Source organism: Antechinus flavipes, chromosome 4 (assembly GCF_016432865.1).
Source record: "Antechinus flavipes isolate AdamAnt ecotype Samford, QLD, Australia chromosome 4, AdamAnt_v2, whole genome shotgun sequence".
Taxonomy (NCBI): domain Eukaryota; kingdom Metazoa; phylum Chordata; class Mammalia; order Dasyuromorphia; family Dasyuridae; genus Antechinus; species Antechinus flavipes.
The window spans coordinates 42,228,495-42,300,269 of record NC_067401.1 but is presented as its reverse complement, the minus strand read 5'-3'; the positions used below and the strand labels follow the sequence as shown (position 1 = coordinate 42,300,269).

The 71,775-nt window shown below is 36.6% G+C and overlaps 3 protein-coding genes across 3 annotated transcripts; all 3 read left to right on the top strand.

Annotated features, from left to right (window-relative positions):
• Positions 1-11,137: 11,137 nt before the first annotated feature.
• Positions 11,138-32,453, top strand: LOC127561243 (olfactory receptor 5V1-like). Its single transcript, XM_051996538.1, has 3 exons — positions 11,138-11,179; positions 17,993-18,092; positions 31,489-32,453. The coding sequence occupies exons 1-3, from the start codon at positions 11,138-11,140 to the stop codon at positions 32,451-32,453; spliced, it is 1,107 nt and encodes a 368-aa protein (XP_051852498.1).
• Positions 32,454-43,272: 10,819 nt separating this feature from the next.
• LOC127561242 (olfactory receptor-like protein COR9) lies at positions 43,273-50,918 on the top strand. The gene is given in 4 exon segments (XM_051996537.1): positions 43,273-43,317; positions 49,108-49,228; positions 50,322-50,455; positions 50,457-50,918. Coding segments are annotated over 4 exon segments (762 nt in total).
• Positions 50,919-59,712: 8,794 nt separating this feature from the next.
• LOC127561241 (olfactory receptor 1020-like) lies at positions 59,713-63,772 on the top strand. The gene is made up of 2 exons (XM_051996536.1): positions 59,713-59,803; positions 62,823-63,772. Exons 1-2 carry the CDS (start codon positions 59,713-59,715, stop codon positions 63,770-63,772), a joined length of 1,041 nt encoding a protein of 346 aa, XP_051852496.1.
• The last annotated feature ends 8,003 nt before the right edge of the window (positions 63,773-71,775 follow it).

The window sequence follows — 71,775 nt, the reverse complement described above, 5'->3', positions numbered from 1 at the left end:
TATCATGTATAAGGAACAGCAAAGAACAACAAGGAAGCCATGTCCCCAGATCATGGAGAGTAAAGTGTAAGAAGACCAGAAACGTAGGGAGGGGTAGGTTTATGAAGGGCTTTAAAAGCCAAAGAGAAGATACTGTGTTTGATCCTGGAGGTAAAAGGGAGCAGCTGGAATTTATTAAATAGGGAGGTCACATGGTCAGATTTGCACTTTAGGAAGATTAATTTGACAGCTGAATGGATGATGGACTGTAACAGGGAGAGATTTGAAGTAGAGAGACCAATTATTGTAATGAGGAACAGAGAATGACATCTAGATTACTGGGTGACTGAAACATGGTGGTAGCCTGTACAGTAAGAGGGAAATTAGGAAGATGGGAGATTTGGGGGAGAAAGATAATTAATTCAGTTTGGGGCACATTGAATTTACCATGTCTATGGGATATTCAGTTAGAGATGTGAATCTGAAGATTAGAGTTGGACAAATAGACCTGAGAATCATATGTATAAATTTATAATTAAATCCACGAGAACTAAGGAAATCATCAAGCAAAATATTAAAGGAAGAAGAGAAGAAAATCTTTTTCAGATAGAATAATGAGGAACACTCATGGTTAGTAGACACAACCTGGGTGAAGATCCAGATCTTTTGTCTCTTATGTATAGCTTTAGTCCTTCCAGTTTTAGGGACTGTGTGGGGTAATCTTTTTTGTCTTCAAGACCTCTGAGGTTTAGGGAGTTGGCTCCCCAAACTGAAACAAGATTATTTACAAGGAAACTCCAAGACTAGAACTGCTCAAGAAATTTCCCTTCTCTGACTAGAAGGATAGATTTTGGAGTCATATTGCTTAGGAAATCCCTCTCCTTTGGACAGAAAACTAGCTTTCAGGACTCTCAAGCTTGGGAGTTTGGCATTTTGGGGGAATCTCTGCTCTTGAGCCACATTTTCATCTCTCATATCCAATTAACAGTCAGATCTGCCATTTCCACCTTCAGAATATCTTTTGTATATTTCTCCTGCTACCAACATGATGCGGGCTTCTTGGACTATTAAATAGCCTCCCTGCCACAAACTTCTCCCCATTCTAGTCTATCTTCCACTAATTGGTCAAGGTGCTTTTTCTAAAACTGAAATTCTGACTATTCACTTCCCTATTCCATAGGTCACTTCCCTATTCAACTAACTCCAATAGCTTCCTATCGCCTCTAGCATTAAATATAAAATTGTTTAGTGTTCTTAAACCAGGTAGGCTGAAAACAGAGAAAGAAAATTATAGACCAATCTCCCTAATGAATATTGATGCTAAAATCTTAAATAAAATATTAGCAAAAAGATTACAGAAAATCATCCCCAGGATAATACACTATGACCAAGTAGGATTTATACCAGGAATGCAGGGCTGGTTCAATATTAGGAAACCTATTAACATAATTGACTATATCAATAACCAACCAAACAAAAACCATATGATCATCTCAATAGATGCAGAAAAAGCATTTGATAAAATCCAACAGCCATTCCTAATAAAAACACTTGAGAGCATAGGAATAAAAGGACTTTTCCTTAAAATAGTCAGGAGCATATATTTAAAACCTTCAGTAAGCATCATATGCAATGGGGAAAAACTGGAACCTTTCCCAGTAAGATCTGGAGTGAAGCAAGGTTGCCCACTATCACCATTATTATTCAATATTGTATTAGAAACACTAGCCTCTGCAATAAGAGTTGAGAAAGAGATTAAAGGAATTAGAGTAGGCAATGAGGAAACCAAACTATCACTCTTTGCAGATGATATGATGGTATACCTAGAGAACCCCAGAGATTCTACTAAAAAGCTATTAGAAATAATTCATAATTTTAGCAAAGTAGCAGGATACAAAATAAATCCCCATAAATCCTCAGCATTTTTATACACCACCAACAAAATCCAAGAGCAAGAGATACAAAGAGAAATTCCATTCAAAATAACTGTTGATAGCATAAAATATTTGGGAATCTACCTACCAAAGGAAAGTCAGGAATTATTTGAGCAAAATTACAAAAAAATTTCCTCACAAATAAAGTCAGACTTAAATAATTGGAAAAATATTAAGTGCTCTTGGATAGGCCGAGCGAACATAATAAAGATGACAATACTCCCTAAACTAATCTATTTATTTAGTGCTATACCAATCAGACTTCCAAGAAAATATTTTAATGATCTAGAAAAAATAACAACAAAATTCATATGGAACAATAAAAAGTTGAGAATCTCAAGGGAATTAATGAAAAAAAAATCAAATGAAGGTGGTCTAGCTGTACCTGATCTAAAATTATATTATAAAGCACCAGTCACCAAAACCATTTGGTATTGGCTAAGAAATAGATTAATTGATCAGTGGAAAAGGTTAGGTTCACAAGACAGAATAGTCAACTATAGCAATCTAGTGTTTGACAAACCCAAAGATTCTAACTTTTGGGATAAGATTTCATTATTTGATAAAAACTGCTGGGATAACTGGAAATTAGTATGGCAGAAATTAGGCAAGGACCCACACTTAACACCATATACCAAGATAAGATCAAAATGGGTCCATGACCTAGGCATAAAGAACGAGATTATAAATAAATTAGAGGAACATAGGATAGTTTATCTCTCAGACTTGTGGAGGAGAAAGAAATTTGTGACCAAAGATGAACTAGAGACCATTACTGATCACAAAATAGAAAATTTTGATTATATCAAATTAAAAAGCCTTTTACAAACAGAACAAATGCAAACAAGATTAGTAGGGAAGCAACAAACTGGGAAAACATCTTTACAATTAAAGGTTCTGATAAAGGCCTCATTTCCAAAATATATAGAGAACTGACTCAAATTTATAAGAAATCAAGCCATTCTCCAATTGATAAATGGTCAAAGGATATGAACAGACAATTTTCAGATGATGAAATTGAAACTATTACCACTCACATGAAAGAGTGTTCCAAATCATTATTGATCAGAGAAATGCAAATTAAGACAACTCTGAGATATCACTACACACCTGTCAGATTGGCTAAGATGACAGGAAAAAATAATGATGAATGTTGGAGGGGATGCGGGAAAACAGGGACACTGATGCATTGTTGGTGGAGTTGTGAACGAATCCAACCATTCTGGAGAGCAATCTGGAATTATGCCCAAAAAGTTATCAAATTGTGCATACCCTTTGATCCAGCAGTGTTTCTATTGGGCTTATACCCCAAAGAGATACTAAAGAAGGGAAAGGGGCCTGTATGTGCCAAAATGTTTGTAGCAGCCCTGTTTGTAGTGGCTAGAAACTGGAAAATGAATGGATGCCCATCAATTGGAGAATGGCTGGGTAAATTGTGGTATATGAATGTTATGGAATATTATTGCTCTGTAAGGAATGACCAGCAGGATGAATACAGAGAGGCTTGGAGAGACCTACATGGACTGATATTGAGTGAGATGAGCAGAACCAGGAGATCATTATACACTTCGACAACAATATTGTATGAGGATGTATTCTGATGGAAGTTGATTTCTATGACAAAGAGACCTGAGTTTCAATGGATAAATGATGGACAGAAACAGCTACACCCAAAGAAGGAACACTGGGAAACGAATGTGAACTACTTGCATTTTTGATTTTCTTCCCAAGTTATTTTTATCTTCTGAATCCAATTCTCCCTGTGCAACAGGAGAACTGTTCGGTTCTGCAAATATGTATTGTATCTAGGATATACCGCAACATATTTAACATATATAAGACTGCTTGCCATCTTGGGGGGAGGGGGAGTGGAGGGAGGGAGGGGAAAAATCGAAACATAAGCGAGTGCAAGGGATAATGTTGTAAAAAATTACCCTTGCATGGAATCTGTCAATACAAAGTTATTATTAAATAAAATTAAATTAAAATTTAAAAAAATTGTTTAGTGTTCAAGCCCTTTATAAGCTTATCCTTTCCTCCTTTTCCAGTTTTCTTACATCTTACTTCCTGTCACATATTCTTTGACCCAATGACACTGTTTTCAGGGACCAACAGAACAATCCATCTTTGAATTCTCAGCATTTTTACTGGTTGTCCCTTTTTCTAGACTTTTCTTGATCCTCAACTCCACTTCCTGACTTCTTCCAAATATCCAATAAAACCTCACCTTCTGCAAGAAGCCTTTCTTAATCCTCTTTAAAAGTATCCTCCATGTGGGCAGTATCCCACAACGATGAAGATGATATTGTCTTCATGTAGAGTTTCATGAATTGCTCTGGTCAATAATTTCTCTGAATTTAATCACCCCTTCCACTAAATAAACAAATAAAAATTTTACAATAGCTTCTTACTTCCTCTAAGGCAAAATACATACTCCTCAGTTTATAATTTAAAGCCCTCCACAATCTGCCTTTTATCTAATAGTCTTTTCATTTCATCTCTCTCCTTTTTACTTCCCTTTTCTTTTGTCGTAATTTCATTTCTTTTTGTGTACATTCTGTTCCAGACAAACTGACTCTCCGAGTGATTCTTACATATGACCTTCCATTTCCTGCCTCACACCATGTTTGGAATGTACTTCCTCTTCACCTCCATTTCATAGATTTCCTAGTTTTCCTCAAAACATAACTTAGATACTTTCACTGTCAAAAAACCTTTCCTGATCTCTCTAGTTATTAGTTCTCTCTCTCTTGAAATTACTTCTATTATTTGGTATACATTTTATATTTACTAGTGTACATTTCCTAAATACAACATAATCTCCCTGAGAGAAAATTCTGTTTATTTCTATTTTTGCATTTCCATTTTGTTGCTTCAAGTCGTGTTTGAGTCTTTGCGACCCAATTTGAGGTTTTGCAGAGATATTGCAGTGGTTTGACATTTCCTTGTGCAGCTCATTTTAAAGATGAGGAAACTAAGGCAAAAAGGGTAAAGTGACTTGCCAGGAAATTAAGTGTCTAAGGTTGGATTTGAACACCTGAATCCAGGTCCAACACTCTATGTATTATGGCACTGCATAGTAGATGCTTAATAAATGCCTTTTTTTTTCTTTTGCTGAGGCAATTGAGGTTGTTTAAGTGACTTGCCCAGGGTCACACAGCTAGGAAGTATTAAGTGTCTGAGATCAGATTTGAACCGAGGTCCTCCTGACTTCAGGGCTGGTGCTCTATCCACTGTGTCACTTAGGTATCCCCCAAAACATGCTTTCAATTGAATTAAATTACCTAGGCTGGCCTCTGAATGACAAACACCTACTGTCTCCATGATCATATTCATAATCTTTCTAGCTTAAGTATGACCTTCCATAGCTAGAGTTCCACTTGAAGAGCTCCAGAGTCACCTTCACCATGAATAGACACTGAAGTAGGACTTCAACAAAGGGAGATTAAACTAATGTCTACAAAGCCACTGAGGGTTCCCAGCTAAAAGAACTAAATCGTATCAAGCATCATTATGTTAGTTTTTACCATATAGCTGTTATTGAAGAGACTGAAATAACAAGATGCTTTATGAGAGTTCTGGGCTTCCTGGGCTCTCCTGTGGCCAATAACTAGAATATAATCACAAAATTATTCCAGGGATTTTTTTTTTGCACCCAATAAAAAAAAATGACACATTCTCTGGGAGTCAGAACTGGCAAACAACTTTTCTTGTCCCTACTGTCATTTACCTGCACATGGTACAAGAGCTTATTTTTGGTCCTTAATGAAGACTCAGAGCTTCTAATTATGTAGGGATGTGATTAAATGAGTTTCTCAGTGACTTACTGTCACTGGAGAAATCTTTTAATTTGCACACTGCTGCTGCAGAGGTATCTTGCAAATAGTGATGCCTTAACAATCCCCATTGCCACTCATTTGCCACGGTGACTCCTACTCATTGACTTTGAAAGTTTTAATAGTGCCCCATGAAACTTTTAATTGCCATTGATTAGCATTTGGCAAACAAAGGCAAGACACTAGGGGACAGGCTTCATTTTGCAAAGAACCACATAGATCTTAAATGGAAATCAAATGAAAAACAGAATTTTTCTATCTTTTGTAATCTTTTCTAACTCTCTGCCCTGCCCTACACCTGGGCAGAATCTTCTCTTAAGTGTTGAAGTTCTGATATGTTGAGGTTTGGGTTTTTCTGTTTGTTTGTTTTAGATGAATTCTGTTTATAGCTTGAATTGTGTGCTTCTGTTTTCTTTCAGATACCTAGTCGAAGACAGGAAACCAAATGAGAAAAATAAAGAATATTGATATTTTTAAAAGAAGTAAATTCAAGGGCAGCTATATGGCTCTGTGGATAGAGTACTGGCCCTGGATTCAGGACCTCCTGAGTTCAAATTTGATCTCAGACACTTAATACTTACTAGCTGTGTGATCTTGGGCAAGTCCTTTAACCCCAATTGTCTCTTCCTCCAAAAGAAGCAAATTCAATATTTGGGCTTGAAAAATACTCAGTTTCCTTTTGTCTGAGCCTCATTAGTCCTATTGCCTTACCTGGCATCTATACCAAAGCTTCTACTGATCTGGAAATCTCAGTTGCGTTGGTAAAAACTGGCAAAATTAGTATATTAGTGAGTTATGTTTTTGAGTTTGGGATTTATAACTAAGGCAACACTTAGTAGAACTATGGGGAATGTAAATGGGGCAGGAAAAAAAAAGAACAGAAAGAGTGAAACCTAAGAGTCCTCAGTGGATCATATAATATCAGAGGTGGGAAAGACCATTGGAAGTTATCAAATCCAACCTATACACAAATAAGAATTCCCTCTTCACCAAGAGGCCATCCATCTTTTGCTTAAGCATTTTCAGTGGAAGGAAACCTCCTACTGCACTTGGTACTTCCAGGGGCAACTCATTCTATTTGAGGTAATTCCAATTGTTGGATAATTTTTCTTTACAGCAAACCTTGATTTGTTTCTTTGTAATTTCCTCCCATAGTTCCTTAGTACTTCTCTTTAGAGCTAATCAGAACAAGTTCAGTCTCTGTTCTATTTGACATCTCTGCCAATGATGAATGATGAATTCCTAGATTAGAATGAATTGGGGAAAGTTCCTTTGGCCTATTACCAGCACTTTACATATATGTGATTTTGTCAGAGTGGGTATTCCTATTATACATTATTAGAGGCTCTACAAGTGAGCTGTCAAGACTGAAAAATTCATCAAAATTTTTGATGGTCCAACTGGTGCTGGACCTCTGAATTGAGTTGGATCTGGGGTGACGGGAATACAAAGCATCATTAAGCTCATACTCAATCTTTCCAGCTCGATGGAATTGACCGCTCTTTTGGCTTAGCTTTTGAAAACTCAGGGCACCTCCATGTGACAATAAATCATTGGAGCAGGACTTCAGTTCAAATCTTTTAGAATTTAAAAGGGAAAACTGAGGAAGAAGCAAGAAATCTAAGTATATGATTGTAGAAATATAGTAGGACTCATTCTGAGGGAGGGAAAAGTAAGTTGCCAATAAATGAAATAGAGGAAAAAGAAATAAGATTCCAGAAGGTTGGGGCTGGTTTAGAAAAGCCTTGACTGATTCTAATTCAGGATACCAAATGGAATTTTTTCATTTGATTAACCCCAATTACATGTAAAAATGATTTTTAAAATATATATTTATATATTTTAAAGCTTCAAGTTCCAAATTCTATTTTTAAATGGTGTATCAATTTATATATAGTTAGTTAGATTTCTTGTAAAGTTGCTATAATGCTATGAGAAGAGCACATAATAAAATTGAAAAGTATCTACACAAATAAAATCAATGCAACAAGGATTAACAGTTAACATTTAGATAATATTTTCAGGTTTGCAAAGCACTTTATAATATAACCTCATTTGATCCTCACACCAGTCCTGTGAAATAGATGCCATTATTTTCTTCATCTTACAGATGAGGAAATTAAAATGGACAGAAGTTAAGAAACTTGCCCAGAGTCCACAACTGGTGTTTATGGGATTTGAAGGCAGTGTGACACAATATAGAATTCTGGACTTGAAATGAGGAATGCCAGATTTGAATTTAGGTCTTACTGAATGCAGCATTCAATCTACTATGATAATGTTACTGGCTTAAAAAATTTCTTGCCACTGAATGAGTAAGTTAATTAGTTAAAAAAATTTTTTTGTGACAATACAAGAGATTCTGTTGTTTTTACTAGCTGCATCTCTACATGTAAAAGAGCAAGAAGATTACTAATAGAGAAGACAAAAATCTTGTCCTAGGCTTAGATTTATAGCTGAACCTTTCCCTTGACTAATATCTACAAGGGAGAATGGAAGAATTTAGAACTAGAGACCTGGGGAGCCCTGAACTTTAGAGCTATTTACTCGATTTTTGGGCAAAGGACTTTTAACATGACTAATAAAATGACCTTCAGAGATCAAAATCAGAAGGTTTATGGAATGTTTACAATGAGCCAGAGTGAGGTTGCCTATGGAAACACCTGCCTAGAGCCCAGGAAGTTTAATACTCCCAGCCCACCAAGATCAAAACAAAGGGCATTTATTAACTGGAAAAAATCCTGTTCTGTGCAAATAATCTATTCAAGAAAGAAGCTTTCTGGACAAATGACTTAACAAAGGAAAAAAAGAAAAAAAAGAGAGTTCCAATTCTCATTCCTTCCCTTTCCCTAGGAGGTGAAGGTATGCTGAATCCTGACTGAGGACTTTGCTTTCCTAAGTGGGAATAGCCTTTGGTTTTTGAATTGAAAGAATATAGCTTTTTGTTGTAGTTGTTGTTGTAAACTAGATCTCTGATGTCATAGAATTACAACTTAGTCTTTTATTTTTTTGAGGCAATCAGCGTTAAATGACTTGTCTAAGGTCATATAACCTATAAATATCTGATATTGGATTTGAACTCAAATTCTTCTAATTTCAAGGCTGGTGGACTATGTCTATTATCTAAGCCAACATAGTCTTACAGTGAATGGGATGAGAGAGGTTAAATGAATTGCCTGGGGGTCATACAACCAGCATATATTGGAAATGGGGTTTGAGTCCATCTTCCCCCCCCCCATTCCAAGGCTAATATATCATCTACATTTATTCAAAGTTAGTACACTGTCTGCATTTATTACAAGGCTAGTACATGGCTTTTTCTTTTTTAATTTCGGTTTTCTACTTTTTTAAAAAAAATATAGCTTTTTATTTACAAATTATATGCATGGGTAATTTCACAGCATTGACAATTGCCAAACCTTTTGTTCCAATTTTTTCCTTCCTTCCCCCCATCCCCTCCCCCAGATGGCAGGTAGACCAATACATGTTAAATATGTTAAAGTATAAATTAAATACAATATAAGTATATAGTCCATGGCTTCTTTTGAACCTCCTCTTCTTATCACAAAGAGATATCCAAGAATTTCAGTTGATCCAGAAACTAAAAAGAAAGAGAAGCCTCTAACTATGTAGAGACTGCATGTCCAATGGAGTGGGATGCAACCAAGCTCTACAGGACAGAGATCTCATATTTAGTATATATCAACAGGGGCAGAACAGTAGTACCATAGTGATGTATTAGCAACCCTGCAGTGTCAAAAACATGAATCATCCATCTACATTTATGCCCTGAATAATCCCTTTTTATGTGTCCTGGCTTCACATGCTCCCAAAATATATGCTTCTCCATATGTTCATTCTATGTGTTCACTCTTTCCATTGATGATGAATATGTTTGTGGGAGTGTGTGCCATGGGTTTAAGGGGGAACTGTTTTCTTACTACTTTTCTTTTTACGTTATTTCATTAAAGATCTTGGCATTTGAGTTATGTCATTTGATTGACTATTGTTGGGGAAATATGATTATGTTTTTGAAAGGACACAAATCAACAGGGAAAACTTGTCTTGTGAGTTGGTGCATCTCTAATAGAAGTCTGCTATCTGAGATATTTAGCATGTTAAAAACAAATATAGAGGAACTAGAGTCATTACCCTACAGAATAGTATCAAAGGATATTAACAGAATTTTCAAAGAAGAAATGTGAATTATCAATTACCATATGAAAGAATACTCCAAATCACTAATACTAAGAGAAAGGTAATTTAAAACAACTTTGAGGTTTTACCTCATATTTGTCCTAGTAGCAAAGATGACAAAAGATGAAAATTATAATTATAAATATTGGAGTGACTTTGGGAAGACAGACATTTTGTTGTGCTGTTGGAGCTGTGTATTGATCTAACCAGTCTGGACTTATACTTTAAAAAGTTATTAAGATTATAAATACTTTTTGACCCAGGATTATCATTACTAGGCGTGCACTCTAAAAAAGTCAAAGACAAATATATACATACATACAATATAAAATATTTATACATAAATAGAAAAATATTTATAGCAGCACTTTCTGTCATAGCAAAGAAATGGAAGGAAAGTGGGAGAGTCCATCAATTAGGAACTTATTTAACAAATTGTAGTATGTTAATTTAATGAAATTATTTAATTTTAATTTAATTTAATTTAATGAATTTTATTTATTTGATGAAATATGCTATAAGAATGATGAATATGGAAAAGTTGGAGAAACTCTTTAAGATTTGTATAAAGTGGAACAGAGAGTAGTAAAAAAATAGAAGAAAAATTTACATATAATTTAAAATTCACAACTATAAAAGAAAACATTATTAATATTAGGAAGAAAGATAATAGACTATAGGTGAGAAGAGCCATTTTCAGACATGGCCAGTGTATTGATTTTTTTTCCTTAATTGTCCTTATCTGTTGTCAAAGGAAGGTTCTATTATTGAAGAAAGTCATTGGGAAATGATAATATGCTCCTCCCTTCCCAAAAGAATCTTGCTAAAACTTAACTTTTTAATAAGAAAGAATATGTAACAGAATTAAGAAACATAAATTTCTGTGTGTGTCTAAAATTTCACAAAACTAGAGCATCTCAAAGGTGGTAGGCACTCTAGAAATCATATCAGTCAACCTATTCTGATTCTGATTCACCTCTATTAATAGAGCTAATATTAATGACTAATACTTAAATAGAACTTCAAGGCTTCAATTCTTACAACAACACTCCGACTTAGGTGTTTAGAATTTATTTTACAGAGTAAGAAACTGAGGCTAGAGTTGTGACTTGCACAGGATGATACCGCCAACAAGCATTTGAGGCAGGATTTGAAGTCACATCTCACTGATTTCAGGTGAAGCACTCAACCATGTCCTTCTGCTTTTACATCCTTGAGAAGTTGGCTTTCAAGGTACGCTTGAGCACAATATCCATTATGCTAAATTAACTCTTTGGTTCTCAATTTGTGGGTTGTGTTTATGTAGTTAAAAAATAATCTCTCACTCTTTGTTCTTAGCATTAGATCATTGTACTCTCCTCTTCCATCAAGTGTCCCACCTAAAGACAAACTAATGATGCACTAGAAAGCATAATATGGTCTTCTTCTCATTCTCTGAAAAATGGAGACTAGAGCATTAGGGAAAGGAGAATATAATTCTTTGTTCCTGAAGAGAAGTAAATATTATTTTCACTAGATAATCTTATTGAACCCCACTCTTAGCTATAAACACCTGGAGTTCCTGAAACTTCTGGAGCTAATCTTCTAGGCTCTTCATCAACTCACTAAATTATCCAAGAGGGCAGCAGGAGACCACCTTCGTGACATTCTTGATAGAATTGTTAGGTTGCTCAGGGGAAACTTTCCCTAAAAATCCAAAGGAAAGTTCAAGTCATTCATATTTCAAATACATTGAATAACATTTCATAGCTTTTATTATTGATTTGAACTCTCCTGATAGATATTCTGTAGAAGAATACCAGCAACTAGCCTGCAAATATTCTCTCTCTGTACAAACTCTCAAAACTAATACTTTAACACAACTACTCCCTAATTTCATATAAAAATATATGCTCCCAGTCAACTGTCTCTCCACCCTTACTTACTAAACTTGAAATAACCAGACTATCTTTCAGCTGTCCCAAAGCCACAAATAGGATCTGCCTACTTCCATCAAGGAGTTCTAATTATTCATTCCCTTTTGTAATTATTGCCTATAACAGTAAGATAAGATAGGAAATCTTCTTGTTTAATGTCAGTGTCTATATTTTCTTCCCAACAGCAATTTAACAACAAATTCAACAACAAGTAAGTCGGCTGGTATTTATTAAGTATGCCAGACACCATGTGAAGTGCTGGGAATACATAACAAGAAAAAAGAGAGATAATCCCAGTCCTGATGGAACTTACATTCCAATAAGAGAAGACAACATAAATAAAGAGAAGCCAATTTTCTTTGGGTTCTCTCTTTGGATTCTTGTCAAGTGTGTGTTGGGCCCATCTCATAAATACAAATCCCTGAAATACGGATAAAAACCCTAAGTGAATATTAATTTCTTTATTGTATTTATAACACATGCTTTAAAGTTTGGAAACTGGCTTGTGAGAGATAAGAATTAAATTGTGTACTTGGACCTTGGACAGACTTAATGATGTCTTTGCCTTTTGGGCTATCTGCTTACTCCTTGTGTTCCTGACCTGTAAAAGACCTCCAAAGGAGTCCCATTACTAAGAGTTATGGGCATATTGATAAGTAAATATTCTTTCCTTAAAAAAAGTTTGTTTTTATCATTCCTCAACCTTTAGCTATCTAGAATATACAAAAATACAAAAGCATAGAAACTTTGTATACTCGATAATTAAAATGCTCTAGAGTCCAAAGTGAGATTTTTAAAATCAAAGAAATAGATTTTTATTTTGGAAATCAGGTCTGTTAAATTGTAAAGGGCTGTTTTTTGTCCTTCATTCTCGAAGGGGACCATGACATTGGGAAAGAGATGTCATGACTTGTAAGTGAATTGGATTAAAGTGAGGAAGGGCTGTACAAAGTCACCAGCCTCACTTTCTGCTCCAGAGTCATCTGGGTCCAGTGGCAAGATATATATCAGGACAACTGGAGATAGCTTCGGAGAACCTGGATTGTCAAATTTATTGATTGTCCTTGACTAATACTGGAGGTCACTATTGATGAGCAGATCTAAAGATGTATCACAGATCTGGGAGGCTCATTGGAAGCAGTTGTATGCCAGGATGTCTTTCTGCATCATCATTGTTCCTAGCCAGTCATTCTGTAGCTCTTAATAAACCTCTTAGTGACATCAGTTTTGTGTATTAACTCTTTAATTTCATCTAATATGGTCCCTGACATCACAAAATCACCTACTTTGAAAGCTTTTGCAACTAATTAGTAAGAAAAGGAACAGTAGAGCCTGATCACCTCACTTTGTTCCAGTGAGCACTTTGATTGTTGATAATACACAATTATATTCTAGGTTCTGTGCTAGATACTGGTGGTACAAAAAATAAAAGAAAACAATCCATATACTCAAAATTTACATTCTATTGTAAGTTGACAAGTAAATAATATGTAATTTGAGGAGGGAGAGAGCAATGACTAAAAGGATAAAGAGTATCACAGAGGAGATGATCCTTAAAGTATAGCACATGCCCTAAAAAGAGGAGTCAGGTACCCAGAACAGATCCACTTTGTCTGCCTCTCAGGGTTATAGAGCTACTTCTGATAGTTTAGTGTTGCACTTCTAAATCTGTGTTCCACTTGAGCCGCGATCAGTGTGTTTTTCATCATGATTGTTAGGTAATATATTTAATCAGTCAGATCAAATTAGCTTTTAGAAAGGGGAATTTAATAAAATGGTAGAGTAAGAACATTTGGAACTAAAAATTCCCCTAAAAGTCTGTTTCTAGTCCCTTGGCTTAGAAGAATTATGTCACAAGGTATTAAAAGAAGTGCCAGGTATAATTATTAAGCCACTGTATGATATTGGAAAAATTTATGAAAAATATAAGAGTTTCTCAGGATTTGAGGAGGGCAAATGTCATAATTAAAAAAAAATTAAGATAATAGATTCTGCCAGTTAGAGGCCATTGGATTTGGTTTCTATAACTTGGGAAATTATAAAATTGATCATTAAAGAGACTATCAGTGAACATTTGGTAAAGAAAATGGGAGTTCCAAACTTCATAATTTGATTTGAGCTTTCATATTTATGCCAAAATTCATTTTCCATTCCTTTCTGTAAATAAAATGCTCATAGCCTACTTGAAAACATTTTTAGACACAGATTTCAGTAGTTTTTATTCAACATAAATTCTTTTTGTATTTCTTTTAGACATCAAATTGTTCACCTGTAAGAAAGCTGATATCTTATATCTTTTGACAGTTGATTTGATTATTTTCATGTATGTAACCATTCTTTTTTGGGTATCTTTCAGTATTCAAATCCTCCTTATAAAAGAGTGGATAAGATAATACCTAACATTTGGATAAAGACTTTTCCAATTAGCAAAAAATGGAGTACAATGACCATATACTGAATGGCAGACCTAAGAGCCAAAGATCTTGATAAGTTAGCATATCAGTTTGAATTTAATGACATACAATTTGATGGAGATAAATGTAAAGTCTTATATTTAAGCTGGAAAACTAACTTCAGAAGTATAAAATGGAAGAAGTATGGTTAGATAACAATTCTTTTTAATGAAGTTTTGGTAAATTGCAAGCTCAAAATGAGTCAGCAATATAACATGACAGCCAACATATCTAAGGCAATTTTTGTCTGAATAAGAAGCATATTGTTGTTCAATAATTTCAACCACATCAAACATACTGGAGTGTTTTATTATTTTCTTTATTGGCTCATTTTACAGATGAGGAAACTGAGGCAAATAGGGCTGAGTCACTTGCCCAGAGTCACATAGCTTGTAAGTTTCTGAGGCCAGATTTGAACTCAGAAAATGAGTCTTCCTGAAGCTTTGGTACTGTATCCACTGTACCACCTAACTGTCAAGAGACACATAGCTCCCAGAAATAATGAGATAATCATCTGGTTATATCCCATATAGTTAGATGAGTATAATCAGTTTTGAATGCCACAGTTGATGAAGGAAAATGGTAATCTGGAGACTATCCAGAGATAATTGACTAGGATAGCAAAGAGTCTTGAGATCATGTCACAGAAGATGATGTTGGAGAAGAGAGGGTTCAGAGAAGGACATGATAATTAAGAATCTGAAAGACCTTCTTTTGAAAGAGGAATTAGATATTTGTTTTCCCTATGGGGCCAAATCTAGAGGAATTCGAGGAGGGGTGGAGAGGTGGCAAAGAAGCAAATTTAGAATGGATATCAGGACAAACTTCCTTTTTATATCCTTTCTTCTCTTTATTTGTTTGTTTGTTTTTAACACATTGCTTTATGAATTATGTTGGGAGAGAAAAATCAGAGCAAAATGGAAAAACCATGGCAGACATTAAAAAGAAAAAAAAAGAAGTGAATATAACATGTGTTGATTTGCATTCAGTCTCCTTAGTTCTTTTTCTGGATGCAGATGGCATTTTCTGTCCAAAATCTATTGGGATTATTTTGGATCACTGAACCACTGCGAAGAACCAAATCTTTCATAGTTGATCATCACACATTCTTGCTATTATTGTGTACAATGTATTCCTATCTCTGCTTGTTTCACTCAGCATCAGTTTGTATAAATCTTTCCAGGCCTTTCTAAAGTCAATTGTTAATCATTTTTATAGAATAATAATATTCTATTACCTTTATATATCACAACTTGTTCAATCATTCACAAATAGATGGATATCCACTCCTTTTCCAATTTTTGCTACCACAAAAAGAGTTGCTACAAACATTTTTTCACGTGTGGGTACTCTTCCCTCCTTTATAATTTCCTTGGGATACAGTAATGACACTGCTGGGTCAAAGAGTATACACAGTTTTATAGCCCTTTGGGCATAGTTCCCTATTACTCTCCAGAATGGTTGGGTCATTAGGACAAACTTCCTAATAGTTGTAACTATCTAAAAGTGAAATATTCTCAATCACATGAGATAGTACACAACTTCATTTTGAAAATCTTCCAACAGAAGTTAGATGATTATTTTTCTAGTAGTTACAATAGGAATCCCTTTTTGGGAAGGAGGTAAACTAGATGGCTGTTAGGGTTTCTTCCAACTCTAAAATTCTATGAACGTCTATAGAAGTTGCTGTCAGAAAGAGTGAATTTTCAAAGAAATATGTGTTGAGAGGATAAAAAATTATTTACTTCTGTTTAGACATGGTGGGCATTAGACTTCCTTCAAAGTCTAACTCAAATGTCATTCAATCTATGAAGGTAATTCTGATCCTTCATTTAATTTCTATAGTAGTTGTGTCAGTTATCATATGATATTTTAATATTTACTGAGTATATATTTTTCTCTCTCTCATTTTCCTTCTCTCTCTTTTTCTTCTCTTTTCTTTCTTCTCTTCATCCTCTTTCCTTTTTCTCCCTTTCTCATTATCTCTCTCCTTTTCTCTTTGCCTTCTTCTCTTTCCTCTCTCTCCTTTTCTATCTCCCTCTTTGCTTCTCCTTCTCTCCTTTTTTCTCTCTCTTCTTTCCCCTTTTGTCCATTTCTCCCTCTCCTTTTTCTCCTGCTCTGTCTCTGCCTGTTTCTATATCTTTCTGTCTCTCTCCATATATATGTACACACACATTTATATACGTTAATTGAATGAGATGAGTGACAAGAATTCATACATTTAAGAACATTCCTCATCTTTCTGATTAGAGTTCTTTTCTCCAGACTAAACATGTCCAGTCCCTTCAACCCTTCCTAATATGACCTAGTTTTTGAACCCTTCTCCATTTTGATTATTTTCCTGTAACTTCCAGTCAAAAACATCATATCTGGGTTTCCATTTTTATTATCTCTTAAAATGAGGGATTTGGAAGAACTGATATGTAAGACTCTTCCCAGCTCTTTGGATTCTATACTCTATTTGCTGTACTAATTCATCAGTGTGCCTCTTACAGTATATTCAAAATGGGCCCCAATACTCTAGATATGGTCTAATGATTGCAAAATGGAGTGAAACTGTGGCCATGGAGAGTAAAAGGAGGGTAATCAGTCTACCTTAGATGGCTTCCTTCATAGAGCCATGAGGTTAGAGTGCTATCATGTATAGTCAGTCATAACAATTTTCAAGTGGCTCTGAAGAGCTCAATAGTGAGTAGATGAGGTCCAAATTGTCTCCTTTTCAATCCTTCTTCCACATTTTTGGTTCAATTTGAGAGATCTCTCAGCTTTGGTGAGATGTTTTAAAAAGTGTCCTGTTGGACAATTGGAAATAAACATGGTACAGCCTTATATATACACACATATGAATATACATGTGTATATATGTGTGATTATAGATAGCTATGTATACATGTGTTATAGATATCTACATGTATGCACATGTGGACATGTGAGTATAATATGTATATGTAGTTAATAAATTTATAGCTATACATATGTATGCATATATTCATGCATGTACATATGTTTGTATCCATGCTTAATTGTAGCCTTCTTGGTAGGGAGGAAGAAAGGGGAAAAATTATTAAGTAAAAAGGGCACAGAAGAGAACAAAATAAAACCTATAAGGAAACAAAAATGAACGGCTCTGACCATAATGTGTTGAATTTATTATACAGGCTTTCTTTAAATAAAAATTTATTGTTTTATGTTTTGAATCCTCTCTGATATTCTACTATACATATGGTAATATTTTTCCTTCTTTTGTATTTAAGTGTAAAATAAAAAAGATAAAAATAATAAGAATAAAATAAAATATATGATCATAAAATGTGTCCTGTTATAGAGTCCATTGAGTCCAAGTATTGATCAAATGTTCATGTGTGTACTTGTTTTACTATTCTCAAGTTAATCCAGCCATGCTATAATTTCATGTTGTTGATTCAGATCGAACTCTCACACTAGAATCCATTTCCCACAAGGGGATGTGGTTTAAAACATTCCTTTTTATTTTTTTTCTATCTGTTGATCAGTCAATCAGTCAGGCAGCTATTTGGTATAATGGACAGAGCACTGGACATGGAATCAGGAAGATCTGCATTAAAATTCTGCATCAAATTCTTATTGGCTGTGTCACCCTGGGCAATATTAATTAAAGAGTTTTTGCTAGCTTTTGCTAGCTGCCTGTCTATTTGTAGGTGTCAGTAACCCTTACGTTGATCTACAAGTGTGGAAGTACACTACAAGTGTCTTTGTTAGAAAGAGATAACATAGAAGATACAATTCAGAAGATAACCAGTAGCGTCCTCAGGGATTCACATAGAATAGGGTATCAGAGAGACAACCCCGGATCATGTATCATCAAAAGACACTGGTGGCTCTTTAAGGGACTTGTTGCGGTTGTTTACTCATTGTTCAGTCCTCTCTGACTCTTCATGACCTTTTTTGGGCTTTTCTTGGCAAGTATAATGGAGTATTTATATAATTTATATATTTTTATAATTATATTTATATAATATAATTATTATAATTTATATATTATTATAATTTTTATTTATTTATATTTATATACTATAAATTATATATATAAATTATATATTATGTAATATTATAATTATATAATATATATTTATATAATGAGTATAATGTATGAGTCTCTTGCTCTCTCTCATTTTCCTTCTCTCTCTTTTTCTTCTCTTTTCTTTCTTCTCTTCATCCTCTTTCCTTTTTCTCCCTTTCTCATTATCTCTCTCCTTTTCTCTTTGCCTTCTTCTCTTTCCTCTCTCTCCTTTTCTATCTCCCTCTTTGCTTCTCCTTCTCTCCTTTTTTCTCTCTCTTCTTTCCCCTTTTGTCCATTTCTCCCTCTCCTTTTTATCCTGCTCTGTCTCTGCCTGTTTCTATATCTTTCTGTCTCTCTCCATATATATGTACACACTGAGGCAAACATGGTCACAGAGCTAGTAAGTATCAGAGATTGGATTTGAATTCAGGACTTTCTCTAAGCCTTCTCCTCTGAGCCACCTAGATACTTCCTTCATGGGAGTAAATAACGACAAAAGCCTGAATTTTGCAGACCAAAGGTGTTCCATGTGGGTTCCCTAGCCATATATGTTTCCTACTTGTGTGCTCCTTGGATTTGCCTTTCTCACTGGTTCTGGTAACTTATTGTAGACTACTGGGAAATTCTTTCTTGTTACTCATTTTGCTATACTGTATAATTAATTTTTTTTGCTTTGAAATAATGTAGCATCTGGTTGCTTGGTAAAAGAAACACACGGGAGCCCACAAACTGTGGATTTTGAGTCTATGTTAATTGAAACTCACAATTTGCTGTGAACCTGGAATATATTCAAATACAGGAGAGAAACACAGGTGCTTTATTTGTATGTATTAGATATCGTACTAGAGCACAAGTGCATTGGGATTTGGGCTCTTCCATCTGCTGGGTGCAACATGTTTCCTAAAGGAAGGTTTTTAGAAGTTAAGTTGGGTGTCTTCCATCTGGAGAGATAGTCTATGGCTTCCTGCTGCCACTCCATAGCCAGCTTTAGCATAGTTCCTCACACAGAATAGGAATTTAGTAAATGTTTATTGGATTGTATTGTAATCTCTTACTGAGTACATTGTTTCCTAAAGAAAGACTGCTCGGGACTGGATTAGACATCTTCCGGGACTGGATTAGACATCTTCCATTTGCTCTTTAGTAACTACTTCTATGCATAGCAGCACAGGGCAACTAACACCTTTTGCTACAATCTTATCCCTCAACTTCCATGTGAAGAACCTCCAGTGCAAGGAACAGTCCCCCTCTTTGACTTTAAGGCTTCCTTATTCTGCTATGTCTCTCCTGGAGGATAGAAAAGAGGCATCTTCCACTCATAATAAATATTTTCGTATTTGGTCATACCTGTCATCTCCCAGTGACTTTGAACTCCTATTGATCATCATTCAAACTCTATTCAGTAGATACTACCTGATTCCTCATTCCTATTCTCAAGTCTCCTGCCCCAACATTTTATCCTAATTCCATTTTGCTCTTTTAATGTGCCCTCTGAAATACCTGTTTCATAGGCAACAAACTTTCCTTCATTTTCAATCTTTTGGTCTCCCACTCAATCCACTGACTAGCATTTGCTCAAACCTAGTTTCTCCATGATAACATAGCCTCCCTATCTTTTCTCATACTAGTTACTTTTACTCATTCCCTTAAACTTAGTGATTGAGGCAGATGAGTTAGGAATGCTCTTTGCTCCCCTTTGCCTCATTTCCTCAGTTACTAAGGAATCTCTTTATCCTCTGAGCTTCATGAGATTCAAATCTATCACCCAATCAAAGTCTTGGTAGCTGTTATCTATAGATTCCCAGGTCACTTCCTTGCTTTCCTTAATTAGTTCCATAATTGGTTCACAATTTTTCTTTCCTCTCCAACTTCTATCCTCATTCTAGAGGACTTTAACATACATATTGATTTTCCCTTAAATGTCCTAACCACTGAGATCCTCAGCCTATTCACTTCCCATGACCTAAGACACTCAACCTTAGTCCACTCAACACACAAAGATTTTCATATCCATGATCGTTCCATCATCCACAAATGTATCATCTCTATAATCAAGAATTCTGAAATCCCCTGACCAGAATATATTGGTTTTTTACCTCTTCCTTTGCCTTCTCTCATGAAACTTTAGCCATCATCCACACTATAACCTCCAATCCTTGACCTTTCAGTTTTCTCCCAGACCATCTTTCCTACATTAGTCACTCTCTAATCTTCTTGATTGTCTCTCTTGAATTCCTAGACCTTTTATCACATCTTCGATCACATCTGTCCAAACCTCAGGCTTGCGTTACCTCCAATATTTGTTGAGCATACACATGAGCTGAAATTAGAGAAAATTACTCAACCATTCTGACTGGATCTACTCAAAATTTATGTTACATAACCTCAGTGGGGCCCTCACTGCTGCTCAGCAATCCTACTATATCTCCCTTATCAACTCACCATCTCTCTGTTTCCTCCAAATCTTTTTTATCCATCTTCATATCTCCTATGCTCCTCAACCCCCACTCTCTCAGCTGAGAACCTTGACTCATTGAGACCATTCACCATCAGCTTTCTGGTCTCTTTTGTACTTTGTATCCTGTCACTCCGGTGCCATTTGCCTTTTTTTTTTCTCTTTCACCCATTTCGTATGATGAAATGACCTCATTCCTTACCAAGGCTAACATTTGTACCCTTCTAAGAGACCCTATTCTATCTTATCTCCTCCAACAGATTGCCTCCTCTGTCATCTCCACTATTTATCTTATTTTCAGTCTTTCTCTCATTTGGCCCCTTCCTTACTACCTACAAACATGTCTCCTCATCCTGAAAAAACTTTCACTCAATAAATTTTCCATTCCCTCTATTTTATTATATCAGTTCTGTCCTTTGTAGCTAAGCTTGTTGTACTCTAAAACAGATGCCTCTACTTTTTTTCCCATTCTTTTCTTACCCCTTTAAAATCAGGCTTTCCACATAATCATTCCATTGAAACTGCTCTGTTCAAAATTACCAATGATTTCTTAATGGCCAAATTCAATGATCTTTTCTTAATCCTCATTCTCCTTGACCTCTTTCTACTCTTTTTACTATAGACTGATACTCTCTTTTCCAAAACTCATTTCCCCCCTAGGTTTTCCCTATAGAGAATATAGTCTGCTTAAAGTCTCTAGGGCTTAGCCAAATTAATAGGAAATCAACTTGTTTATAACTTGGAAGTCTCTAGGCTGCTGTCCCTTATTGCACACAGCTGGAACCCCTCAGATGAGGCAAGAAGTTGGAGCAAGGAGAGGAAGGATGAGTGGAAAGGCTATGTTACTCCATTGTAGGTACAGGGGCAGAAGCTGTGAGAGACTGGCTCCCCTCCTGGTCTCACATTAAGGCAAATTTTTATTTTTGCTCATGAAATTATTTTCCATCCAAAAGGCCACACTTTCCCCACTGTTTTACATTCTGTTAATTCACTCTTTGTTTTGTTTTTTTTTTTTAAGAAAAAATTTACTAAGAAAGAGGTAAGTGAAATTTGGTTAATCAATATGAAGTTCTTAATTTTTATCATTTAATTTTTTATTCTAAGGATTGTATGGACAAAATAATGTCCTTATCATATGCGAAACTTAGGAATGATTAGAATCATGGTTTCTTCATAGCAAAGTCTATGTAAGGACAAAATGTGCAGTAGATTTATTTTTTTTAAAAACCAACTAAGCTTATAATTTGTTTGATTGTTGGCCAGACAGTCAGATAATGACTGTCTAGAACTTTTTACTTTTCATGGGGATTTTTGGCAACATGAGCATAGCCTTAGTCCTTAAATTGTCATTGTGTTTCTTTACTTTAAAAAGATGTTTCTTCTTTGTTGGAACCACAGAGAAATGGAATCAGCCCATTTCTTTGAACCTATGGTCAGAGTTTGTCCTTGGAGAAATTCTTTCTACATATTGCTGTGGAGGTGGGAGAACTTTTCTTTTGTTTCTCTAAGAAAAGCATTTTCTTGCCCTAGTGACTTGGGGAAGCACATCTTTTAATTCAACTCAACTCATATTTTTAAGCCTCAACAGTGTGCTGAGCACCATCTTAGGTGAAAGGAGAATGGGAGAGAGATGCAGAGCTTAAGTAAGAAATTTCCTGCCCTATACTGGTGATTATAGTCTAACAGAGGGACAAAACATATTTTAGAAAACTTATTTTTGCAGTAATAAATGAATGCCCTGAAGACATACAGAACAAATAACTTTGAGAGTTCCTAGGCAGGAAGGGCAATAGCATTTGGGGGATCAAGGAAGCTAATGGAGTAGGAAACATTTTAACGGGGTTTTAAAGCATAGGAAGAAACTAAACAGGCTGAGAAGCAATAGGCAAATTTAGGACTAGGTAATCCTGTGAACAAATCTAAATATGCATTTCAGTGCAGGACACAGTTAGTGGGAGGGTAAGAAAGAAAGGAATAATAGGAGAATACTAAAAAAAATTAGGCTGTTACCATATTGTGTAGAGCTTTGAATGTGAGACAAAAGCCATGAAATTTTACTCAGTGAGCAATAGAAAGGCACTAAAGATTTTGAGTCGGAGGGAAACATGACTGGATCTACACATAAGGAATATTAATCACTTATGAAGGAGAGAGCAGAGAAAGCAAGATCTGTTTAATGGTTTTTGAGTTTTGTCTGCTTCTCTGTGACCCCATGAAAAGCCTGGGATTTTCTGGTCAAAGAAAATGGATTGTTTTACCATTTCCTTTTCTAGTTTGCTTCATAGATGAGGAAACTGAGGCAAACAGGATTAAGTGCCTTGTCCACAGTCACACAGTTAATCAGTGTCTGAGGTCAAATTTGAACTTTAGACTTCCAGGTGGGCACCCTGTTCACTGTACCATCTAACCGTTCCAAGATCTGTCCAGGGATTTTGGTCCATTTTAGAGGTGTGATAGTGGGGGAAAAAAAAAAGGGATAGATGGGAGATATTTCCAAGGAGGAATTGACAGGATTTTCTTTCCCAGCAAAACTTGAAGGGGAGAGCAAGGCTAAACAAATCCAGCTCCTGGTTACAATTCTCTTTAAATTGTCTTTTAGAAAAAAAATCGTTCCATGAAGCTAGCAGCTTTAAAAAAGTGTTTAAATATGGAAAATGCTTATTGCATGTCTCCTAGTCTGCTTCCATAAACAAGCTTTCACCAAGAGCTGAATATTAAACTCTCTGAGCTTTGGACCCAGATGGACAGATCTTCAAGGATATGAATGAGGATATTCTATTATTTTCCTGACCTTTCAAAAAGAAAAAGTGACAATTTTTAAGAAAACAATATGTGGCCCAGAGATGATCTTTAAAAAGAGAACTAGACCTTGAAAAGAGAACATTAAAGAGCCCAAGAAATATCAGAAATTGAGAGAGCCTTAGAAATCATCCTAGTTCTAAGGACAATTGGGTGATATAATAGATGAGAACATTGGCCCTGTAGTTGAGGGGACCTGAGTTCAAATATGGCTTCAAACATTTGAATTTACTAGCTGTAACCTTAGACAAGTCACTTGACCTGAAAAAAAAAAAAAAAAGAAGGAAACTAAGAGAGGCAGAGATCAGGAGGAAGTACATTCTAGAACTGCCAAGACACAAGAAACAACATTTGGAATGTCCTGGGTGAAGAAAGCTCCATATAGTATAGGAAGGGAAGTAATGTGTAATAAAGGGTAGAAAGTTAGTTTGAAGTTAAGCAATGAAGGGATTTAAATGCAAGGCAAGGGAGGGTACATCTGGTCCTAGAACAAGGGTTCTTAACCTAGGCTTCGTGAACTTATTTTTAAATCTTATTGCTAAGGGGAAAATATATATATAGAGAGAATAGCACCAAAGACTAAGCCTTAGGAATATTCATATTAAGAAATCTGGAAGATCTTAGAAGTCTTTGAAAGATAAAGGGGGTTATTTATCCTTTCTTATCCAACAGGAGTAAGGACATCATGAGAAATGGTTAGAGAAATGAAAGGATTGGGAAGAACTCCATCAAATGGAGTGATCCACTGTGGTCAAATATAAATGTTTCTGGCATTTAAAACTCTGCATCATCTGGCCCTTTTCTACCTTTCTAGTCTCCTTGCTCTTTACTCCCTTCCACATATTCTGTGATTCAGTTACTTTCCTTTCCTTCAACACCTTACCCCACCTCAGGTCTCCATACCTTAGAGCTGGCTGATCCCCAGGTTTGGAATACTCTGTCCCCTCACTGGGAGAGCCTCCTGCTTTTCCAGGCTCCCTTTAAGAGACATCTCAAATCCCACCTTCCCTAGAAGGTCTTTCCTAGTCCTGTTCCCCAATTGTTAATATCTTCCCTTTCCTTTGTATCCTCTATTACACTTGTAGGTACCCAGTTATTTAAATGTTGTGTCTCCTCTGTTAGAATGTATCCTCTCTGAAGGCAGGGGTTATGTTCCCTCTATTCCTGTTTAGCACAATGCCTAGAGCATAATTAATATAAATGTTAATTGACTGTCAAAAGCAGCAAAGAGATTAAAGAGGATGAGACCATTATATTTGACAAGAAGGAGGCCATTGGTGACTTTTTTGAGAATAGTTTCAGTAGAGAGATGGGGGAAAATCCCCGATTGCAGAGGTTTGAGGAGAGAGAATATTGTGAGTCACTTAATAGCAGGGTGAGCCTGACCAAGTCAACTAATCTGTCTCAGTTTCCTCATCTAGTAGTAGTAGTAAAAGTCAGTAAAAAGTAGCAAAAGGCCTGGATTCAAGTCTTATATTTGACTCATATGGGTGGTTACCATAAGCAAGTCAATTTTTCATTATTCCAGGCAACTTTTACAACTAAAAATTACAAATAAATCACCCAATTTCATTGGTGGAAGGAGTTTCCATATTAGGAATTTTTTAAACTAATGAAGTTTAAAATCTGTCCCACAAAACAGACCACTGAGCTCAGTGTTAGAGGATTCATTATTATCATTTTATTTTATTTATTCATCTATCTTATCTATCATCCTATCTATCTATTTATATATCTATTGATTAATTCATCTATCTATCTATCTATCTATTCATTCATTTATTTTGCTGAGGCAATTGGGGTTAAGTGACTTGCCCAGAATCACTCAGCTAGGAAGCGTTAAGTATCTGAGGTCAATTTTGAACTCAGGTTCTCCTAATATCAGGGCTAGTGCTCTATTCACTGTGCAACTTAGCTGCCCCTATTGTCATTTTATTAATGAGAAGATTGAGATTCCCCGAAATTGAGCTTTAAGCTCATGGTCACACAGATGACAAGTAGGGTTCAAACTTGGGTCTCTGAACTCTGGTTCAGCCCTTTTCCTATCATACTGCCTGCAATTACATATATGGAAGTTGATTGAAAGATTGAGACAGAGGAATGGATTGGAGGTATTAGAGGCAAGTCTTGGCTGTGTGACAAAGTGCCACTTTGCTGCCCCTGAATTCCTATAGCATAGTGTAAATTGTCTGAAAGCTAACTTAAACCAATAGGATATTTGCCTGGTTCATAGGATGATAGTCTTGGGCTGAAAGGGACCTCAGAGACCATCTGGCTCATAGCTCTCATTTTTCATATGAGAAAACTGAAGACTGGGGAATTTAAATGATTTGTTCAAGGTCATACAGGCCAGAAGGGTCAAAGGTAGAATTTGATAAAATCTTGATCCTCACAGAGCTGAGTCTATACTCTTTCAATCTTATTTAATCCAATTGTTGCATTCATAGATTTGAGTAATATATTTTATAAAATGGTGTAAGTATTTAAAAATTTAAATCAATAATAAATCATAGAAATATAGAATGAAAAGAGACCCCCTATTCACTCTCTACCTGAAGTTTGAATCCTGTATATGCGATCCTTGCTGAGAGGTAATCTTGCCTCTGCTGAGAGATCTCTAGTGCCAAAGAACTGGCTGTCTGCTGGTGCATCCCATTCCCCTTTTAAATCATTCTCTTTTCTTAGCTGACTATGCAGAACACTACCTTCCTGGAAATCTCACCCAATGGTAAACTCCATTCCCCAGAGCCAAGTAGAATGAATCTTTTGCATGACAATCTTTCAAATACATTCTTGGAAGACAAGATGTCATGTTGCTTCTTTAAGATGAAGCTATCTGGTTCCTTCATACAGTTTCCATTTGGCATGATTTCAGATATATTTATCAGCCTGGTTCTCCTCCTTTGAATGAACTTCAGAAGGGACATAGTATAATAGACTCTTGAATCAGCATCTGAGTTGGGTTCTGGTCCCTGTTGCCACTTGTTAACTTTTGTCAAATTCTATATAGACAGCTATGTAGTGCCATGCATAGCATACTAGTCATGGAGTCAGGAAGACATTAATTCAAATTCCATCCCAGACACACTGGGCAAGTTGCTTAAATTCTATTTGTCTGTATCCTCATCTGTAAAATGGGAATGATAATAGTAGCACCAATGTCAAAGGGCCATTATGAGGATAAAATGTGACATTAAAGCACAATATAAATGCTAACTGTTATCATTAGTAAGTCATTTTGCTCCTTTATTTCCTTTTCAGTTCCTTCATCTATCAAATGAGGGGGTTAGACTAATTGATCTCTAAGTTGGATCCTTTCCAGATTCAAATCTATATTCTTCTGATCCTTTCTAAAATCTCATATTCAGTACTGAACAAAATGCTTAGATGTTTCACCAGGGTAGAAAAGAGGGGGACTCTTATTTCTCTGGTAAAAAGATGAAACTGAGCTATAATTAACCAATTGATCAATTATTAAACACTTATTAAGTCCTACTAAGCATCAGGCATTGTGTTAGAGAATATAGATATATATATTTGGATATATATCTATAGATGTGTGTATATGTATGTATGTATATATATATATATATATATATATAATATATATATATATATATATACACAATGTGTATGAAGAGAACAGTAGTTCAATTCAAGGCAGTTAGGAGTTGGGGATGATCAAAAAAATCTTCATATAGAAGATGTTACTTGCACTGGGTTCTGAAAAAAGAAAATTCTATAGGGCAGAAATGAGGGAAAGATGCAGGATCAACTCTAAAAATGAACTCCTGGCAGACAACAATGCTCTACTATGGCATTACCATTAAGTACTCTCTTGCCAACTGAACATTGGGCAGGGTAGACCAAAAATCATATTTTTTATGTCAGTCTCCTTGCTTCTATATCTTCATACCATCCAAAGAGGTTACTATTTTTAGTATTTTGAGAACCACCTTGATAATTACAGCACAGCTGCTGTCCTGTCAATTCTCTTTTAACCCTCTTTACTTGATTTCTTGGACTCTTATTTCAGCTCCAAATGGGATGAAAACCAATTTGTTTTTAGGAGTGGATGATCCAATCTGAACAATGGACACAGGTCAGCCCTCTTTAACAATTCTGATAGATCTGTCTAATGTTTGGGTTTGCAGTAATCAGTTGTGATTAATCATTCTTTATTCCATTCTTTCCAGTCCAAAGATCATTCTTCTTGACAAAAAGAAAAACAAAATGAGCATCTCTGTCTTCTTTTTTTCTCTTCTCTCTTAAAGTTGTTCTCTTTAGCTGTGATAATTGGGTCTCTTCTCTAATTTCTCTTATTTCCAAATGTACCTTAAAAAAGTATATTTTTGTATCAAGTTTTCCATGCCAGTTTGAACACCTTTTGAACACTGTAATCTTGACACTGTTAAAAGATATTTTTATTGACATCTTTTGCTTACACATCTGACATTTCCTCAGCTAGCTTACTCTTTAACCCCTCATAGACAACTCCCTATAGTACCTAATACCCCTTGTAATAGAGAATTTTATAAGTTATATATAATATCGTATAATATATAATTATAAAAATTAAATAAAATTATATTATATAATTATGTAAATATTATATAAAGGAAAGAAAAAAATAACCAAACCAACCAGGCCTGATATTCAAAGCATTATTTCGTTACCATGGATCCTTAGTTCTTCAAAGAAGTTTCTTTGAGGCCAAGTTTGGTTATCATAATTCCATAACATTTGGTTTCAATTGGTTATCATAATTCTATAACATTAATTTCAATTATTTTGCCATGGAGTGTAGGATGTGTGTATGGAAGACTAGAACCTCCAGTATGAGAACTACCAAGTCCTTTTCAAGGCTGCTCATCCACCTTTGGTGTCCACTTGATTCTATCAACATTCACCTGTAGTTCCAAGAAGCTGTAGCATGTATGCATGGTGACCATGCTCTGGTAAATCATTCTGGCAGAGAGGCTTAACCAAGGGTACCATATGACCTTCAGTTACTTGAGGAGAGTGTCTACCACAGGCAGGTAAAGACTTCTTCCTGTGAAATGAGTTGATGATAATAATTTATTCCAGTGAACATGAAGGTAATTGAAACAGATGCTGTAGGTTGCTTAGTTAGGCATGTAAGAAACCAGTCATCCACTGTATCCCAAGCTGCCGCCAGTCATCCTGAATTTTGTTTTGTCACTGAACTTTATTGTCACTGGAATGGAAGAGAGAGTGAGACCAAGATCTTTGTGTAATTCTGCTTTACTTAAATCCAATTTGTGTACAAATCAAAAGACATCACCCAGAGTACTTCACTATTTTTTACCTCAAAGATCATCATCATGAATGTCCCAAAAGATAGCAAGTTTAGAATTCTTTGTGATTTTAAGACAAGAGGAGGTAGAGACTGTCAAATGTGTCAGAGAATTCTTGGGAGGATGGAGTCAGAACAGCAACAGCAATAGTCGCTGAAGACCTGTGTGTCTCATGAATTTCTCACAAACGCTGTCTTCATTTACCTAAATACAATAAAACTTCAGGGATTCACTTCTTAGCAAACATTGACATTTAATAGACTATGTTGCTGTAAGGAGAAAAGATAGTATATTAGAGTGTTGAAGGCAGTGTATGGCACAGAGTGCTGGACTGATCATAGACTTATCCTTTTGAAACTAAATAGTCTCATTCCACAAAAGCAGCAGCTCTAAGGCAAAATGACTACCAGAAGACGTATTGTCATCAGATTAAGGGATTTCTCTGAGCAGGAACAGTTCATTGCTAACTTGGAAGGAAAGCTGAGTCAACACATGCTTGAAAACAATGGAGCAGAAGTGAGCAGCTTTCAGAAATTGGTGTAGAGCACTGCATTTATTCATCTGGGACAGAACATTCACAAATATCAAGATTGCTTTGACAAAAATGATGGTAAAATTCAGAAGCTGGTAAATGAAAAATAAGAACACAGGATTTGCCTCCAGGATAGTTCTTTCGTTTTTAAGAAAGCAATGTTTAACATCATCTAAAGTAAAGTACAAGATAAGCTTAGAAAGATACAGGATTCTTGGGTCAGTAAGAAGGCAGACAAAATTTAGTTTTATTCTGATTGTAATAATCCAAAGTACTTTTATGATGCCCTGAAGAGTATTAATGGACCAAAGATCTATGGGGCATCTCACAACCTCAGTACTGATGGAGTCAAATTCCTTAGTGATAAGGAAATGACATGTTTTTTGCAATGTTGTCAGAAACCTTCAGTGGGGACAAAAATGGCATTAAGGTCAACTACTATCCTGGTGGTATATTGTTTTATCTGAAAAGACTACAAGCCAAGATTAAAGTTGAGAGAGAGGCAGTTCATGAATTTTTGAGATGCAACAGAGTATGGATCCATTCTTTGATGCTTATATTAATTTTGACCTAACAATCAACACCAGGAAAATCTCATCCAGCTCATCCACCATTCATAGGGAAATGGGTATAGCATTTAGTTATAGCAAATGGAGAAATTTTGTATGCTATGAATAGGTTCATTTACCTTGGTAAGGGATGTAATTTCTAGGAATGTACACATAGCTGACAAGATTGATGCACCCACTGCCAGAGCTAGCTCAGGATTTGGGAGGCTCTAAAGGAAAGTGTGGAAGAGAAAAGCTATAAACTGCCTAACAAACTAAAGGTCCCAGAGCCTTTGTCATGATAGCATTATTGAATACTTGTTAAGCCTTTGCAAAATATAAGCACCGTGACAGGACACTGAATTACTTCTATGTGAATTGTTTTAGGAAGATTCTGAAGATCACCTGGCAAGATAAGGTACTGGACTCTGGATGTCCTTTCTTAAACTAAACTGCCAAGTATCCAAACTCTGCTATAGAGAACATAACTCTGATAGGTGGGCCATTTGTTCAAATGCCAAATGTACTTTTGCCTACAAGACTATTTGATGGAGAAGTTCTAAGAACACAATCACTGACATAGTATTCAAAGGAAGGTATACTCTCAAGGTCTCTATGATGTACTTTGGAATTGATTGTGTGACATGGAAGGCAATGACAAAAGATCACCCAGTATAGTGCATTAAAGAAGATATTGTGTTCTATGGATGAAGCAGAATTCCAGTAGCTCAAAAATAATTTGAGATGTGCAAATTTAGAAACATCTCCACTCCAAATGTTCATAGGAACTATTTGTACTTGACCTGTGGTAGAGCCTTCTGAGCTTGTATTAGTCTGATCATCTACAGTTGGACACACTATACCTTAATTCCAACATAGTGATGTCTCCAAGAATAAAGGTCAATCAATTATGGTTTTCTTTCCATTGCTACTTCTGTAGACATTATGAATATTGTTTTCCTATCTCTGCTTACTTCACTTGGATTCAGCTCATATAAGTCTTTCTATACTTCTTTCTATTCATCATATATACAATAATTTATTTAGATCTTCCTTAATTGATTGGCATCTTTTTATATATTTATTTTTCTTTGCTTGCCTTTGTTTCAATAGTCTATTCCTTCATTTAAAAAAGGAATAGCTTGAAGTAGTGCCTTTGCACCTATCCACAACATTCTCTTTTGATGGCCCTTTCTTTTCTTTATTATCAGAAATTAATGTTTTGTGTCTTTAGTATAATTAGTCAGATAAGGAAACTAGATGTTCTCTGAGGTCCAGTATAGAACTTAGAATCTCAGTTTCTTCATTGTGTACTTTGTCCTAAAGGGGTCATGGAAAGGAGAAAGAATGAACTTAATTTTGTCAAATCTACTAATGGCTGTTACTATGGCTAGAGTGGGAACAGTTTTCACCTTGTGAACTCTTCTTGTATTTAGTCTGTTTCTATTGTCCAATTGTTGTGTCTCCTACTTTTCTTTTCAGCCACTCAGGAATTCAAAGAAAGGAAAAACCAAACAACTGTCATGGAATTCATCTTCCTGGGATTTTCAAACCACCCTGACCTTCAGGGATTGTTTTTTCTCTTGTTTTTAATTATTTACTTGATAACTATCCTAGGAAATACTCTCATATTAGCTGCAATTAAGATCAACCCTGTCCTTCACACCCCTATGTATTATTTCCTCAGTAATTTGTCTTTCCTGGACATCTGCTACACGTCCACCACTGTCCCCATTATTCTAGTAAACTTTTTCCGAGAAAAGAAGACCATTTCCTATGAAGGTTGCCTGGCCCAGATCTTTTTCCTTGTTACTTTTGCAGGCTGTGAGTGTGTCCTGTTGGCTGTTATGGCTTATGATAGATTTGTAGCCATTTGCCATCCATTACGCTACCCAGTCCTTATGAGCAAGAGAGTCTGTGCCTATTTAGCAGCTGGGACTTGGTTGTACAGTATAGTGAATTCTCTGATGCACACAGGGCTCACAGCAACTCTCAGTTTGTGTGGTCCCAACCAGATCAGCCATTTTCTCTGTGATATCCCTCTGCTCCTGAAGCTCTCCTGCTCAGATACTTCAGCCAATGAGGTTGCACTTTATGTATCCAGTGCCACCTTTGGTCTGAGTCCCTGCCTGTTCACTGCTGTCTCCTATATCCTCATTATCTCTGCCATTCTGAAGATCCAGTCTGCTCAAGGGCGGCAGAAAGCCTTCTCCACCTGTGCCTCTCATCTCACTGTGGTGGTCATCTACTATGGAACCATCAACTTCAACTATGACCGGCCCAGCTCAGGCTACTCCCTGGATGTGGACATCCTGGCCTCTGTTTTGTTCTGTATTGTTACCCCCATGTTAAACCCCATCATCTATAGCCTGAGAAACAAGGATGTCAAGGATACCCTGAAGAAATTATTTGAAGGGTTTGTGTCATCCTGTGGTTCAACTGTTTAGATCAGTCTCCTAACCTATGGTGGGAATAAAAGTGAGGTTATAAATTAGGTCATCAGAAAGAAAAGAAATAATACATGTAATACTGTCACATGTGCTTCACTAGATTTTCTGTCACTATATTTAAATTTTTTTATTATCAAGTTATTAAACACTATGCACTGGTATCCTTATTAACCACTTCAGTGATTTTCCCAGGTCTGCCATAATCTCTAAAACACTGGCTTGTTTCTTTTAAATACAGATGACATTACAAATACTCCATATATGAACATTAATTTGATCAGTGTACTCTTTTCCATAAAGTTTCTGGGGATAGCTAGGAAGCTTGACCTGGCTTAGCAAATAGATTAAATATGTATATAAACCTTGCCAATGATAGCTCAGTGAGCCAAGGACAGAGAAGAGATCAAAAGCTGACCCTGGAAAGGAAGGAAGTTGTTTCATAATGCTGTCCATTAGATCATGCTTAATATTATATGTCCTACCTATCCCCTGTATTCCAATCTTTGCTCACATTGTTGCCTTTGCCTGGACTGTCTTTCTTCTGCCTCTTTCCCAATTCAGTTCCTATCCAGAATTTAAAACCCAGCTGAAAAGTTATATGTTCCATGAAAACTTCTCTCATCTCCCTCCCCCCTCCGGCAGTAAATAATTATCTTTGCTTCTTGAACTTCATAGAGTATTTTCTTTTTCATCACTTCAATTTACTTAATGTATCATATCTTACTGCATTTTACTTAGTATAATTAGTGCAATCATTTGGTTGATGGGAGTGATAGGAGGGGAGAGTAGGGCAAAGCCAAGTCCACCAGCTCTACTCAGCCACTATCAATTTTGCTCCCTGAATCATTTACAAGAAGCACAATTGGCATCATGATATTAGAAAAGATCTGATAGCTCTTTCTGCGATGGTGAAGAATTGGAAACCAAGCAGTTACTCATTAACTGGGGAATAGCTAAACAAGTTGCAGCATAGGATTGTGATGGAGTACTATTGTGCTGTGGTAAATGATGAAGGGGGTAATATCAGAGGACATGGCAAGACATATATGAACGATGAAAAATGAATTGAGATGAACCAGTAGATCACAGTAACAGCAATATTGTTATAATGATGGTCAATCATGAAAGACTTGGCAAGTCTGATCAATGCAATAATCCAAGACAGTTCCAAAGGACTCATGATGAAAAAAAAATTATAAAATTTCCTGCATCCTACATCAGAAAGAGATCTGATGAACCCAGAGTATAAATTAAAGTTTAATTTTCTCACTTTTTTCTTCTTCCTTTTTTTTGGGAAATATGACTAATACAGAATTATATTTTGAGTGATTTCACAGGTATAATGATATCTTAATCTTTTTGGTGAATGGGGAAGGAGAAAGAATTTGCAATTCAAAATTTAAAAAGAAATTAATTTTAAGATAATTTTTTAAAAAGTTGATAAGAATTTAAGTGAAAACTCACACCAGTATCTTGTGGAACAGTGAAGGTTTGATGTTAAATCAAATTAAATTTTTCTAATGTGGTTCTGTCTTAACCAGAGGGTTTTTGCTAATTTTTGCTAGCTACATAACTATTTATAGATGGCACTGGCCTCTAGGACGTCTATATCTACAAGTGTAGATCTCTGCCTTTGCTAAAAAGAACATAGAAAGGGCAAATTAGAAGACAACCAGTAGAGTACCCAAATGACTCACACAGAACATTAGAGATCTCTGAATCATGTATCATCAGAGGACATTGGTGGCTCTTCATGATTCTTGTTGTGGTTGTTTTGTTATTGTACAATCCTGTCTGATTCTTCATGACCTCTTTTGAGTTGTTCTTGGCAAAGATACTGGAGTGATTTGCCATTCCCATCTCTGGCTCATTTTCCAGATGAGAAAACTGAGGGATCTGGGTTCCACCCACTAGTTAGTATCTGAGATTGGACTGCAGTTCAGGTCTTTCTGACTCAAGGCTCTGTACTCTTTCGTCTGTGCCATCTAACCGCTCCCTATATGGGACTAAATACTGACAAATGCATGAATTTTGCTGGTTAAATGTGTTTCATGAGAGTTCCCTGGACATATGTGTTTCCTACTTGTGTATTCCTTGGGGATGTCTTTCTCTGATATCTTATTGTAGAGTATTGAGAAATTCTTTCTTGTTATTCATTTTGCTATACTGTATAATTAAATTTCTTTTGTTTTGAAATAATGTATCATTGGGTTGCCTAGTAAAACAATGGGGGTCTGTGAAATATGGATTTTGTGTTTCTGTTGGCTGATAAAATTTGCTATGAATATGGAGTATCATTCAGATAGGAGGAGAGAACTCCAGGTACTATATTCGTATGTATTAGATATTTTATTAGTGCAAAAGTGCATTAGCTTTGGGCCTTCCATCTCTTGCTGTATATAACAGGTTTCCTAAAAAAAAGTCAATTAGAAGTCAAGCTGGGTATCTTCCATCCACATAGAGAATCTATGCCTTCTCCTTGAATCTTCCTAGTAGCCTTAGTGGTGTCACACACAGAGTAGGTGCTTAATAAATGTTTATTGAATTGAATTGAATCTCTTGCTCAGTGCAGTGTTTCCTAAGAAAAGACTGCTAGGGACTGGATCAGGCATCTTCCATTTTCCTTAGCGATGACTTTCATCCATACAGGAACAAGGCAACCTTCTGCCAGTCCCATCTCTCAATTGCAATACGAAAAACCTCCAATACAAGTCCCTTTGATTTTAAGGTTCCCAGATTCTGCTGTGTCTCTCCTTGAGGATAGAGAAGAGGTATCTTCCACTTAATAATAAAAATTCTCTCACCAGGACATACCTTTCACCTCTCAGTGATTCTGTATTATTCCATATTCCCAACCATCTGGGTCTTCATTCCTATCCTCCACTCTCCTACCCCAAAGTTTCATCCTAATTTCATTCTATCCTTTACATGTGCCCTCTGGAATGCCTGTTCCACATACAACAAACTTTCCTTCATCTTAAAGCATTTCTTCTCCCAATCCTTCCATTGATTAGATCTTACTAAAACCTAGCTCCTCCCTGATGACATACCCTCCCTGTATACCCTTTCCAGTACTAACTTTACTTTCAGACATTCCCCTTAGCTCACTGATTGAGGCAGCGGAATTGGAACACACTACTCTGCATTGCTACTTCTAGATTCTTCCCCTTCTTCCATGATTAAGGAACCTCTCTTCCTTTGAGATTCATTCTATTCAAATCTATCACTCAATCAAAATCCTCATAGCTGTTGTCTACAGACTCCACTCACTTCCCTTCCTTCCTTAGTGAGTTCCATACTTGGCTCACAATTTTTCTTTCCTCTTCAAATCCTATCCTCACTCAAGAAGAATTTAACATACATATTGATTCTCCCTCAAAAACTCTAACCACAGACATCTTTAACCTATTCACCTCCCATGATCACTTAACTCCAGCCATACTCAAAGATGGTCATACCCTTGATCTTTCCATCACCCATAAATGGTCAAGAATTCTAAAATCCCCTTATTTGGCCATAATCTATTGATTTTTCATCTTTTCCTCTGCCTTCTCTTATGGAACCCTACTCATCACCCACATTATGACTTGTAATCCTTTGATCTTTCAGTTTTCTCCCAGGCCATTTCTCCTGCACTAGTCACTCTCTCTTTTCCTTTCTATCTTGACTCCAACCTTACAGTGTCCTTTTCTCTTGAATTCCTATCCTCATTTCCCACTTATCCCTGCCCAAGCCTCAGACTTGAGTCACTCCCACCATACACATGTGCTGTTGAAGAAATTGGAGAAAATCATTCAACCACTGTGATTGGATCTAATACAAATTTATATTATAAAACCTCCACTGGACTCTCACTGCTACTCAACAATCACAAATACTTCCCTTTTCAACTCAATATATTCACTCTCCATAATATTTCCTCCAAAACTTTTGATTCATCCTCAAATCTCCTGTGGTTCTCTCAACCTCTACTCTCTCAGTTGAAAACATTGACTCATTGAGGCCATTCACCATCAGCTCTCATCTCCTATCAGTCAAGTGCCTTCTCCCACTTTCTTTTCCTTCACCCCTTTCTCATGTGATAAAGTGGTTTTATTCCTTACTAAGGCAAACCTCTTAATCCATACAAGAGACCCTATTCCATCCTATCTTCTCCAACAGAATATCTCCTCTGTCATATACATTTTTCAATTTATTTTTTATCACTCTCATCCAGTTGGCTCATTCCTTACAGGATACAATGTGCCTATATCTCCTTATCCTGAAAAAACTCCCATTCACTTCTTCCATCCCCAATATTTTCTTACATCTGTTCTACCCTTTGTAGCTAAACTCCTTGAAAAGACCATCTACAATAAGTGCCTCTACTTTTCCCTTTCATTCTTACCTCCTTATAGTCTGGCTTCCAAACTAACCATTCTACCAAAACTGTTCTTTCCAAAGTTACCAATGATTTGTCAGTCTTCATTCTCCTTGACCTCTCTGTATCCTTTTCACTATGGACTGATACTCTCTTTTCTAATATTCTCTTTTCTCTCTAGTTTTTCCCTATGGAGAATAAAATCTTCTTGTGCCTCTAGGGCTTAACCAAATTAATACAAAATTACTTTGTTTATTACTTGGAAGTCTTTAGGCTGGTGTCCCTCATCTCACCTAATTGTAATCTCTTAGATAGGGTGAGAAGTTAGAACACTCAGAGTACAGATGATTGAAAGCCCTGGTCACCCTATTCCAGGCACAGAGGCAGCAGCTATCAGAGGTTGACACCTCCTGGTCTCCCACTAAGGCAGGAGCTTTTTGCTTTTGCTCATGAAATTAATTTCCAAGAAACTATTGCTTCTTCATAGTTTTATGTCTTTTTTCTTCACTTCATTTTTTTTTAATTGCAAAGAAGGAGGTAAGTAAAATTTGTTTAATCTATATAAAATTTATTTTTTTTCCCCCTGAATTTTCTAAAGTCATTTAATTTTTTATCCTAAGGATTGTATGGACAAAATAATGTCCTTATCACAGGTGAAACTTAGGAATGATCATAATCATAGTTTCATTGTAACAGAGTCTATGTAAGGTCAAAACATCCAGTTAATTTAATTTTTTAAAAAATCAGCTAAACTCATAATTTGATTGAAGGTTGGCCTGACAGTCATAGAAACTACCTATTTCTCTGAACTTATGTCAGAGATTGTCCTTGGAGAAGTATTTTTTTAAATCAATTTTATTTCAATAGTAGCTTTCCTTTTCTTTCTTTCTTTCTTTTTCTTTCTTTTCTTTTTTTTTTTTAATGAGGCAATTGGGGTTAAATGACTTGCCCAGGGTCTCACAGCCAGGAAGTATTAAGTGTGTGAGGCCAGATTTGAACTCAGGTCCTCCTGACTTCAAGGCTGGTGCTCTATCCACTACACCAAATAACTTTTTATTTTCAAAATACATGCAAAGATAGTTTTCAACATTCACCCTTGCAAAACTTTGTGTTTAAAATTTTTCTCCTTCCCTTTCACTATCTCCTCCCCTATAGCAAGTAATCCAATATAGGTTAAATATATGCAATTCTTCTAAACATATTTACACATTTATCATGATACACTAGAAAAAAAAAATTCACTCCCCATAGTCCTCTCTGCAGATGGCTCTCTTCATCACAAGTCTATTGGAATTGGCCTAAATCACCTAATTGTTGAAAAAAGCCAAGTCCATCAGTTGATCATCACATAATCTTGTTGTTGCTGTGTATAATGTGGACAAGTTTTTTTTGTTTTGTTTTGTTTTGTTTTGTTTTTTTTTTATGGATTGGCATGGTGGTGGGAAAATTTGTCTTTTGTTTCTCTAGGAAAAGCATTTTCTTGCCCCAGGAGCTTGGGAAGGCATATCCTTCAATTCAATTCAACACATATTTCTTTTTCTAAATTTCTTTTTTATGTTGTACATGTTAAATCCTAAGAAATATAAGCATATTTATACAATTTTCTTGCTGCACAAGAAAAATCAGATCAAACAGGGAAAAAATGGGAAAGAAAAAAAATGCAAGCAAGCAAATAACAACAAAAAGAGCGAAAATACTATGTTGTGGTCCAGACTCAATTCCTACAATCCTCTCTCTGGATGTAGATGGCTCACTTCATCACAAGATCATTGGAACTGGTCTGAATCATCTCATTATTGGGAAGAGTCACATCCATCAGAATTGATCATTGTATAGTCTTGTTGTTGCCATATATAATGATCTCCTGGTTCTGCTCATTTTACTTGGCATCAGTTCTTGTAAGTCTCTCTAGGTGTCTCTGAAATCATCCTGTTGATCATTTCTTACAGAAAAATAATATTCCATAACATTCATATACCAATAACTTATCCAGCCATTTTCCAACTGATGGGTATCCACTCAGTTTCCAGTTTCTTACCAATGCGAAAAGGGCTGCCACATTTTTGTATGTGTGGGTCCCTTTCCCTCCTTTAAGATCTCTTTGGGATATAGGCCCAGCATCAAAGGATATTAACATTTTGATAATTCTTTGGACATAGTTCCAAATTGCTCTCCAGAATGGCTGGATCCATTCACAACCCCACCAACAATGCATCAGTGTTCCAGTTTTCGCACACCCCTTTCAGCATTTGTCATTATCTTTCCCTGCCATTCTAGCCAATCTGAGAGGTGTGTAGTGGTATCTCAAAGTTGTCTTAATTCGCATTTCTCTGACCAATAATGATTTAGAGAACCTTTTCATATGACTAGAAATGATTTGAATTTCCTCATCTGAAAATTGTCTGTTCATATCCTTTGACCATTTATCAATTGGAGAATGGCTTGAATTCTTATAAATTTGAGTCAATTCTCTATATATTTTGGAAATGAGACCTTTATCAGAACCCTTGAATGTAAAAATGTTTTCCCAATTTATTGCTTCTCTTCTAATCTTGTCTCTATTCCTGTCTAAGAATGCATTTCTGTGCAGGACATAATCAATGGAAGTGTATTTCCTCTTAGAAGGACTATTAGGAGAAAGCTGAAAAAAAATTAGGATGCCATCAGATTGTTAGGGCTTTGAATGAAAGTCAAAGGTTATAAAATTTTACTCAGGAAACAATAGTGAGCCACTACGGTTTTGACCAAATCTATATGTAAGGAATATAAGACACATATGAAGGCTCAGGTGGCAGGAGAAACAGAGCAGAGGAAGCAACATCTGTTGACTTGTTGCTGAGTTTTGTCTGATTCTCTGTGACACAATAAAAACCCTGGGGTTTTCTGGGTAAAGATAATGGCCAATTCCTTCTCCAGTTCACTTCATAAATGAGAAAACTGAGCCAAACAGGATTAAATGACTTGTCCACAACTAATATGTATCTGAAACTGAATTTGGAATCTTGACTCTGCGCCCTGTCTATTATACCATTTAGCTGCCCCAAGATCTGTTTAGAGGCTTCTGCAATATAAGCTTTGCCTCTAGTGTATATGAATAAGACTGTCCATTTTAGATGGGTGACAGTGGTGGAGGGGAAAGTAAGACATGGATGGGAGGTATTCCCAAGGGAGAATTGAGAGGATTTTATTTCTCAGCTAAACTTGAAGGAGAAAATAAGGCTAAAGAAATGTCACGGTCTCTATGCAAAACATTTACTTCATTTCTTAATTGTGGGTGAGGACAAGGGAGAGAACCTAGAACTCAAAAATTTTTTAAATACATGTAAATTTTTTTTTTTTAAATGTAACTGGGGAAAAATGTTAAATTAAATTAAGCTGTCTTTTAGAAGAAAGAATCATCTCATGAAATTAGCTGCTCTAGTAAAGTGTTTAAATATGGAGAATGCTTACTATATGTCCCCTAGTCTACTTCCTTAAATTAGCTCTCACTAAGAACATTAAACACTCTCAGCCTTTGACCCACATGGATAAATCTTCAAGTATATGAATGGGGATACCCCACTGCTTTCCCGACCTTTCAAAAAGAAAAAGTAACAATTTTCTAGAGGAAAATGTCAGCTCCAGAGATGACATTTCAAGAAGACAATTTGGCCTTGAAAAGAGAATATTAAAGAGACAAAGAAATATTAGACATTGAAGGAGCTTTAGAAGTCATCCTAATTCTAGGATCCAAATTCAAATCCAGCTTCAGACATTTGAACTAACTTGCTGTGTGGCCCCCCCAAAAGTTACTTAACCCAAATTGCCTCAAAAAAAGAAAGAAAGAAGGAAATCATCTTGATTCAATTTCTTCCTCATATTGTAAATGAGGAAATAGGATTGAAGATAACTTACTTGAGACCCCTTGGTTAGTAAGTAGCAAAACAGGAGCTAGAATCTGAATCTCCTTCTTCAATCACCCTAAAACATCTAGGTTGAAACAGATGGATTGTACCTAATGGAATACTATACTTGGAGCCAGGAAGATCTGAATTCACATTCTACCATAGTTGCTTACTTAGCTGTATGAGTCTGGACAAATAATTTTAGTAGAACAGGACAAGTAAAACAGGGATAATAATGATGAACCTACCTCATAAGGATGTACTTAAACTGTTCCTGGTACATTGTAGGTTTAATAAATAATTATTTCTTTCCTTTCCTCTGAAATCCATTTATTTTTCTAACTTCCTTATGATGAGGTTTAGATTTAGGGAACCAAAATGAAATTAGGGTTTGGGGTGGTCAGGGAGTTAAATGATAAGGTCTGGTGGCAGGTTTGGGGTTCAGGGAACCAAATGGAGAGGTTTGGCTCCCCTGCAACCCCTTGGAATTAGGCACAAGGGTCAGAAATTTTGGGGACTCCCTTCTGGTGGCATGGAGGTTCTCTGTAAAAGAATACAGATCCCAAAATCTAGATTGATAAAAGGGTTTATTAAGGGGATCAGAAGCAAGGTTAGAAATCCTGACAGAGAGGCATAAAGTCTGGTTAGGAAATAGGTAAGGATAAAGAGAGGATGGCACTGGAAAAGAATATTCCAGTGGACAGAGGCCCTTAGCATGCCAAGCGTGGAGCTAGTATGTTTGGAACCTCTGCAAAGAGAGGGTTTTAGTTTGGCTCTTTTTATAATGAGAGCTTTGGCTACCAGCTGAAAGGGGTCTGTGGGTGGAGTCCCAAGTTGGCTCCTCTATGTGTTTCAGCTTGAGTTAGAATTTGAATTGAATTCAATGAGTTTCAGGACTGAGCCAACCCCACCCAGATAACAAGGGTGAAAATGTTTGTCCCTCAGGGCAAAGTCCCTCACTGAGGCAGAGTTGAAGGAGATTTTCCCTTTCAAGGATTTTTAGAGTTTTGGGGTCCCCTCTTCACTTATCCTACCAGTGACTCAGGCCAGTGGAAGCTGAGTTGAGTCTTGAACGAAGTTTATTTATAAATAAACAGAAGTCTGGAGGAAGTACATTCTAAATTTTTGTCAAGACACAGAGACAAGTGATGTGGTCTTGTGGGTGAAGAAGTCTCCATATAGTTTGTGAAGAACAGTAATTTGTAATAAGGATTAGAAAATTAGATTTCAATCAAGCAACAAAGGAATTTATTTATTTATTTACTCTTTTCCTCCTCAATAGTGTTTTATTTCTCTAAATATACAGCAAGATAATTTTCAACATTCATTTCTTAACATTGTGCATTTTGAATTTTTCTCTTTCTCCCTTACCTTCCTTCTCCCCAAGACAGGAAGCAATCTGATAAAGGTTAAACATCTACAATCCTTTAAATATATTTCCATATTTGTCATGTTGTACAAGAAAAATCAGTTCAAAAGGGAAAAAACTATGAGAAAGAGCAAACAACTGAGGTGAAAATACTAGGTTTTGATCTACATCCAGTCTCCATAGTTCTCTCTCTGGATGTGTGTAGCATTTACTGAAAGAATCTAAAGGTCAGACAAGGAAGGGCATATCTGGTTCTAGAACAAGGGATCTTAGCCTGAGTTTCATAAACTTATTTTTAAATGTTATTGCTAAGGGAAACTATATATAGAGAGAATGGGGTCAAGGTCTAGGCCATAGGAAAACTCACATTAACAAGAATGGGAGAATTTAGAACTCTTTGAAATGTGGTTGTTGTTCATCCTTCCTCCTCCAAATGGAACAAAGGCATCTTGAGGAACTGCCTAGTAACTTCAGAAAGAAAGGGTACTGAGATAGAAGCATGTCTATTTTCTCCTTTAAATATTGTCTACCTAGGGAGTGACTGAATTTCATGTAACTTCTTTTCTCTTTGCAAACTGTGGGGGAAGGAAGGGAGTAAGATTTCAAGGTCTATATCCAAGAATTGATCCCTTTTCTAGCAAAATACCAGTTCCACAATAAATACAGAGAATGGTAAAGATTTATCCAAATCATCGCAAGGCAGACATCAGAGAGTTATGTATATGGGAATACATACTAGACAATACAGAAAGAAGAAGCTCTATTAGGAAGCGAGATAACTCAAGCATAAGAAAGGTTCTTAAATGTCAACCAGAGGGAAACTCTGCAGTCTCTAAAGGTGGAAGCTGGGAAGAGGGATGTAATGGAGACTGCCAGCTCTTTTCAAGTCTTTCCAGAATCTTTTCCTTCAACAATCTAAAGTAGAATTTATCTTTCATCTTCTCTCTTAAAGCTAGAAAAGAAAGATAGGAGAAAGTAGTCAGAGAGTAGAATTTCAAAACCAAGATGGTAGATACAAAAAAAAAAACAAAAAAACCCTGCATGACTTGTGCATGGCTTTAAATGTTTGTTCCTGAAGAAAAGTTATTCAATAGAAGTCAGGTTGATATAGGAGCTGTTGATGAGAGTATTGATGCCCCCAGGATGATGGTAGGGAGAAAAAGAAGACAAAGCCCTCAAGTCAGTTTTTTAAGTTATAACAAAATGGGTGGTGTGACCTGGAGACTGGTAGATGGCAGCAACAAGGAAGTAAGTAGAGTGCTAGAAATAAAAGATTATTATTTATTTATATTACACTTTAAAGATTACAAAACACTTTGCTTATATTTATCTCATCTGTTGATCCTCATAAAGACTTCATGTAAGAGACAGCCTGACTTGTACAAGTTGATAGAAGATCTATTGTACAGTTAGGAAGACTTGGATTCGTATTGTTTCTGACACATATGATGTGTGACCATAAACAAGTCAAGTAATCTCTCCTTTTTCCCGGTAACTCTTTAAGACTAAAATTTATGAAGCAGTTAGATGGCAAAGTGGACAGAGGACTGGTGCTGAAGTCAGGAGGATTTGAATTCAAATCTGATCTAAAACATTGAATACTTCCTAGCCATGAGACCCCAGAAAAGTCACTCAATCCTAATTGCCTTAGCAGAAAAAGAAAAAAAAAGAAAGAAGAAAGATTAAAATTTACAAATAAATCAACTAGTTTCATTGGTGGAAGGAGTTTCCATATTAAATTGATAAAGAATCAGAGCTAGACCACAAAAACAGATCAGTGAACTCAGTGTTATAGGGTTCATTATCATCATTTTATTAGTGAGAAAATTGAGATTCCCATAGATTGAATTAATCCCATGGTCATACAGATGGCAAGTATTAGAGGGAGAATTCTTGACTAGTTTAGCCCTTTTCCTACCATATACCAGCATTGCCTGTACACATGGAGCTACATATATGGAAGATGACTGAGAGATTGAGGCAGAGAAATGGACTGGAGGCATTAGAGACAAGCCCTGGCTATATGACAAGGTGCCCCTTAGCTGCCCCTGAACTCGTATGGCACAGATTGTCTGAAAGCTGACTTTAACAAACAGAATACTTGTCTGGTACATAGTCTTGAGGCCATATGACTCAAAGCCCTCATTTTTCATATGAGAAAACTGAAGGCTGAGGAATTTAAATGATTTGTCCAAGGTCCCACAGGTCAGGGGTAAAATTTGAGAAAATCTTGGTCATCACAGAGCTGAGTCTATACTTTTTCAATCCTACTTAACACAACTGTTAGGAACATAGATTTGAATGATATACTTTATGAAATGGTTTAAGTTTTTAAAAAACTGAAATCAATAAGTCATTAAATGTCTGCTTTCATTCACCATCTCTTTCCATTCACCCTTTATCTAAAGTCTGAATCCCGTCCATGCCATCCTTGCTGAGAGGTCATATTGCCACTCTTGAGAGATCTCTACTGTCAAGGAACTGATTGTCTCCTGGTGCACCCCATTCCCCTTTTGAATCATTATCTTTTCTTTATTGACTAAGCAGAAATCTGCTTTCCTGAAAGTTTCACCCAATGGAAAAATCCATTCTCCAGAACCAAGTAGAACAAGTCTTTTGCATGACAAATCTTCAAATATATTCTTGGAAGACAGATGCCATGTTTCCTTCTTTAGGCTAAAGCTATTTGGTTCCTTCATACTATTCCATTTGACATGGTTTCAAATGCATTTCCCAATCTGATCTTCTTCCTTTGAATGAACTTCAGAAGGAACATGGTGTCGTGGACTCTTGAATCAGGATCTGGGTTGAATCTGGGTTCTGCCACTACTGTGTAACCTTGGTCAAATTCTATACTGTCATCTATGTATTGTCATGTATGGAATCCTATTTAGGAAGACTTGGTTCAAAATCCATCCCAAAGAAAGTACTTACTAGCTATGTGACATTGGGAAAGTCATCTAATCTTTACTTGTCTGTTTCCTCATCTGTAAAATGAGAATGATAATAATAACAATACTTCCAAGGGCTATTATGAAGATTAAAACACAATGTAAATGATAGCTATTATCATTTTTAAGTCATTTTGCTACTTTCAACTTTAGGTGCTTCATTTTTATAATGAAGGGATTAGACTAGCTGATCTCTAAAATTCTTTCCAGAACGAAATCTATGTCCTTATGATTCATTCTAAAATCTGATGTTTAGTGTCAAGCAAAAATACATTATATGTGTCACCAGGGCAGACTAGAGGGAGGCTGTCACATCTCTGATAATCCGTCAAAGCTCAAGTATAAGTAACCTAGTAATCAAATTTCTTTCTTTCTTTCTTTCTTTTTCTTTTTTTTTTTTTTTTTTTTTTTTTTGCTGAGGCAATTGGGGTCAAGTGACTTGCCCAAGATCACACAGCTAGAAAGTATTAAGTGTCTGGGCCAGATTTGAACTCAGGTTCTCCTAACTACAGGGCTGATGCTCTATTGATTGCACCATCTAATTGCCCCCCCCCCCATTAATCAATTTGTAAACTCTTATTAAGTATCTAATAAGTGTTAGGCACTGTGCTATAAATATATAGATATACATGTACAGATCTATATCTCTACAAATAGATGTGAATAAGTACATATATATGTGTATAAACAGACAAATATAAGGATAAAAACACATACAAGCAAAGAAGTGAAATTCAAAGCACTTAGGAGTTGAGGGTGATCAGGAAAGTCTTGATATTAAAAGTGACATTTGAACCAATTCTTCAAGGAAGAAAATTCTATGGGGCAGAAGTAAAGGAATAAATGTAGACATAACTCTAAAATTGAACTCCTAGTAGTCAAAAATGTTCTACTATGGCATTCCTGTTAGGCATTCTGTGGTTGACTGAACATTGGGCAGGGTAGGCCATGAATTAAATCTGGTATGTCAATCCCCATGTTTCTACTCCCATACCATACCAAGAGATTACTATTTTTAATAGTTTGAAAATCACCTTTATAATTACAGCATGTGACATTAATGAATCAGGATATCAACGTTCTCTTAAACAGCTTTATTTGATCCTTTGGTCTCTCATTTGATATCCAAGTGGGATAGATATGTCTAAAGTTTGAATTTTCAGTGATCAGTTGTTATTAACCATTTTTATTCTATCATTTTGAATCCAAAGATCATTCTTCTTGGAAAAAGGAAAAGCAAAGTGAGCTCAGCATTTCTGCCTTCTTTCATTCTGTACTCTCTTAAAGTTTTTCTATTAAGTTGATCATTTAATCTCTTCTCTGGTTCCTCTTATTTCCAAAACATAGTCTGAAAAAAGTGTATTTTTGTATCAAACTTTCAATGCCAGTTTTCGAGCATTATTAATACAATATTCTCGAACCAGTTTAAATAATTGATTTGAGGGTAACCAACTGCCCTCAAAACCTTCAATGGATCTGGAGTTGGAGAAATGTCTACCAAAAGCATGTGAAAATTCTTTCCTTGGAAAGAATTGATGAGAACAATTTATTCCAATTAAAACAAAGCAATGCTGTGGAGTGCTTAGAGTTTGGTCAGGCAAGTAAATCACCATGGTTATCCACTGCATCCTGAGGGATTACTGAGTCATTCTGAATTTTGTTTTGCCACTGGATTTCAGTGACTCTAGAAGAGAGAGTAAAGCCAAAAACTTCATGCAAATTTGCCTCCTCATTTAAATTCATTTATGCATAAATCAAAAGACATCATTCATACCATTTTACCATTTTTACCCATCCATAAATCCTTTAGTGATCGGCAAAAGACCAAGCAGCTGTAATCACAACCCTGCCACTGGGTGGCCCAGATCACAGAGTTGTCTTTTCACTAGAAGCAACAGTAGATTCAGCAGCCCTCTGAGTTTAGCCTTTTTTTGAAGGATTGCCTTGCTCACCATCTGTGATTACAACAAAAAGGCATTGTAAAAAAAATTGCAAAGATGTTTCTACTCATCACTGATACATGGAATATATGTGTGCTTGTAGACAGCACAAGATCTAGAAGACCTGAGTGAAGGAATTAATAGGTATTCCTTCCAAATAACTATTCTTTGTGAAATAAAATTGGTAAATGAAAGATAGTTTATCATAGTTAGAGCTCAATACACATTTTTCTAGAGGGGCCACAGGGAAGGGAAATATCATGAAGCTGGTAGATATTGTAATGAAAACTAATCTAGTCAACAAGCTTGTATATCTACCAAAAAGAATGAATGACAAGCTCATGACCATGCAACTGCCAATTTCAGGGAAGTGCCAGGGTACTATAACAAATGCATATGCTTCCACCATGACTAACCCTGATGAGGCTAATTTTTTTCTTTATAGAGACCTAGAGGCCCTCATTATTAATGTGCCAAAAGATAAGAAACTTAGAATTCTGGGTGATTGTAAGGCAAGAATAGTCAGAGATTATCAGATGTGACAAGGAGTTCTTGGAAGGAAGGAATCAGAAGCAGCAACAGCAAGGTTGCTTCCCACTGAAGACTTATGTGTCTCGTGAATTTCTCCTTATTAACATTGTTTTTGTTTACTTAATGGAAATAAAACTTCATGGATTCACTTCACAGCAAACATTGACATTTAATAGATTATGTATTATTGTAAGGAAAAAAGACAGACAGTTTTTTAGAATGATGAAGGCAGTGTGTGGCACAGAGTGCTGGACTGATCATAGACTTATCATTTTGAAGCTAAATATTCTCATTCCACAAAAGCAGCAGCTCTAAGATAAAATAACAACCAGAAGATTTGTCATCAGATTAGAGGACTTCTCTGAACAGGAACAGTTCATTGCTAATTTGGAAGGAAAACTGAGCTAACATGCATGAAAACAATGGAGCAGAAAAGGAGTGAGCCGCTTTCAGAGATTGTTGAAGAACACTGCATTTATTCATCTGGGCCAGAATATTCACAAATATCAAGATTGGTTTGATGAAAATGGTGGTAAAATTTAGAAGCTGGTAAATGAAAAGCAAGAACAACACAGGATTTACCTCCAGGATAGTTTTTCCATTTCCATTTCCATTTTTAGATGATTTAACATAGTCTAAAGTAAAGTACAAAATAAGCTTAAAGAGATACAGAATTCTTGAGTCATCAAGAAGGCAAATGAAATTTAGTTTTACACTGATAGTAATAATCCAAAGTTCTTTTATGATGCCCAAGTAGATTACATATGGATCAAAGATTTATGGTGCACCTCAAGTACTCAGTGCTAATGAAGCCACATTCATTAGTGATAAGCACATAATCCTGAAGAGATAAGCTGAACATTTGAATAGGGTTTTTAATAAATCATCATTAATCAGCGTGGAAGCCACTGTATACTCAGCAGGAAGTCAATGCCCTCTCTAGCTAAATTTTCAAATGAAGAAGAATGCCATTTGAATTCCATTAGATTCCTTTCATTTGGCAAGACTCCTGGTGCTGATTCTATTCCAGCTGAGATGTACAATACAGAGTCCATTGCTCATAAAAATGTTGTCTAAAATTTTCTGGGTTAAATGGCAAGAGGAGGTGAACCCCCAGGAGTTCAAGGATATTTCGATTGTCCATCTCGATAAAGGTAGAAGAAATGGGTTGTCCTGTGACAATAGTAGGAAAGGTCTGTCCCTTGGCCATTGCTGCCAAGATTCTTGCCAAAGTACTCCTTAACAGGTTGATTCTTTGCTTGGAAGATGTTCTTCTACCTGAGAATTAGTGTGACTTCAGAAAGGGCCAGGGAATTGTCTACATCATGTTTGCTGCCTGACAAGTCCAAAAGAAATGCAGGAGCAGAACAGAGCTATGTATATAATGTTCATCCATTTGACCAAGGCCTTTGATATTGTCAATTGGGAGGAATTGTGGAAAATTATGTCAAAATGAGGTTGCCCAGTGAAGTTCATCTGTATTATGTAGCAATTTCATGGCAAAATGTTTACTTGTGTTCTGGATAATAGACAATCCTTTCAGACTTTTCCAGCCATCGTATTTAAAAGCAGCTGCATATGGCTGTAAAGTTTAGTGAATTCTTTGATGCACACAGGGCTCACAGCAAGGGAAGCAAGACTATGTGCTTACTTGCTTTTTCATGAAGTTTTCAGCAACACTGTCAGATACCTTCAATGAAGGTAAAAATGCCATCAAGATCACTTATTGTATTGATGGTAAGTTGTTTAATTTGAAAAGACTACAAACCACGGCTAAAGAAGAGGGAGAGTTGGCGCATGACTTTTTGCTCACAGATTTGGCTCCCTGTTTTCTTCTTCATTGTAATTGAATGATTTGTGCCTCCAGTATGATTGGTCAGAAAAGGGATCTAGATTTCCTCTGTGGTCCAGTGTAGCACATAATGTCTTAGATTCTTCCTTGTGTACTTTGATGGAAAAGGGTCTTGAAAAGGAGAAAGTATGAACTTAATGTTGGGACCCAAAGTCAATTCTGCTTAACTGCTATTACTATGGTTGGGTGAGAGCAGTTATCACCTTGTGAACTCTTCTTGTACTTGGTCTCTATTGTATAACTTGTCTTTCTTACTTTTCAGTTATTAAAGAATTCAAAGAAAAGTAAGACCAAACAACTGATATGGCATGGTGCCCATACCAAGAGGATCTCTGGACAAGCCTTGATGTTAGGTGGAGGAGTGACGAAGGCAGGAGAGTCACCACGAGGATGGCCAAAGATGGAGTCCCTATATTTTAAGCCCTCTCAGCCCTTAAATACCTTAATACGATTATATTACTACAGCACACTGAGCATGTGCCAATTGTAGAACCTTTACATCACCATATCACACTAAGTATATGCCAACTAGAGTGATAACATCATTACATCACACTAAATATTTGTCAACTAGAGAACCATTATCTCATTAATCACACTGAGTAAACATCCTGCTGTAAGTGTCCTTATTTCAAATATACCTTTCCCAGACTTCTCCCACTATCTGTGGTCCTCTACAATATGGAATTCATCTTCCTGATATTTTCAAACCATTCTCACCTTCAGGGATTGTTTTTCTCTTGTTTTTAGTTATTTACTTGGTAACCATCCTAGGAAATACTCTCATATTAGCTGCAATCAGGATCAACCCTGTCCTTCACACCCCTATGTATTATTTCCTCAGTAATTTGTCTTTCCTGGACATCTGATACATTTCCACTATTGTCCCCATCATTCTGGTGAACTTCTTCCAAGAAAAGAAGACTATTTACTGTGAAGGTTGCCTATCCCAGGTCTTTTTCTTTGTTACCTTTGCAGGTTGTGAGTGGGTCCTGTTGGCTATTATGGTCATTTGTCATCCATTACGTTACCCAGTCCTCATGAGCAAGAAAATCTGTGCATATTTAGCAGCTGGGACTTGGTTATACAGTACAGTGAATTCTCTAATACACACACACAGGGCTTGTAGCAACTCTCACTTTGTGTGGTCCCAACCACATCAATCATTTTCTTTATGATATTCCTCTGCTCTTGAAGCTCTCCTGCTCAGACATTTTAGCCAATGATGTTGTACTTTATGTATCAAGTGCTACCATTGGTCTGAGCCCCTGCCTATTCACTGCTATGTCCTATATCCTCATTATCTCTGCCATTCTGAAGATCCAGTCTGCTCAAGGGCGTCAAAAAGCCTTCTCCACCTGTGCCTCTCACCTCACTGTGGTGGTCTTCTTTGGAACTGCCAACTTCAACTATGATTGAACCATCTCAGGCTACTTCTTGAATATGGACATTATGATTTCTGTCCTCTTTTGTATTGTTACTCCTTTGTTAAATCCTATCATCTACAGTCTGAGAAACAAGGAAGTCAGGGATACCCTAAGGAAACTATTTGAAGGGTATGTATTAACACAGTGACTCAAGTGTTTAGATCAATGTATCCCACCCAAAGATGGGAATAAAAAAGAAATTATAAAGTAGGTCATTAGAAAGGACAGAAATAATACACATAATATTTCCACATGTGAATGTGTGACACAGACATGAATATATACTTCACTAAATTTTCTATCAACAAATTTAATTTTTTTAATCAAGTTACTAAACTTTATGTTCTGTGATCCTTATTAACCATTTTAGAGACTTGGGAAAAGCCTGTGATAATCTCTACAACAATAGATTGCATCTTTTAACTGTAAATAGTCATCTACCCTACAAATACCCTACATATGGATAGCAACTTGACTGGTGGTTTACTTCTTTACCTTGATCATTGTACTCTTTTTATCATGAGGTTCCTAGGGATAGGTAGGATAAATTTATTAAAAATTTGTACAGCTCTTGATAATGATAGATTAGCGAGCCAAGGACAGGGAAGAAGTGGTAACAAGAGATTAAATCTGATCCTGGAACAAATGAATTTGTTTCATAGACTCTCTATAACTGCTGTCTATTAGATTGTGATTAATAGTATGTCCTGCCTATCCTTTTCTTTCTTTCTTTTTTTAAATAATAGCCATCTGGTTGCTTGGTAAAAGAAACACAACAATGGGGGCCAGGGAACTATGAATTTTGAGTTTAGGTTGACTGAAACTCATAATTTGCTGAGAACCTAGGGTATCATTCAAATACAGAAGAGAAATACAGATGCTTTATTTGTATGTATTGGCTATCCTACTAGCACTAGTGTATTAGCTTTGGATTTTCCATCTGCAGGGTGCCACATGTTTCCTTAAAAAAAGCTGTTAGGAGCCAGGTTGGAAGTCTTTCATCTGTAGAGGGAATGTATGACTTCTTGTTACCACCTCATAGCCAGACTTAGCACTGTGCCTCACACACAGTAGGTACTTAACAAATTATTTATTGAATTGAATTGAATCTCTTGTTCAGTTGCCTGCTTCCTAAGGAAAGACTAGCACAGACTGGGCCAGGCATCTACCATTTGCCCTTTAGCAACACTTCCATCCATACCAGAATACAGCAAGCTTCTGTCAGTCATGTCACTCAATTGCAATATGAAGAACCTCCAGTGCAAAAAACAGCTATCCCTTTGTCTTTAAAGCTTTTGTATTCTGCTGTCTCTCTCCTTGAGGGTAAAAAACAGACACTCTCTTCTCAGGAGTGAACATTCTCTTAACAGTTGTACCATACACCTCCCATAGATTATCCAAACTCCATTCTATATTCCATACCACCTGATTCCTTATTCCTGTCCTTCTCAACTCTCCCACGTCAGTTTCATCCGAATTCCATCCTTCCCTTTTAATGTGCCCTCTGGAATGCCTGTTTCATAGACAATAAATTTTTCTTCATCTTAAATCTTTTTTTCTCCATTCCTTTCATTGCCTAGTTCTTACTGAAACTTAGCTTCTCCCTGATGACAAAACCCCCTTGTTTATCTTTCCAGTACTAACTGCTCTTTCACTCATTCCCCTTATCTTACTGAGGCAGAGGAATTGAAATACTTTTTGCTCCCCGTTGCCACTTCCAGGTTCTTCCTCTTCTGCCATCACTAAAGACCCTCTCCTTTTTTGAGATTTATGCTATTCAAATCTATCACCCAATCAAAATCCTGGTAGCCTTTGTCTACAGACCCTCAGGTCACTTCCCTTCCTTCCTCAATAAATTACATACTTGCCTCACAATTTTTCTTTCCTCTTCAACTCCTGTTCTCATTCTAAAGGAATTCAACATATACATTGATTGTCTTTCAAATAGCATAATTGCTCAGTTTCTCAACCTATTTACCTTCTATCACCTGCTCCACTTAATCTCATCCACATACAAAGATGATCATATCTTTGAACTTTCTATTACTTACAGATGTACTACCATTGTGGGTAAGCATTCTAAAATCCCTTTATCTGACTATAATTTATTGGTTTTTTACCTCATTCTGTGCCTTCTCTTGTGAAACCATTCTCAACATCAACACTATGATTTTCCATCCTTTGGTCTTTCAGTTCTCTCTCAGGCCATCTCCCCTGCACTAGCTGCTCTCTCTTCTCCTTCCTATCTTGACTTCAACTCTATACTTTTCTCTCTTGAATTCCTAATCCCTTTATCATATTCCTAATCATACCTGCTCAGTCCTCAAGCTTGAGTCACTCCCACTATTTGTTGACCACACATATGTGCTATAAAAGAAGGTAGAGAAAGTTACCCAATGATTCTGATTGGATTTATTATAAACTTATGTTACACAACTCCATTAGGCCCTCACAGCTGCTCATCAATCTTACTATATCCTCCTTAAATCTTAACCCATATCACCATTCTACTCTCAGCAGTGGTTCTTCCAAACTATTTATCTATCCTACAAACTTCCATGGCTCCCTCACCCCTCACTCTCTCTATTGAAAAATCTTGACTCATTGAGATCATTTACCATGAAGTCTCTCCTCTCCTGTTCATCTCCTGTCATTCAGCTGCCTTCTGTCCCTTTCCTCTCCTTCATGCCTTTCTCATATGATGAAGCAGTCTCACTGCTAGCTATACCATCCCATTTCTTCCAACAGATTACCCTCTATGTCATCCCCATTTTTCATCTTAGTTTTAATCACTTTCCTTCAATTGTTTTATCCCCTATTGCCTACAAATATGCCCAAGTCTGCCTTATCCTGAAAAAACTCCCACTCTATTCTTCTATCTCCAATATTATCCTATATCTGTTTTGCCCTCTTTAGCTAAATTCCTTGAAAAGGTCATCTATAAGAGGTGCCTCTCATTTTCCTTTTCACTCTTTTCTTACTTGTGAGTAAGAATTTCCACTTCCAGCTTAATCATTGTACCCAAACTGCTCTCTCCAGTCACCAGAGACTTCTTAGTTGCCAAATCCAGTATCCTTTCCTAATCCTCATTCTCCTTGACCTCTCTATGGCCTTTGGAACTCTCTTCTCTGAAGATTTTCCCTGCTGTGAATAAGGTTTGCTTAGATCTCTAGGGCTTAACCACATAAATAGAAAACAACCTGGTTTTTAATTAGGAAATTCTAGGTAGGTGTCCCTCATATCACACAGGTATAACCCTCAGATGAAGTGAGATTATAGACAAGGTAGAGAAGGGATGACTGAGTAGCCCTAATCACCCTATTCTAGGTAAGGGACAGGAGCTGTCAGCTGCTGGCTCCCCTCCAGCTCTTGTACTAAGGTAAGAGCTTTTTGCTTTTGCTTACAAAATTAATTTCCTTTCCACCCCAAAACCCCCAGTTCCTCCACTATGTTTTACATCCTTTTCATACACTCTCCTTTTTTTTTTTTTAAAGAAAAAAACAACAAGAAGGAATATGGGTAAGTGACAGCTGTCTGTCTAATCAATATAAAATTCTTAATTTTTTCTTGAGTTTTCTAAAGTCATTTGATTTTTTAATCCTAAGAATTATATGGGCAAAAACATATCCTTATCACAGGTGAAACTAAGGACTGATTATGGTCATGGTTTCAGTGCAGCAGAAAATATAATCAATTTAATTTTTTTAAAAATCAATTAAAGTCATAATTTGTTGGACAGTGACTAAAATCAGAAAAAGTTTTTCATTTTTCATGGAGATTTTTGGCAACACAAGCCTTAACCTTGGTCCATACATTGACATTTTGTTTCTTTTCTTTAAAAAGATATTTTTTTCCTTATTGGATCCACAATTGCCCATGTCCCTGAACTTGTGTTGGAGGGTATCCTTAGAGAAGTGTTTTCTATGCATTGGCATGGAAGTAGGAGAATTTTTCCTTTATTTTTCTAGGAAAAGCATTTTCTTGTCCAAATGTCTAAAGACAACATATCCTTCAATTCTACTCGGCTGTTTTCAAGTACCTACTGGGTGCAGACACCATGTTAGGTGAATAGAGAATGGGAAGAAATGCAGAGCTTGGATAAGACATATGTCCCTGCCTTATCATAGTAATTACAATTTAGTAGATGGATAAGACCCATTTGATAACTTATTATGCAGTAATAAATGAATGCCTTGAAAATAATACAGAAAAAAATAACTATAAGGGGTCCTAGGCAGGAAGGGCACTAGCACTTGGAGGAACAGGAAAGTTTCTTGGGGAAGGTGGTTTTGAGTTTGGTTTTAAAGCACAGAGAGAAATTAATCAGGCAGAAGCAACAGGCTAATTTAGAACTAGGTAATCAATCCTGTGAATAAACCTAAGGATACATTTGTGCAGGACATATTTAGTGGGAGAGTAAAGCTCTTAGAAGGGAATAATAAATGAAGACTGGGAAAAAATGGATCTCACCAGACTATACAGGGCCTTGAATGGCAGGCAAAAGACAAGAAATTTTACTCAGTAAGCAAAGAAAAGCCACTAAAGGTATTGAATTGAAGGCTAACATGACCAGATCTACACACAAGGAATATTAATCACCTATGAAGGAAAGAGCAAAGAAAACAAGATCGTTTAATAATTGTTGAGTTTTGTCTGATTCTCTGTGACCCCTTGAAAACCTGGGATTTTTTGGTTAAAGATAATGGATTGTTTTGTCATTTTTTTCTTCAGTTCCTCAGATGAAGAAACTGAGGCAAACAGGATTAAGTGACTTGTTGACAGTCACCCAGCTCATCAATATCTGAGGTCAAATGTAAACTCCTGACTCTTAAAGGGCACCTTGTGTACTCTACCACCTTGCCAAGATCTGTTTAGAGACTTCTGCAATACAAGCACTGCCTGTGTTATATATGAATAAGACTGTCCATTTTAGAGATGTGACAGTGGGAAAAAAGAAAGGCATAGATGGGAGATATTTTCAAGGAGGGATTAATAGGATTTTGTTTTCCAGAAAAGCTTGAAAGAGAGAATAAGGCTCAAGAAATTCCACTCCTGATTGCAATTTTCTTTAAACTGTCTCTTAGAAGAAAGAATCATCCCATGAAATTAACAGCTTAAGCAAAGTGTTTTAAAATGGAGAATGTTTATTCATGCACCTTAGTCTACTTTCATAAATAAGCTCTTACTGAGAGCTGAGCCTTGGACCCAGGTGGACAAATTCTCAAAGATATGAATGGGGATACCCCATTGCTTTCCTGACCTTTCACAAAGAAAAGTCAGCAATTTTCTCTCCCTAGAAGATAACGTGGGACCCATGGATGACATTTCAAAAAGAGAAATTGAACTTGAAAAGAAAACATCAAAAGCCAGAGAAATATTAGAAATTGAAAGTCTTAGAAACCATCCTAATTCTAGGGGCAGTTAGGTAGTGCAATAAATAGAACACTGGTCCTGGAGTTGGATCTGCCTGAGTTCAAATCTAGACTCAGACACTTAGTAGCTGTGTGACTATGGTACAAAAGTTTTTAGAAGTTTTACAAGTACAAGGTCACTATTGGCTTTTTCCAAGCAGAGAAGTGACATGGTCAGGATTATGTTTTGGGAAAATTGCTTTTGTAGCTTAGGGAAGGATGAGTTGGAGAGGGAGCAGCAGGGAGACTAATTGGGAGAATTTTCTCCCCTGGGTGAGAGGGGATGAGTACATGAGTGGGGAAATTTAAAAGGAGAATGACGGATCTGGAAGGAAAGTTGAGTTCCTTTTTTAGACATTGAACTTGAAATGATTACAAGTGATCTAGTACAAGATGAGCAAAAGTTGGAGAGGTGCAAGATGTGCAACAGAGGCTAAAACTATATATATATATATATTGGAGTCACCTTCATAAAGCTAATAATTAAACCCTATTCCTCTATCAATTGCTAGAGAAGCAATGCAGTATAATGAATAGAAATTCAAGTCTGAGATTTGCCTTCATTTCTAGGTATAGGGTCATGGTCAAATCATATAATGTCCCTGAGACTCTATGTCCTTAACTGCTAATAATATTTTAGGGAGAAGAGCAAGATTCAATGAAAACAGCAGTGGAGTTGGAGTGGAGTGTCTGGGTTCAAATCCCAGCTCTGTTAATTTACTTCTTATGCTAACTTAGAGAACTCATTAATTCTCTCAAGACTTCAGATTTCTCATCCCTACTACAAGGATATTGAATTAAATGATCCCTGAGGTCCTAGTCAGCTCTGAATACATGATTCTGACCACTCCTTTATAAGATAGGCAGGAAGGAGGAAGGAGGTGTACAAAAATGAATAACTACAGACATCTGAAAGCCATCTCTGACAAGGTCTTTCCCCTTTGTGAATGTAACAGGTGTGTATTTATATGCTGAAATATTGAAGGAAAAAGAAGAACAGATTTAGGGAACAATAAGCTGATTATTGAAAACATTTCTTTTTTACTCTACCATCTACATTTCCTAAAGTATTCCTTCATTCCCCCACTCCCCAGAGGGTAAAATCTTATAATTAAAACTCAAAAAGAAGAGTGAAAAAGACTAGTGTGGCAAAACTAACCAATATCTCAAAATAGTCACATGTTTTATGTTCAATACTAATAGTCTCCAATCTCTGGAAATAAATGGTGAGAGTTGCCTCTCATACTTCCTCTTTGTAGCCAAGGATAGACTTATTTTTGAGCATGCTGAGTTTAAGGTACCTGAATAGCATCTGCCCTATTTGCGAATAGTGATAGCTCAGATAGGTTGTCAGAACAGCAGAAATTTAGGAAAAATATCTATAGATACTGAAATTGAAATAATGAAGGAGAATAATACTGCTAAAGGAAAAAAAATGGAGAGAGAATAGGACCAAGTACTAACCTTTAAGAATGCTCTTATTACAAAGTGTGGAAAAGCTTAGAAGTCTTTGAAATGTAAAAACAGTGGTTGTTTATCCTTCCTTCTCCAAGAAGACCAATCACATCATGAGGAATCGTTAGAGAAATGGAAGGACCAAGAAGAATGTGGCTGCATGGAGGGGAGAATATCCAATCACCTCTGCTTCCTGCTTTCCCAGGCTCCCTATAGGATTCAAATTTCAAATTTCAAATCCCACCTTCCCTAGGAGGCCTTTCCTGGTCCTGTTCCCCAATTGTTAATATCTTCCTTTTCCTCTATATACTTTTTAACACTTTTAGGTACTCAGTTATTTAAATGTTGTCTCTCCTCTGTTAGAATGTATAAGTCTCTGAAGGGAAGGGATGTGTTTTTTCCCTTATTTTTATCCTCTCTACTTGGCACAATGCCTGGCACATAGTAAACACTTGACAAAGGCTTGTTGATTGATAAAAGTAGTAAAGAAGTCAAGGAGGTTGAAGTCTGGGAAAAGACTATTATATTTGTCAAAAAGGACACTGGTGACCTTTTTGAGAACAGTTTCAGTCAAGAGGTTGGGATGGATCCCTGATTGCAAGGGTTTGAGGAGGGAGTATATTGTGAGAAAAGATATTGGACAGTGTTGTGGGAGTTTCTCAGTCTGAGTGCTGTGAGAGTTCAGGAAGAAACTCATCTAACAGGAGGTCTTTAAGACTGGAAGCCAAAAAGTGACTGGCTTGACTCAATTGAAAATAAATTGATTAAAGAGCCAAGGAACACTTCTCCCTAATAGAAATTCTAGTTTCATAGGGTACAGATTAGGCTTTTATATCTTTTTTAGGACTGGAATGTAGCTAGCCAGCGGCATTTTGGACAGAATGGAAACTCAAAGGAGTTAGTAAAGTTAGTAAAGTAAAGCTAATAAAGTAAATCAGCTTTATTCCTATCAGAAAATGCATTTCTTGGTAGTTAGTCTTATCAGAATAGCCTGTATGTGGAATAAATCTCTAAGATCGTGGAAGCCTCTTTCAAGAGAGAATGAATCAGGTTTATCTTCTTATTTCCAATAAGGAAGGAAATAAAAGTCATTCTGAGGTTCTCTATTTACATAATCTCTTAGCTCTCTTTCTTTGGCCTTGTCTTTGGAGAATATATTTCTCCAAAACTCACAGTAAGATCCATCCAATTCCCCAGAAGACAATTTTTTCAAGACTGAGCAGTGAAGGAGATAGTAAAGGAAGGGGTGGTAAGGTGGGTAGACTAGAAGGATTAAGTGGAGACTTTTTAAAGGAAATTTGAACATATCTATATAAGCTGATAGGAAAGAATTGTGGAAAAGAAGAGATATATGAACTCCCTGAAGATTCTTGAAATAGAAGCTTTGCCAACTGGCTTTTAGAAAAGGAGAGAAAAGATTCCATCTTGAGAGCACAGGGAAAAGAGCTGATCTTAGTAAGGAATGGACACACTTCCTCTTAGATCAAGGAAAAGTGGGAGAAGGAAGGTGATGATGCTGAGAAGTTGGAGGAGGTTAGGTCTGAGGGAGATCAGTCTTTTCACTAAGGTAGGCGTGAGGGCCATGTGCTGTCAAAGAGAAGTTGGGAGCTTATTGGGAAAAGGAAAGAAAAGATTTGGAGTTGCCATTCTTGAGTGAGATTCAGTAGGATTCAGTAGGGGAAGAGCATGCATAAATGATCAGTGAATGCCCAGCTTGAAACTGTTATAGAATATAGCTTATAGATATAGCTATATTAGATATAGAAATAGCTTGAAATGATATAGAATGGTGACCTAGATGTGTGATTTGTGCTAAGTGAGCAATTAAGTGACAGTAATTTGAGTGCTAGACTTAAAGACAGAAATCCTGCTTCAGTCACTTACTAGCTGGGTAAGTCAACTAACTCTCTCCATCTGTTTTCTCATCCACAAAATGGGAATAATAATAATACTTGTCTTTCCCTGTTCTTGTGAAGATCAAATCAAATAACATATGACATCTTTGTAAGAATGAATGAGAGATTAGGGCAGAAGAATAGACTGGAAGTATTAGAGCTAAACACTGGCTGTATAACAATGTGCCACTTAGCTGCCCCTGAACTCCTACAGCAGAAGGTAGATTACCTGAAAGCTGACTTTAACCAACAGAATACTTATCTGGTTTGTGGTATTATAGGATCATAGTCTTGGGCTGAAAGGGACCTTAGAGGCCAACTGGTTCAAACCTCTCATTTTTCATATGAGGAAACTCAATTTAAGTGATTTGGCCAAGATCATACAGGTTAGAAGAGTCAGGGGTAGGATTTGATTAAACCTTGGTCTTCAGAGAGCTGAGCTTTAACCCTTAATCTTTAACTCCTTTAACCCTATTTAATCCAAATATTGAGAAATTTGATATGAATGATATACTTTATGAAATTAAGTTTTTAAAAACAGAAATCACTAATGAGTCATAGCAATATAGAATTGAAAGGGATCACTCTTTAGCTAAAGTCTGAAGCCTATCTGTGTTACCCTTTCTGAGACATCTTTTCTCTGCTAGAAGAACTCTAGAATCATGGAATCTTTCTCAGGGTACCGCATTCCACTCTTAAATCTTCCTATTTTCTTTCCTGACTGAGCAGAGATCTACCTTCCTGGAATTTTCACCCAACGGTGAAATCCATTCTTCAGAGTCAAGCAGAAGAAGTCTTTTGCATGACAACTCTTCAAATACATTCTTAGAAGATGCCATGTTTCCCTTTTTAGTCTAAAGCTGTCTGGTGCTTTGTACCATTTCCATTTGGCAAGATTTCAAATCCATTTAATCAGCTTGGTCCTCTTCTTTTGAATGGACTTTTAAAGGAACATGGTGTAATGGACTTTTGAATCAGGCTCTGGATTTGAATCTGGGCTCTGCTACCACTGTGCAACTTTGGTCAAATCCTATATAGGCAGCTATGTATTGTCATGTATAGCATGCTATGCATAGAGTCAAGAAAACAAATTCAAATCCCATATCAGACAAAATATTTACTAGCTGTGTGACACTGGGCAGGTTGCTGAACTTCTGTTGATCTGTTTTCTCATCTTTAAAATGGGAATGATAATATCATTTATTTCAAAGTGCTATTATAAGGATAAAATAAGATATTAAAGCACAACATCAATGCTAGCTATTATCATCATTAAGTCATTTTGTTGCTTTAGGCTTCAGTTCCTTCATCTATAAAATGAAGGGGTTAGACTAACTGATTTCTAAGATCTGTTCCAGATCCAAATCTATGCTCCTATAATCCTTTCTAAAATCTTATGCATTAAGAACTGAGCAAAGCACATTGTACATATCACTAAGGCAGAATAAAGAGAAAGACTGTTAAACCTCTGATAATCAGATGAAACTGAGCTATAATTAAACAAATAATCAGTTAATAAACATTTATTAAGTACCTGCTAAGTGCTAGGAGCTATGTGTGTATATATACATATGGTACATAAATAGAACAAATATAAAGATAAATACACAAAGATATAAAGTAGCTAAATTCAAGGCAGTTAGGAGTTGAGGAAAAGTCTTCATGTAGAAGGTAGTATTTGAAACAATTTTTGATGGAAAAATATCCTGTGGGACAGAAGTGAGGGAAAAAATATAGTCTTAACTCAAAAATTGAATTCCTAATAGAAAACAATACTCTACTATGGCATTCCCATTAAATATTATCTTGGCAGTTGAACATCGGGCATGTCTGGTGTATCAATTCCTATATTTCTATATCACTATACATAAAAAGAAGTTACTATTTTTAGTAGTTTGAGAACCATCTTTATAATTATAGCATAGCTTCTATCCTATCTCATTAATAAGGCAGGATATCAACTCTCTTTCTCTCAAACATCTTTACTTGATCCCTTGGACTCTCATTTCAGAACCAGATGGGATGAAGACCCATTTGTTTCCAGCAGTGGATGATCCAGTCTGAACAATGGACACAGGTCAGGCCTCTCTTACAGCTCTGATAGATCTATCTAAAGTTTGGATTTGCAGTAATCAGTTGTGATTAACCATTTTTATTCTCTCCTTTCTAGTCCAAAGATCATTCCCCTTGGCAAAGAGAAAAGCAAAATGAGCTCAGCACCTCTGCCTGATTTTTTTCTTTACTCTTTTAAAAGTTGTTCTCTTCAATTGTGATCATTGGATCTCTTCTCTAATTATCCTTGCTTCCAAAATGTAGCCTGAAAAAAATTATTTTTGAATCAAGCTTTTTATGCCTGCTTTAGCACATTATGAGCACTGTATTATTGACCTAGTTAAAAGAATAGATTTTATTGCTATCTTTTACTTGCCTATTGCTGACATTTCTCCATGTGAACCTCTCTTTAATCTTTCCCAGATGGCATTTCCTTATTATCACAAGACCCCTTATGATAAAGAATTCCAAAAAATCAATTCAAACAAACCAATCAATAAATTGAGAAAGCCTTATGCTCAAAGCATTATTTCAAATAAATCCTCAATTCTGGTCCTCTATAAGAAGAAAAATCAACAATCAACCAACTATGGTTGTTCTTTCCATTGCTATTATTATAGGCATAGGATTTATTGTTTGCTTGACTGTACTTATATGAGTTAGCATATAAATTCACAAAGCTCTCCATACTTCTTTGTATCAATTATGTGTACCACAATTTATTTTGACCTTCTTCAATTGATTGGTGCGCTCTCTGTCTCTCTCTCTTTGTGTGTGTGTATATATATATAAAATTTATTTATTTACTTTATTGTAATTTATTTATTTACTTTCCCTTGCCTGCTTTTGTTTCAATAGTCTATTCCTACATTAAAGAAAAATGAATAGTTTGAAGAATTGTCTTTGCATCTATTCACTCCCTTTTCTTTTACTGGCTTCCCTTTTTCTTTTTTCATTGTAATTGAATGATTTATGTCTTCAGAATGATTCAGATAAGTGGATGAGATGCCCTCTGAGGTCCAATACAGCAATTAGCATTTGAGATTTTTCTAATGTATTTTGTCTAAAGGGGATTTGAAAAGGAGAAAGAATGAACTCAATTTTGGATCCCAAAGTCCATTCTGCTAACTCTCATTACTAAGGCTAGAGATTGGGGCAGTTTTCATCTTGTGAACTCTTCTTGTTGATTGATCTCAGTTTCTCTTGTCCAATTGTTGTAACTTCTACTTTTCTTTTCAGCCATTAAGGAATTCAAAGAAAGGGAAAACCAAACAACTGTCATGGAATTCATCTTCCTGGGATTTTCAAACCACCCTGACCTTCAGGGATTGTTTTTTCTCTTGTTTTTAATTATTTACATGATAACCATCCTGGGAAACATTCTCATATTAGCTTCAATCAGAATCAATCCTGTCCTTCACACTCCCATGTATTATTTCCTCAGTAATTTGTCTTTCCTGGACATCTGCTACACGTCCACCACTGTCCCCATCATTCTGGTGAACTTCTTCCAAGAGAAGAAGACCATTTCCTATGAAGGTTGCCTGGCCCAGATCTTTTTCCTTGTTACCTTTGCAGGCTGTGAGTGTGTCCTGTTGGCTGTTATGGCTTATGATAGATTTGTAGCCATTTGCCATCCATTACGCTACCCAGTCCTCATGAGCAAGAGAGTCTGTGCATATTTAGCAACTGGATCCTGGTTGTGTGGGTTAGGGAATTCCCTAACACACACAGGGCTTATAGCAACTCTCACTTTGTGTGGTCCCAACCAGATCAGCCATTTTCTCTGTGATATCCCTCTGCTCCTGAAGCTCTCCTGCTCGGACACTTCAGTCAATGAAGTGGCTCTTTATGTGGCCAGTGCCACCTTTGGTCTGAGCCCCTGCCTCTTCACTGCTGTCTCCTATATCCTCATTATCTCTGCCATTCTGAAGATCCAGTCTGCTCAAGGGCGGCAGAAAGCCTTCTCCACCTGTGCCTCTCATCTCACTGTGGTGGTCATCTACTATGGAACCATCAACTTCAACTATGATCGGCCCAGCTCAGGCTACTCCCTGGATGTGGACATGCTGGCCTCTGTTCTGTTCTGCATTGTTACTCCCATGTTAAACCCCATCATCTACAGCTTGAGGAACAAGGAAGTCAAGAATACTCTGAGGAAACTGTTATCCAGTGGTTCAAGTATTTAGATCAATGTGTTCTATCCAAAGGTGGGAATAAAAAAGAAGTTATAAAGCATGTCATTAGAAAGGACAGAAATAATACATGTAATATTTCCACATGTGAATGTGTGACACAGAATGGATATATGCTTCTCTAAATTTTCTATCAACATATTTTAAAATTGCTTTTTATAATCAAGTTACTAAATACTATGCACTAACCATTTAGTGGTGTTCCCTGGTCTACCATAATCTACAACAGTAAGTTGTCTCTTTTAAATATGGATCCCATCTATCTTACAATTACCCTACATATAGAAGGCAACTTGATTGGTAGTTTACTTCTCTCCCTTGAGTATTGTATTCTCTTTTAATGGATTAAATGTTTGTACAGACCTTGTCAATGGTAGCTCAGTTAGCCAAGGTGGTCACAAAAGGTCAAATGCTGATGCTGGAAAGGAATAAAGTTGTTTCATAGGTCTCTCTATAATTGCTGTCTAGTAAATTATGATTAACAATATGTCTATTATTATCCCCTTCCCCTTCATTCGAAACTTTCCTGATATTGTTCCCTTTGCCTAGATTGTCTTCCTTCTCTTCTCTGTCAATTGAATTCCTATTCAGTATTTAAAACCTAACTGAAAAATCATTTCATCCATGAAACTTCTCTAATTTCACAGTAAATAATCAACTTCCTTCCTTGAACTTGACATAGCATTCGGTTTTTCCTCACTTCAGTTTATATAATGTTTCATATCTTCTGTTTATTCCAAGTGTGGAGCTCTGCCTTTGCTGGAAAGAGATAACATAGAAGGTACCATTGAGAAGACAAACAGTAGTGTTCCCAAAGATTTTCTCATTTCATCCTCAGGACAACCTCAAGAAGTAGTTGCTATTATTATATCCATTGCACTTAAGGAAGCTAAGGCTAAGAACAGGGCATCTCTTGAGAGAGAACCTCAGATCATGTATCATCAGAGGACATTGATGACTCTTTAATGAACTTGTTGCAGTCATTGTTCAGTCTTATCTGACTCTTCATGATTCTTTTGGGCTTTTCTTGGACTTTTCTTAGAGTGATTTGTTATTTCCCTCTCTAACTCATTTTACATGAGAAAATTGAGGCAAACAGGGTCACAGAGCTAGTAAGTGCCTGTGGCTGGGCTTGAATTCAGGGCTTCCTGACTCTAGGCCCAGCACTCCCTCCTCTGTGCCTCTTAGCTGCTCCCTGCAGGAAAATAAACAATGGCAAAGTCTGAATTTTGCCTACCAAATGTGTTCCATGTGGGTTCTCTAGCCATATATATTTCCAACTTGTATATTCCTTGGGGGTGTCTTTCTCATGATCCTGGCAAACTGTTGTAGAGTTTTGGGAATTTTCTCTTGCTACTTATTTTGCTGTACTAAATAATTAAATTTTGTTTTCTTTGAAGTAATGTATCCTCTGGTTAGTTGATGAAAGAAACCCAACAATGGGGGTCTGTGAACTATGGATTTTGAATTTATGTTAACTGAAACTCACAACATGCTGCGAACCTGCGGTATCATTCAAATGCGAGGAGAGAACCTCGGGAGCTATATTTGTATGTATTGGATATCCTACTAGAACACAAGTGTATTAGTCTTTGGGACCTTCCATCTCCTGCTGCATGTGTTTCTTAAAGAAAGGCTAGTAGGAGCCAGGCTTGGTTTGGTGTCTTCCATCCATGCAAAGGCTTCCTGTTGCCCTTCGTAGCCAGCCTTAGCATTGTGCCTCAGGCAGAGTAGAAGTTAATAAATGTTAATTAAATTCAGTTTCCTGCTCAGTATAATAACTCTTAAAGAAAGTCTGCTAAGGGGCTGGGTCAGGCATCTTCCCTTTGTCCCTTAACAACTACTTCCATCCATGTCAAATAGGCAACTATTATCACCTGCTAGCAGTCCCATCTCTCAACTTTGATATGAATAAACTCCAATGCAAGAGAACACAGCCTTGACTTTGATTTTTAACCTCCCATGTCCTCAGTTGTGTCTCTCCTTGAGGTTAGAGAAGAGGCACTATCCACTCAATTAATATTCTCTTCTCTTTTTACCTCCCAGTGATTGTACTCCCATATATCATCATCTAAACTCTATTTTACGACTTCTGCCACCTGATTCCACATTCCTATCCTCAACTCTCTTACTCCAAAGTTTCTTCCTAATTCCATTCTGCCTTCTGGAATTTCTCTTCCACAGGCAATCAATTTTCCTTCATCTTAAAGCATTTCTTCTCCCAATCCTTCCATTGATCTTATTGAAACCTAGTTCCTCCCATTAAATTTTACTCAGTAGGCAAAAGAAAGGTCCTAAAGATTTTGAAGGATAACATGATCAGATCTACACATAAGGAATATTAGTCATATATGAAAGCTGAATTGGCAGGAGGAAAGAGCAAATGAGGCAAGATCTGTTTAATTGTTGAGTTTTGTCTAATTCTCTGTAGCACAATAGAAATCCTGGGGTTTTCTTAGCAAATATACCAGAGTGTTTGGCTATTTCTTTCTCTTGCTCATTTGACAGATGAGGAAACTGAGGCAAACAAGATTCATTTAAATTACTTGTTCACAGTTTGAGACTGAATTTAAACTCACATCCTCCTGATTCCAGGGTGGAGCCCCTGGAATCTAGGTACCATGTTTTTGCCCCAGTATCTGTTTAGAGACTTCTATAATACAAGCACTGCTTGTACTGTATATGGCTAAGACTGCTCATTTTAGAGGTATGAGAATAGGAAAAAGAAAGACATGGACATGAGATATTTCCAAAGGGGAATTGATATGATTTTCCCCCCAGCAAACATACCCTCCCTATATACCCTTTCCAGTACTAGCTTCACTTTCATTCATTCCCCTTAGCTCACTGGCTGAAGTTGGAAGGGGAGTTGGAATATTCTCTGTTCTGCATTGTCACTTCCAGGTCCTTCCCCTTTCTCTAAAATTAAGGAACTTCTCTTCCTTTGAGATTGATGCTATTCAAATCTATCACCCAAAGTCCTGCTAGCTGTTGTCCACAGACTCCCAGGTCACTTCCCTTCCCTCCTTAATGAGTTCCATACCTGACTCACATTTTCCTTTCCTTTCCAACACCTATCCTCACTCTAGAGGACTTTAACATACATATTGATTCTCCCTCAAATGCCCTAACGACTGAGATCCTCAACCTATTCACTTCCCATGCTTAAACCACCCAAACTCAGTCACACACAAATATGGGGTCATATCCTTGAACTTTCCATCACTCACAAATGTACTGTCCGTTTTGGCAAATGTTTTGGCAACATGAACCTTAACCTTGGTCCCTGTAGTCAAGCATTCTGAAATCCTCTTATTTGACCATAATCTATTGGGTTTTTTCCCTCTCCCTCTGCCTTCTCTAATGAAAACGTCATCATCCCCCATGCTATGACCTCTAATCCTTTGATCTTTCAGTTTTTTCCTAGGTCATCTCCCTTACCCTACCAACTCTCTTCTCCTTTTTATCTTGACTTAAACTTACAGTGTTCTCCTTTCTTAAATTCCTAGACCCCTTACCCAATTCCCAATCACACCTGCCTAAGCCTCATAGTTGGGTTACTCCTGCAAACACATTTATTGAGCGAACATACGTGCTGCTGAAAAAGGTAGAGAAAATCACTCAACCATTCTGACTTGATTTCCTACACATTCATGTTATACAACTTCCACTGGGTTCTCACTCTTGCTCAGAAATTTTAATATATCTCTTTTATCAATTTGCCATCCCATTCTCCACAATGGTTTGTACAAACTTTTCATTCATCTTCATACCCCCTATGATTCCCCCACTTCTCATTCTCTCAGCTGAAAACTGAAGATTTATTGAGACCAGTTACCATGAGTTCCCTCTTCTTTATCCTCTATCACCTTCTGTCCCTTTCTCTTACTTCACCCCTGTTGCATATAATAACTCACTCCTTAGCAAGATTAATAACCACTCTCCTCATCTAAGAGACCCTATTCCATCTCATCTGCTCCAATAGGTTGCCCACTTTTTAACTTATTTTCTCTCTCTCACTCTTCATTGGTTCATCCCTTACTGCCTACAAACATGCCCATGTCTGCCTTATCTTAAAAAAATCCCTCACTTCATTTTTCCATTCTCACTATTATCTTCTATCTGTTCTTTGTAGCTAAACTTCCTTGAAAAGGTCATCTGGAACAGCAGCCTCCATTTTTTTCTTTTCATTCTTTTCTAAGTCCTTACAATCTCACTTCCAACCTAACCATTCCACCAAAAATTCTCTTTCCAAAGGTGCCAATGACTTCTCTGTTGCCAAATCCAATAATCCTCATTGCCCTTGACCTCTATGGGCCTTTCACACTATGGATCACTCTCTCCTCTTTAGGTTTTCCCTGCTGTGAATAAGGTCTGCTTAGATCTCTAGGGCTTAACTATATTAACAGAAAACAACTTGGTTTATAACTTGGAAGTCTCAAGGCTGGTGTCCCTCATCTCACATAGGTATAACCTGTCAGATGAAGTGAGAATTTGGAGCAGGTAAGGAGGGATGACTGAATAGACCATACCACTCCGTTCTAGGCCCAGGCACAGGAGCTATCAGAGTCGACTCCACTCCTAGTCTTACATTAAGTAAGGCAGGAGCTTTTTTTTTTACTCATGAAATTAATTTCTTTCAACCGAAGAAACTCAGCTCCTCCACAGTGTTTTACATCTTTTTCATTGACTCCCCTTTTATTTCTTTTTAGAAAAAAACTACAAAGAAGATGGGAAGTGAAATTTGCTTAATCTGTATGAAATTTTTAATTTTTTCTGGTTTTCTAGAGCCATTTAATTTTTTATCCTAAATATTATATAGATAAAAAAATGTCCTTATCATAGGTGGAAACTTAGTAATGATCAGGGTCATACTTTCCTTGTAGCACAGGCTAGGTGAGGTTAAAACATCTGGTTAATTTAATTTTATAAAAAATAATCAGTTAAGCTTATAATTTGGTTGAATATTGGCCAGTCTGATAGTGACTGACTTGAGCTTTTCACTTTTCATTGGGACTTTTGCCAACATGAGCCTTAATCTTGGTCCATAAATTGTCATTGTATTTCTTTATTTGCCTTTTAAAAAACTTTTTGTTTTTAAAACATTTGCATAGATAGTTTTCAACATTCACCTTTGCAATACTTTGTGGTCCACTTTTTTTCTCCCTCCCTTCTCCCCTCCCCTCCCCTAGATGACCTATTTCTTTACTTTAAAAAAATGTTTGTTGGAGCCACAGAGTCACAAAAACTGCTCATTTATCTGAACTTCTGTCAGAAGTTGTCCTTGGACAAGTGTTTTCTATGCATTGGCATGGAGAGGGGAGAATTTTTCATTTCTCTAGGAAAAGCACTTTTTTTTTTGTCCCAGTTGCTTAGGGAGGCATATCCTTCAGTTCAGCTCAATAAATATTTCTAAGCACCTTCTATGTGCAGAGTACCATGTTAAGTGAAAGGAGAATGGGAGAGAATTTTTTAAATGCTTAAATAAGACTTTAGTCCCTGCTCCATTCTGGTGATGACACTCTAGAAGAAGGATAATACACATTGTGGATAACTTACTCTGCAGCAATAAATGAATGCATTAGAGACATACTGAAAAAAAAAAAAAGCTATGAGAGATCCTGGGCAGGAAGGGCAATAGCACCTGGGAGAACAGAGAAGTTTCTTGGAGGAATCAACATGTTAGCTGAGCTTTAAAGCATAGGAAAAAATGCAAAAGGCAGAGAAGTAGCAGACAAATTCAGGACTAGGTAATTCTGTGAACACACCAAGGCTGCCTATCTGCAGAGGAGTGTAAGGCTCTTAGGAATAACAGGAAAAAGCTGAAAAAATAGGATGTCATCAGATTGTGTGGAGCCTCAAATGCCAGGCAAAGGGCCATTAAATTTTACTCAGTAGGCAAAAGAAAGGTCCTAAAGATTTTGAAGGATACACATAAAGAATATTAGTCATATATGAAGGCTGAATTGGCAGGAGGAAAGAGCAAATGAGGCAAGATCTGTTTAATTGTTCAGTTTTGTCTAATTCTCTGCAGCACAATAGAAACCCTGGTATTTGCTTAGCAAAGATATCAGAGTGTTTTGCTATTTCCTTCTCTTGCTCATTTGAGAGATGAGGAAACTGAGGCAAACAAGATTCATTTAAATTACTTGTTCACAGTCTGAGGCTGAATTTAAATTGACATCCTCCTGATTCCAGGATGGGCCCCCTGGAGTCTAGGTACCACGTTGTTGCCCCAGTATCTGTTTAATGACTTCTGTAATACAAGCACTGCTTTTACTGGATATAGATATGACTGCTTATTTTAGAGGTATGATAATAGGAAAAAGAAAGACATGAGCATGAGATATTTCCAAAGGGGAATTGATATGATTTTTTTCCCCAGCAAATCTTGAAGATGAGACCAAGGCTTTTCCTGGCTGCAATTCCCTTTAAACTATCTCTTAATAGAAATGATCTTCCCATAAAACTCGCCACTCTAGCAAAGTGTTTCAATGTGGAGAATGCTTACTGCATGTTCCCTACTTGATTAAAGGGACCAAGAGATACTCACTCTCTCTCAGACTTGGACCCAGAAGAATAAATCTTCAAGGATATGGATGGGGATATCTCACTGCTTCCCTGATATTTTTTTCTTTTGGGCTAGACAATTGGGGTTAAGTGACTTGCCCATGGTCACACAACTAAGAAGGATTCATCTAGCTGCCCCCTCCCTGACCTTTCAGAAAGAAAATATGGCTAATTGTGTCCCTACAAGACAATATGGGGCTCAGAAATGACATTTGAAAAAAAGAACTTTACTCTGAAAACAGAACATGAAAGAACCATAGAAAACTTAGAATTTGAAGGACCCTTAGAAATCATCTTAGTTCTAGAAGTACAGTAGATAAAGCATTGGTCCTGGGATCTGAAGGATTTGAGTTCAAATACATCCTCAAATACTTGAACTCTCTAGCTGTGGAACGATGGGTAAGTCAATTTAACCCAATTATCTCAAAAAAAGAAAGAAATATCCTACTTTGATTTCTTCCTCATTTTATAAATGAGGAAATAGATTAAAGGGTTGAAAATAATTTGTTGAGCTGCCTTGGTTAGAAAGTAGCAGAAGAGGAGCTAAAAACTGAAACTGCTTCCTCAGTCACTCTAAAACATCTAGGTTAAGGAAGTTGGGCACCTAACAGAGTGCTAGAATCAAAACAGGAAAGATCAAAATTCAAATCTTCCCTTAGATGCTTCCTGTGAAACCTTGGACAAGTAATTTGATCTATAAGTCAGGGACAGTAATGGTATCTATCTCATATAGCATTGTGCTTGGTGTACAGTAGGTAATTTTTTTTTAAGTTTGTTTCCTTTCAAATCCATTCATCACCCTAATTTCGTTATCCTTCCAGTGACCCAGCTAGAGGTTGTGTTATGGCTTGGAGGAAGTCTAGGAATTCTCAGAGGCAGAGGTCAGGAGAAAGTACATTCCAGATCTTTGCCAAGACATGGATACAGGACATGGAGTCTTGTGGATGAAGAAGGGGAGGTATATATAATAAGGACTAGAAAATTAGATTGGAATAAAGCAATGAAGAACTTTAAATGTCAGGCAAAGGAATGGGCATCTGATCCCAGAACAAGGATTCTTAATTTGGACTTCAACTTGTTTTTCAGTTCTGATAGCTGTATTTCAATATAATTGATTTCTTTAATAATCTTCTGCATTCTATTTTATTCTTTTAAAAGGCATTATTCTGAGTCTTTTCCAGATTGCCAAAGGGGTTTCATGGCACACAAAAAAGATGAAGAACCTCTGCTTTACAAGTACAAGGTCACTACTTGCCAAAAGAGGTAGGACATGGTTAAGACTATGTTTTGGGGAAATTGCTTTAATACCTTAATGAAGGATAAATTAGAGAGGGAGTAGCAGTGAGACTTGGGAGCACTTTTAGTAGTCCAGGTGAGAGGGGATGAGTATCTGAGTTGGGGTGATGCTTGTGTGGGTGTTAAGAAAG

Bases quoted from the DNA above. Each gene is read 5' to 3' on its own strand.
- LOC127561241 (XM_051996536.1), top strand. From the start codon at position 59,713: ATGTGCCACTTAGCTGCCCCTGAACTCCTACAGCAGAAGGTAGATTAC. The intron at 59,804-62,822 runs GTATTATAGGAT...TTTTCTTTTCAG, and splicing joins GAATACTTATCTGGTTTGTG to CCATTAAGGAATTCAAAGAA.
- LOC127561243 (XM_051996538.1), top strand. From the start codon at position 11,138: ATGTCCTTCTGCTTTTACATCCTTGAGAAGTTGGCTTTCAAG. The intron at 11,180-17,992 runs GTACGCTTGAGC...GTCTATTTGTAG, and splicing joins TTGAGAAGTTGGCTTTCAAG to GTGTCAGTAACCCTTACGTT. The intron at 18,093-31,488 runs GTAGCGTCCTCA...TTTTCTTTTCAG, and splicing joins TACAATTCAGAAGATAACCA to CCACTCAGGAATTCAAAGAA.